Source organism: Lathyrus oleraceus, chromosome 2 (genome assembly GCF_024323335.1).
Source record: "Lathyrus oleraceus cultivar Zhongwan6 chromosome 2, CAAS_Psat_ZW6_1.0, whole genome shotgun sequence".
Classification (NCBI taxonomy): Eukaryota; Viridiplantae; Streptophyta; class Magnoliopsida; order Fabales; family Fabaceae; genus Lathyrus; species Lathyrus oleraceus.
The window spans coordinates 477,691,959-477,764,047 of record NC_066580.1 but is presented as its reverse complement, the minus strand read 5'-3'; the positions used below and the strand labels follow the sequence as shown (position 1 = coordinate 477,764,047).

Sequence of the window (72,089 nt, the reverse complement as noted above, 5' to 3'; positions counted from 1 at the left end):
TTGAATATTGACATAATGTTCCAACAATCCCCCACTTGAATTTAAAAAAGTCTTTCAGAAGTGTCGTCAAACATTTTCAAGATTGTGCATAAACAAAGGTGTCTAGAACTTGAACCTTTGCGTAGCAAGTAGGATTCCGATTCAACAAGAGTGACACAATTGTCTTGAACTCTATCTCAGACATTAAACCTGCACACAACCTTTTATTAAGGTGTATTCTAATAACCTGTTCTTTAATGGCCCTACACGTGTATCTCAGTTTAGTGAAGGCTTTAGGAATTCTGCCTCGAAATTCCATAAGAACCGACCTAAGTTCTACAATCACATAGGTGAGTATATCAAGAGTACTCTTGTATCTTAGGTACTCCCTCATACAAAGTATAGATCTCATTAAGAGTTTCTATTATCTCATCCTCTTATCGTTTCAGCACTCATGCTTCTCTTATTTACTATAGCATGATCACCTCATATTACTCACAACTTGTCATAACCCATTGAACCTATTTCTTAGGATCTCCATTCATTTAGGTCGAGTTACCATCATGAGCAACTCATTTCTCTATAGGCATTAGTCCCATCTTCTTTTATGTATTCTGGACTTTCCTCTAGCTAATCCTTTCGTCAAAGGATCTGCTAAATTTACATCAGTGCGTATATGATCCACTCTTGCAGCTCCTTTAGAGATATAATATCTGACGGCGTTGCGATTCCTTCTTATTTGACGTCTTTTACCATTATAATAACAGTTCTCAATTTTTGCAATAGTCGTGTTACTATCGCAGTAGATCAACACAACTGGCATAGGTTTTTCCAATAAAGGGGTCTCAGCTAGCAAGCATCTTAACTAATTTGCTTCTCCATTAGCTGTGGCTAGGGCTATCATCTCAGACTCCATTGTGGACTGAGCCAGGATAGTCTATTTCTTTGATTTCCAAGATATTTCTCCTCCAGCTATACTAAATATATAACCACTTGTAGCTTTGGAATCATCCGATAAGGTGTTCCAATCTGCATCACTGTACCCTTCTAATACAGCAGGAAATTTATAATAATGTAGGCCAAGATCCATGGTCCTTTTAAGTACCTCATGACTCGCTCAATAGCTTGCCAGTGCTCGTTATTCGGTCTACTCGTAAACTTGTACAACAATCCTATGACATATGCAATATCGGGTCTAGTACAATCATAGGCATACCTAAGACTGCCAATGATGCTCGCATATTTTGTTTGTCTGACACTTTCATTAGTGTTCTTAAACAGTTTCACACTTGGATTGCTTGTCGTACACGCAAATTTATAGTCAAAGTAATTATATTTCTTTAAGATCTTCTCCATATATAGTGATTGGTCTAAAGAAATTCTTTGTTTGGATCTCGCGATCTTGATACCAAGATTCACGCTCGCTTCTCTGAGGTCTTTCATATCAAAGTTGTTGTACAACAATGATTTCACATCATTAACATCCAGAATGTTTGATCCAAATATGAGTATATCGTCTTCATAGAGACATATGATAGTGCAAATGTGATTCTCAGATTTGTAATAAACGCATTTGTCACTTTCATTCACTTTGTACTCATTCGATATCATTAAGTTATCAAACTTCTCATGTCATTGCATTACACCTTGTTTTAGACCATACAGAGACTTAACTAACTTACCGACCTTGTTTTCTTGCCCATGAATTACAAACCCTTCAAGTTGGTTCATATAGATTTGTTATAAGTCACTGTTTAAAAAAGATTGTTCTAACATCCATTTGGTGTACTATTAAGTTATAAATATCATCCATTAAAATAAGTACCCTAATGGATGTAGTTCAAGTGTTTGGAGAAAAAGTATCGAAGAAATCTAGATTTTCTCTTTGCCTAAAACCTTTGGCTACGAGGAGAACCTTGTACTTATCGATTGTTCCATCCGATTTTAGTTTCTTTTTTAAAACACATTTACAAGCAATTGGTTTACAAACATGAGGCAAGTCTACTAAGTGCAAGGTCATGTTAGATTCAGAAGAATCTATCTTATCATGAATAACTTCTTGCCACAAATCTTCATCTAGAGATGACAAGGCTTCATGAAGATTTATTGGATCTTCTTCTACATTATAAGCCGGATAATCGGGTCCATAGTCTTTAGCAACTCTTACTTTTTTTACTTCATCGAAGTTCTATTTCTACTTCGTTGTTGCTTTCAGTGCTTCTTATCACATGAATGTGATTCGATTCAGTGCCCCCATTATTTCTCAATTTGAAAGGAAATTTATCTTCATAGAATTCAACATCATCCGATTATATGATCACTTTAGAATTTAGGTCATAACACCTATATGATTTACTGTTTGTTGCATACCCAATGAATAAATTCATAGGCTCTATTAACGAGTTTGACTCGCTTCAGATCGAGAATTCTGACATAAGCAAGGCAGTCCCAAGTTTGTAAATAAGACAAGGTTGGTTGTCTTTTTTTTAATACCCCATAAGGAAAGATATTACTTTTTGACTTGGGAACTATATTCATGACATATCAAACAATAAAAAAAATTTCCCCCACTAGTGAGATGAAACACCAGAATTCAACGTAATAACAACAACTAGTTCAGTAAGAGTTTTATTCTTTCTATCTGCTTTACCATTCATTTCAGGAGAATATGGTGCACTAATTTCATGTACAATTCAATGTTTTTCATAAAATTCATTAAATAAACTAAAATAACATTCAATTCCCTTATCACCACGAATTCTCTTAATCTTATTACTAAATAGAATTTAAATTTCATTCGCAGAAGTCTTAAACATAACAGTTTCACAAAAATATTATTTGTAGTGATTGTGTACAAATCTACCCCAATAGACTGACTAAACCATGCCTTATTCAAAAGAAAACCAGAAACAAGATTGTTTATAATCTCTAAAGTATACATGACATTTTTCAAGATTACAGCTTTTTCAGAGGTGGACTATGTTCCATTTCTCCATTACCGACAATATTGATGGTGTGGGAAACTCCCAACAACACTTTCTTATTTGTGTATTGCACGATCATAACAGACATGACAAGAGGAGCCAATGTCTAACCACCAACCATCAGAATCACCAATCACGTTTATTTCAGTGATCAAAGCAATAACTGCTCATCAGTCAGGTTAACACGTGCATTAGGGGCAACACGAGGTTCAAGCCCGATCTTATATTTTTTAATCATATGACCTTGTTTTCCACAATTAAGTTAAGAGAAAACATCATTGTCATATTGTTATGGTGGTGGTTATTACCATTCAATTGGAATATTTAAGGCCCTTAAAGGGTTCTTATTCTTAGTTCGGTTCACAACGTTGCAGTTCTAATTCTTTAATTATTTGCCAAATGGCTTAAGAACTACACCGAATTTCTTTTTGTTGTTTGAAACAACCAAGAACTTTTATCTTTGGTCATGTTTCTAAGATTCTTCTTCAGACGAATAATCAGACTCTCAATTTAAAACTCTTTTATTTTGCAGCAAAGTATAATTGTAAAAACTTTCAAACTATGGGGAAGTTTGTCAACATTAAAGGAAATTTAAAGTGGTTCATCTAAACACATACCTTTTAGGATGATCTCATAAGAAATCTTTTGAAGTTCGTGTCACTGATTCACCATGGATCCTTCATCTATACCATCTGATACTTGTGATAGCGACTACCTGCTTACTCCTTTGCTCCAGCCTCTTCATGTCACACTTTTTTTCCAGAGCATCCCAAACCTATTTTACAGTATCAAAACTACTGTAATAATCACATATCATCTACGAGTCCATTCAGAATATGATTCTGTAATCATTCTCTTTTCGTAAGGTGATTTTTTTCTGAGTTGTAAATGTTCGTTTTAATATGTGCAACATATCCAGCTTCAATACTATTAAGTGTTCCATCTAAATTCACATTTTTACCGTTAATTTATTTTGTAGTCATGGAAGTTCGAAACGTCTTAAAATTGTTGTTTCACGATTTTGAAAATTAGCCATAAAAGAAATTACCGGGTTGAGTCGCGTACTAGGTCGCTTTCTTTAAGACATTTCGCGGCACTGCCCAAAGTTATGCAAAGTATTCGAACTATCACGCCGCCTCCAGGATAAAACAACCCAGTTTTATATTGTACGATTACTACTTGCACGATAGATAATTAATCTAGAAATACACCCTTTAATAGTACAAAGACCATTCGAATATGGTATAAATACCACTCATAGTATCTAGTATAACAACCAATCATAATAATTTCTCAAACCAAGAGAAATTCAAATAATTCTCCAAAGAGAACTCAAAAATTAATACTTGTAATTTCTCAACTCAAACAAGGAAAATTAACATAATTATCTAAAGAGAATAAAAGAAAATACTCGGAAAATTCAACGAGTAGAAAGAAAGGGGGAGAAGTTGGCGCTTCGGCAATTCGAAAGACACAGAATTATGAGAGTGAGGAAGGAAAAACACAAAATAAGTTTTTGGTGTGTCTTGAAATGAAACAAGGAATTTCCTTATATAATAAAGTGAGGAATGAAATATATCTCACCTAAGCAATGTGGGACCAAGGAAAAATTTCAAATAACACACAATGTGGGACTTGACATAAGGAACTTTTTCAAATTCATCTTCCTATATTTGAATATTGACATAATGTTCCAACAAATGGTTTGTGGTTTGTTACTATGGTGGACACCGACTATGTTAACGTCGGTTTGTGGGGTAACTCGATTTGTAGCAATGTGAGGTTATGAGGTGGTGAGGTATGTTTGTTGAGAGGAGAGTGAAGATGATGCATGAGCTCACGGTGGTGAGAGTGAGGGTGTCATTGTTTGAAGACGGTAAGTGGATGGTGGTTATGGTTCCACCGGTGGGGGAACGACAGTGAAGTAGGGAGTTGTAATGGAGGTCGTGGTGGTGTTTGTGTAGTAAAGGTTGTTGGTTTTGAGGCAAGGTGAAGGGAAGAAGAAGATGAGCTAAAGTTTTCTAGTTTTTTTTATTTATAGAGGAAGGTTACCACACCCTATTCTTTTATTTCTTCTGCCCTTTTTAAAATGAAAGAAGGGTTATTTAAGTGATGTGGTTAGCTTTTGAAGTTTTCAGAGAATAGAATAATAGGAGATAAGAGAGGAGATTGAGGTATAGGTGAATATGTTGGTTTATCAAAGAGAGAGGCGAGGGCCATCAATTTTTTTAAAGATTCATGAGGTTGTTGGAAGGTGATGTAATAATGATTTTGTAGGAAAAAAGAAAAATGAGAGAGCATAAAGTTATGCGTGTGTATGAATTCACATGCGAGAGAGGAATAATAGGATTTTTGTGGCATGTATTTTTCAGGTAGTGAAAATGGTGAGTAGTGTGCATAAAAGAGGTCACATTGAGGGAGAGAGAATCCGTTGAGAGTGGTGTTAGTTAGTGGCCACATGTTTGTTCCCAGTGGAAAGAGGAAAGTTTTCTTTGTGAAAATTATGTGATCAAATTAAAATGGGAAAGAGAGTCTCTGAATGGAGGGGGACTCATTTCTTTACTGTGTGTGTATGTGTGTGTGTGTTTGTGTGAGAGAGTTATTGGTTCATAATGGGCGTGTGTCACTTGCTGAGTGGAGGTTCTAAAATGAGAGGATAAGATTGGTGATAAGTGAGCTGTCACGTGAATCTTGAATGCTATTCTTGAAAGTTCACTCAAAATATCTCTTAGTTTTCCTTCTTTTTTGCTTTAAGTGTGAAAAAAGAGGTATAATTAACTTAAAGAAAATTAAGCACTTTAAAGTAATCAAAATAAAATCTAAATGAAAATACTGATAGTTCTATTTATTCTTATTGAACAATTTGACAAGAGTATAAAAATAAAAGGACTCAAAATGAATACACTAAAATAATCAACGCAAAATAAATTTCTAAAAACAAACATATTTTGATCAAAATTTAAAGTAAAAAATGATCAATTAAAAAGGCTCATGCTGGTCAAATGCAATCAAAAAATGAGAAAAAAAATGAGCGCACCAGATTAACTTACGTGAACCGTAAATTAACAAAATTGACATCTGCAAGCCCGACCTTTAATTTTTTTTCGCTCGTAAAATGTATGTTCAGTTGAGAATTGATTCAACTGATCTGTCTGTAGATCCAAAAATTTATTTTGGTCGATATTTTAAGCATTATGCGTGATGAAATACATGTTAGGCTATGTATATGATGTCAAGTAAAGTAAAGTCGGATGTATAAAAGTTTTAAAATGTTCGAACAAAATTGGAATATGACAACAAACTATCAGTTATTTTTGCCAAACAGAACCTTAGAGTTAGAATTTGATAAAATAAATTAATGTTGCATTGAAAAAATAAATGGACACATATTTCGGAATATAATTTTTAGGTTAAAAAACATTTATTTTGAGATAGAGGAAGTATACATTATTTTTAGATATGAGTTATCAAATTTATATCTATTTTTATCTATTTTCTTTGATTTTATTTATAAATAAAAAATTGTTTTTTAAATTTATTGAATCTAATTTAGTATATTATTTAAATATATACATTATTCTATATATTTTAAAAATATTTTTTTTTTTATAAATAGATCCGAAGATAATTCTATATTTTATGGAGAATGAGAGTTTAACACGCTAAGCTACATAGAGACTCACGTTTATTTTCCTACTCACGTTGGGGCACTCACTTATTTCACATGGTGCTCAATTATTGGATTCCCCACCGACCCTCAAACAATCTTCTTTTGGAAGTGGAAACATCACTAAGCCTTTGATATTGACTGCACTCAAACAAAAAACCACATAAATAGGGGAAAAGTTGTTTTTGCTACTTTTCTTTCTTTCTTTCCAATCATTTTGTTTCCTTTTACTTATTTTTCTAGTACTAATTGTTTCTAAAATTATAGTATTCAATTACTTAATTTTGATGATCCGCATGTATGTCAGTTTTTTGAACTCTCATCCTAACACTTAAATTCTTTCTCTTCTGACCTTTATTTAATTTTGATATTTCTGCTTCATTGAATTACATATCATCTTTAACGTATCGATTCAAAATGGTCTCTATTATATTTTTATATATAATTTAGAGTATATAATTTTTTCCTTTTAAGTATTTCAACTTACTTTCTTCAATATTGATCTTTGCAGGGGAGGAATTTGATGCAACCATCGAGATTTTCCATATGCATTTCTCAATAGTCATAATATCCATGAAACCTGGTGATCGCGGATTGAACTAATCCCATAAATCTCGGCATGCATGATAATTCACAATCTTTGCTTTATCTTCTTTTAATTAAATATTCGACAAAAATTTAGCATGTTCGTTTACTATTACCTGCACTCAAGAAAATCTATGATTTTCTTGATCATGTCTCCAACCAGAACTTTGACGACACGTGTTAGGATGGAAAGAATAAAATTAATTTTTCAAAAACTAAAATATTTTTTAACATTTAACCTTAAAATATATTATTTTTATTTTTTTTAATTTTATTGTTACTTTTTCATAAAATGGAACATAATTCTCAAAATTTATAATAGTTGAACAAAAATAATATAATATAATTCAGGTGTCCTATGTCTCCTTTTGTATCTTGTTACATATAAACCGATAAATAATTGAAGTTCATACCTATTTATCCTTTTGTCACTTGTCTTCACTCAAATATGGAACAAATCATTAATATGACAAAATGTATATTATTTAGAACTTTCAACCCTCGGGTTTAATTTTATGGCTTATGAAAACTTAATAACGAGCCTAACTTTTATGCAGATTATGACTATAATATTCCTTGTCCAGATTTTCAGAAATAGACTAAGGTTTTGGATTTGTCATTTGTCAAGGGAGAGAAATAAAGACAAATGCTAGTGTCTTATTTTATAAACCTTTATGAATTTTTACTAACTATTCTTTTCCTTTTTTTTTGTTTACATAATTTTTTTATTTGTTTGTTATTTTTAATTTATTGTTTTATCTTTCTTCTCTTTTCATTATTTAATATTTGTTTAAAAGATAAATATACTTGTAAAATTAAGGTGTAAAATTAAGGCACTAAATAAAAACACATGTTGACATCGATATTAATTAAAATAAAATAAAATTGAACATAATCATATTTTCGATGTCATAGTTGTTGACCACTAAACACATGATTTAAGTCAATAACTATATCTAATTAATAAAAAAAACAAAGATAGTTAGTTAGAGGTTATCATCATCCATAAATAACTAAAAAATGATCATATTGATCTATTTTTTACTTAAAAAATTAACGAAAGATAACACATAATTAAATATTCATGGAAATATCAGATTTGCATTCAATTTGTACAAGATGATGTTAATTGATGTTGAATATGCTTTAAAATTTTAAGTGATAAGAAATACAATTGTAGAAACCAGAAATCAGTCTAGAAGCGGAGTCGGTGGCGCGACAGTGGGTTTGGGACCGACAGGTGGTTCAGTCCGACGAAGCTCGGTCCAATTTTCTCTATTTACGTGTATTAGTATTTGTTGTTTTAGTTAATGGATCCGTTTGTTAATGGAACATGTTTTGAGATTGTTATAGATCTATTGGATTTCAACCGTTATAAATAAGTATTTTTATCATTTTTTTAAACCTTCAAAATTTTACAGTTGAAAACAGAGAGAAGAGATGACAATCCTAGTAAGAGAAAACTTAGAGAGGATAACATTGATGGAAAGCTTTGGAGATTTCTAATGTGAGATTAGGAAACACTTCTAAACACCTTGGACTTATGTAATTCATATATAAATAGTTAGAGAGATTGAGAAACACTTAAGTAAAAATTAGGGTTTGTTCTTGGGAACTTGAATAATTATTTTCTTGTAACAAATTTGTAATCTTTCGTAACATCTCTTGGAAGTATAATTAATCGAAGAATTGGTCTCTCCCTAGAGTAAATCATTTGATCGAACTCGGTAAACAAGTTATTGTACTTCTTGTCTTTTATCTTCTTTTTCCAATTAAGTTGTTGTCTTATTACATAGAGTTATTTTGTTGAAGACCATTTTGTTGTTGTCATTATTCTTTGTCCTCAAACATTAAATTGGTGTGATTTAACTTTTAATTTCATAAAAAGTGGCACCCACATGGGGAAAAGTAACTTTGTTTACAAGTGATCACCATGAGTTATAGATGGAAGATTAAGAAGTTTTCTAAAGACAACGGTTTTAGATTGTGGAAAGTGAAGATGCAAGGAATATTAATTCAAGAGAAGTATACTGAAGCATCGAAAGGTGATGCATCGATGCTTGTACGCCTAACACAAGCAAAGAAGACCGAGATGGCGGATAATGCCAGAGAAGGTCGTGGATAAAGTTTTAATGGAAGTCGTCATGGAGGAAGAACATAACTTTGATGTGAGAAAAACTTGAATCATTGTATATGACCGAGTCTTTGGCTCATAGATTATGTTTCAAACAACAAATCTACTAATTCCAAATGGTAGAGAATAAATTCCAGAGTGGAGTAGTTGACATCATTTCACAAGATCATTGATGATCTAAATAATATTGAGGCAAATACTGAATATGAGGACAAGGCTTTAGTCTTGTTGAGCTCATTACTTAGATCCTTTGAGCAAACTAAGGATGTCCTTATTTATGGTAAGAAGTGTACTATTACTTTGGATGAAGTTTAGATGACTATGAGATCTAAAGAGTTTTCAAAGGTGAAAGATTTTAAGATTGACGATAATTATAAAGGCTTGAGTCTCTCAATATGAGAAATGAGCATAGAGGTATGTCTAAATCAAAGAGGTTTGACAAGTCAAGGTTAAAAAATTTAATTTGTCAAAAACCTGATCACTTTAAGAGGAATTGTCCTGAGAGGGAGGATAATGAAGATTGTGTTTAGATTGTTGCTTCCTTAGAAGAGGATAATTATGAGACTGCAAGGTTCATGGTATTAATACAGTAAAACTTAAAATGTTCAATGATTGCTAGTTTCTTCTTCACAGCGTGAGATATGTTCCATAGCTCAAGCAAATATGTTATCCATAAGTATGTTTGATGATATAGGCTATTACATTATATTTAAACATGGTATGTTGAAGATTTCATTTGTTAAAGTGATAATAGCCAAAGGGTCTAAAATATACGGCTTACATATTTTAGAAAGCTCCAATGTTGTTGTTCATTCATAATAAGCTAGTGAAAACTTTCGAGGAAAAAACAAGCTATGTGATTTGAGTTCAGAGCATGATGGATTCGTAGAGGTTTATTCAAAGAATTTTAATGAGTATTGCATAAGATAAGGGATAAAAAATATTTGACCACTGAGTTGTCATAAAGTTTATGGGGTAAGGCTAGTGCCAAAGCAGCTTACCTGATCAACATATATTCATTTACAAGAATATACTTCCAAACACCTATGAAGGTTTTAAGTAGGAGGATTGTAACCTTTTATATTTTTAAGGTCGTCTAAACTTTGCTTATTGATCAAATCAAGTCAATTCAGCTTGATGGTAAAGTTGTGGATTGTGTAATCAATGGTTATCCAATGGGTATGAAGGGGTTATGAGTTGTTGGGACTGGAACCTTGAGGATTGAAGTTCATCAATCACATATGTATTACTTCTAGTGAGTATCCTTAGGGGAAGAAAAGTAAAGAATCGATGATGGAACTTTTAAAACTATGGCAGAGAAGACTCAGTTTGAGGTATATGTTCTTACTATAGATACTTGTAGTGGTGAGAGAATTATTACAGAGGAATTTGATTATTATTTTTCTCATAATAAGGTAATAAGCGAGGTTGTACCATCTCAAAGGGACTGTTATGCTGACCTTGGGTGTTACGCTTTTAATGTGGCTGAAGGGTTGTAAAATTATAAAATAGAGACCTTTAGGGAGGCATTCGATAGCAGGTGGAGTAAAAGATAGTTGGAAAGCCATATTTGTGTTATCATTAGACTACTAAAACAAAAAAGGTGGTTGGAAGCAAATTGATGAAGGTGGAAAGATCAAGATTCAAGCAAGGCTTAAACTTCATAAAAATTATTCAATATATGTTGAATTGGCAGAGAGCATCAATATGGTTGGTGGGAAAATTTTCATCACCACAGTTTCAAGTCAATGGGAACATTATTGAAGTAAGCCTAAAACCTTAAGTGATTAAAGAGAAAAGAAACATGTTTTAAGATTTCATAAACCAAAAATCATCCTGGTGGCGACGATGTGATATTGGGTTTGGGTTCGACGGGTGATTCAGTCCATTGGATCTCGAGGATGGTTTTCTTGGTTCACGTGTATTGGGATTCATTGTTTTGGTTTATGGATCTATTCAATAATGGATTATGTTTTGGGCTTGTTAGGGTCAAACTTTCATAGCCATACAAGCACTTCTTAAAGTCACTATAAAATACCATGTACATAGACCATGGTAAGTTCCAGGCATAACCTAAACTAGTGTCGTTGCCATTGCTTGGTCTTTATTAGTAAAAACTATTTGAGACATTTTTTGCTTATGCGCTCTTAAAAATGCCATAAAAAGACACTTGTGTGACTCTGTTGTTCCGTCATATAATAATGGGCTCCAAAGATCAGTGCACTTCGATGGTAATAAAATCCTGAGAAAAAATTTAGTGGTCTATGCAAACTATTTGTGCAATATGTTGAATCGAGATAAACTACATCGCTGAAATGGTCATAATTAATTACCATCATACATCTACCCAAAATACATATGTGATTTCATATTCTATATCTATTTGATAGGCATAGTAAAAAGTTCGATTTTCTCTTAACTTTTTTTGAAAGTGTTTTAACAGATAGTAAGATTCACCTTGTAGCAAAATCAGTTGTCTTTTTTCTCCAACATATATAGTAATTTGATCAAGGCAAGTAAATTATAAGTTAGTTCTACCCCCACTTCTTCGCTTATTAAATCAAATGACTTTCTTTGTTGTATAAAACATTATCTGCTAAATGAATTTGTTGATAATGAATTTTAGAAAATTTATATTAAGAACATAACACATATTTTATTTCTTGTTGATGTAAAATATGGTTATGTTCCTCCACAAAATCACACACCACCAATTTACCATCCTCATTCCTAAGTCCTAGCATTTTTTGATAATTTTTTTTTGTCTTTAGACTTGGATTCTTTATTTTATTATCTTGTTCAAGGTAATCAAAACCTGATCGGACATTGAACCGATATAGACATGAGTTTAGGGTTTTAAGGTTTGACCGGGGCCGAACCGAGGTCGGATCGTTCTTGTGTAGGTTATATCATTTAACATTAGTTCTTTACCATATAGATCAGTGACTCTTATTACCTCTAATTTATCTACGAGAGACAACTTGAGAAAGAGTTAAAAAAAATGCTTGAATCGTGTGGTTTATGTAAAACATATTAGTGTGGTGCTTGTTTTAGGAAAAAATATATTAGAATTTAGAATGAAACATATTTTTTAGTGTTGTCAACTTTGTGAAAAAACTGTCATAACACTAATACAAAATTAAGTCCCACATTAAAACTATTAGAAACTAAAGTGGAGAGTGTTATTTATAAATATAAGTCTCTACTTTTCATTAAGAAAATAAATTTTTTGAAGGGGTTAGAGAGATGTCTTCAACTGTGAAGCTCATTTGATTCAACAGTACCAAATTGATATTTCTTTTTCACCTTTTATTATATTTTTCTTTTAAATAAATTTTTAAAAAAAGTTGAAAAAGTTAAAATCCGGTTCAACCTATGTGATTGGAGAAACCCCCGATTTTGATCGATTTTCCCAGTTTCCATCCGGTTTTCCGGTTTTTGACCTGGTTCTTTGGCAGATCGATTATAAGAGTTTAATAGACCAGATATAAGCTTGGTTCTCGGTCTAACCGGTTGAACCGGCTGGTCCGGTTTTCATAACTTTGATCTTGTTTGAGATTCCAATTGCTTAGTTGTCTAAAAGCACATTGGCATGACGATTGATGCATGAATCATATACATCCTATTCTAATGAAATTAAGTAGTTAATATAAAACCTTTTTCTTTGTGTAAGATTTGAAATCATGCTTGAACATAATACTTAGATTCTTCTGCTAAAGTTCTCCAATATTGAGGAGATTTTAGTTGAACAAGTGACTTCAAACACAAGGGGGAGGGGGTAAATTGTGGATGTTTGAAAATATTTGATTAAAAATAAAATCTGAGAAAATATACAAGAGATAAGGGAAAAAGAAAGTAACTAGAAAATTATAGAGGTTTAGTCTTAATGGAGTGACTTAATCCTCTTCCCAAGAATTATTCTTGAGAGTTTCCAATATCTTTAGAGATTTTAAAAAGATATTCCCACAAACCTCATTTTACAAGAATTAAAGTTTTTCAATGGCTAACTTCTCAGTCAAACAAAGATTTTGTATGGGCTGACCCCCGAACCGAGATGAGGTTTTACACATGATAACCACTTAACCCAATGGAGCTTTTACAGTGGTCTGAACTCACAAACCTTGTGAGAGATTTTACACTGCCTAAACTTTGAACCTTTCCTCGAGATTTTATACAGGATGATATCAGAACCTGACATAGCTTTTATACAGGCTTAGCTTAACAACCTTTCATGAGATTTTACACGGGCTGATCTCGAAACCAAGCATAACTTTTACATGGGTTGAGCTCAAGAAACTTTATGCAGATTTTGATGGCCAATCTTCACGAACCAAACAAGAGCTTTTGTAGCAAGCGAAACTCATAAACCAAACAAAGACTTCCTAAGACAACCCCCAAACTAAACAAGAGTTTTTAATGATTTATCTTGCAACCAAACAAATTCTTACAGAAGATACTTTACTCAAGAGATAATACACTATTGGGTAAATTAAAAATATTCCCTTTACTAAGAACAAAGATCCTCACTAAGCATAAGAACACTCTCAAATCACTAAGGCAAAATTCAAGTGAGAAAAATAGAGATTTATAGAAAAAGATGAGAGAGTGAGAAAGTAGGATTAAAGACCGTTTTCTGATTTATTTGAAATGTTAGATGAGCTCTATATTTATAATACAAAGCGTGACATAAATTGGAAACAATCCATGGGGCAAATAAATGTCACAATCGATTAGCCTAATTGATTATTTGACCTCAAAATGGAATGTTTTGATTTCTAACGGTTGCTAACTATTAAGAGGCTTCTCCAATCAATTACAAGAATTACAAATTGAAATAATCAATTATAACACTAGGGCTAATAGATTATTATTTGTAAAAAGTTCTTCTAATTGATCAGACAGTTCCATAATTGAATATCTAAGCCTAATTATCTTACAAGAACATTTAACCTTCTTGTTTGAGGAGGCTTAAAATGTCTTCAAGTTGATTATCATTATCATAGAGTTGAGACACCAAACCACTAGAGAATCTTGAAACAAAAGTTTTTACTTGAACATCGTCAGATGACAGAGTTGACTTTAAAGAGAAGACTTGATGTTTGAGGTAGTCATTCTAGGCATATGAACAAGATCATCTTTAAAATATAATTTGACAAAACATCTAGGACTTCACTAAATATCGTTGAATATCATGTGTCATAATCATCAAAACCTAATAGTTGATTGCAACTCTGAAATCAACAAATTCCAACACTTTTGATTAGGGGTGTTCAAAACCAAACCGACCTAATAGAAAAACGAAAACCAGACCAAACAAAACCGAAACTGCAAAAAATTTCATCTGGTTCAGATGTGTTTGGGTCATCTTTTAACAAAACTGCACAGTTCAATTTGGTTTGTGATTTGTATTTTGCAAACCAAACTAAACCGAACCAAAATGCATTATATTACAACCCAAACATCACTTATCCCTCATCCAACCCAAAACCCAAACCTATTATATCTTAGCCTTATGATTACGAACGATTTTCTCTTACTCACACTTATGGTTTCCATTTTAGCCTTCTCAAATCTCTTGTAGTAGTATCACGCCTTATTCTCATCTTCTTTTCCATGTATATCTCGTCTTTTCCACTCTAATCTCTAATCTCTTATGATCTTTCTTTTTCATCTTCTCATTTTTATGCTACTGTTGTCTCTTCCAATTACGTTTTTATCGCACATTTTCTTCTCTAACCTCACATATCTTCTGTTATTTCTTTTTTATCTTCTCTAATATTTCCTTTCCTATGTTTTTTATATTTAATTATAATGTTTTTGATATTATTTTATGATAATATTTTATGTTTTTTATTCCACTTTTGTCCAATCAGATTCTTGTATATTAAATGAGAAGTTGTTGTCTAAATATGATGAGTTTTAATGTTATTTTGTAATGTATGAATGACTAAACACAAAGTTATGTTGTTCTCTATATGTGTATGTATGGCTCAATGATGAAACTCTGCCATTGCATGTTTTCTGTCGAAGAAACTGAGCAAAACACATCAAAGATAAGCAAAAATGAAGAATAAAGACCAAAGAAATATGTAAACATGACAAAGTATGAAGAAATAAAGACTTGGTGAAAATATGATGGAAAAATGAGCAAAAGCACGCAGCTACTGAAATAATCATGCACAACATCGCATGCATGATATAGATGTGTAGTCAGCACCGTGCATGATAAAGCATATCACGCGCGTGATAGGTCCTTTTCTGGGCTTATTCTGACGCATTCTTGACTGACTTGAAAGCTTTATAAGGGTGTTTTTGGCATCTTCATCTAGAATAAAAAGGCTTGAAGTTTGGTAGTAAAAAAATGGTGTTTAATGCTTATGAATGGATACCATATGCAGATGATCTAAAAATATGCTACCAAATGGAAGACAAGGGTATCAAGGACGACAAAAGAAGGAAGAAAGGAGAAGTATCCGACGTGAGGGTACCCCTTGCGTCTGACGTGCCTTAGACATGGACCGTCAAGCTAATGACGGTAAATAAATGTTGGATGAGAGGAAACCCATTAGTAAATGTTTTTTTAAAGTTTGATTTTATTTGATTAAAACCTGTTGATTTTTCTAGTAGCATGTTTTTAATTTCTAGAAGTTTTTTTTTATAAATTTTCTAATGTATGGCCAACGAAGAGTAATAACACTTATAAGTACTCTTTCCCATTGCATGATTTTAATCACGTTAGCTTTAATGAATGAATTTGCTATTGCTGTTTCTTTCAGATTTACAAAAATTGCAACTTTAGCATTGAACAGATGAATCAAAAGCACCATCAGATGAAGCTTGATCATTAGGAAAGAGACTTACAAATTGAAAGGAAATGATGAAAAAGGAATCAACAAACTTATACTCAACCTCCAGATACCTCAACTAGTAAGGCTTGAGCTAAATTATTTCCACTATTTACTATTCCTTTCACTGAGTGTACCCATGCATTATAGCTTTATCAGGTATGAACTATTTGAGATTGTATTTATCTAGTTTGATTTACACACACAGAGGAAGTTGTTTGCTATGAACTCTGAGCCTTTTTAAAACCACCACGTAGTAATAGGATTTGCTAACCATTTTGACCTTAACCCTTCTTTCGATGACTTAGCCTTATTTATTAGCCATATGACTTGAAAGATTACATCTTTCCACCCTCTCTTTGGAGTTAGGTAGAAATATTTAGTTCTAAAGCTGTATAAAACATAATAAGTTTGAGGTTTCTCTTGTAAGTGATCAAGGTTTAAGTTTGGGGTTGGGGTACTAGAGAAAAAATGGTCAATTTTTTATTGTTGAGAAAATAAGAAGTTAAACCCCAATTGTTACTTTCTACAATTTGCACAAATATTGTTTTGTTAAATAGCAGTTCCCGTGAATTCAATATCTTTTTATTACTGCAATACTATCGGTACACTTGTCGAGAAGTAATCACTCAATAAAAATATTGTAAAAAACCAAACTAACCCAACCAACCTAAACTGCATTGGTTTAGTTTGGTTGTATTACTAAAAGCCAACCGAACCAAACCACACACTTTTTTCTTGTGTGGTTCAGATGACTTTCAATGCCAAAACCGTCCATACCATGCCGCGAACACCCCTACTTTGGATCGTCATGACAATATCTACAAGTACATAGATTCATAATTATTTTTCAAGTTAGGTAATTAATATACACTAGAATCAAGTGTGTCTTGCTACCAATGCTTAGCTCCAGATTCCCTTTCCCCATGACATACATTTTTGAGTTATCTCCTAATTTCATAGTTTCCTTAAAGCTTCCATCAAATTGGAAGAACCATATTTTAACTCCAATCATATGATTGATGCAACCAGAGTCAAGATACCATATCTCTTCCTTAGCACAACGTTTTGATTCACCTTTGACCGTCAAAATCATCTTTTCTTCTTCATTGAGTTCAACATAGTTGACATTTTATTTCCATCTAGAACACTCACTTTGATAGTGACGTAGCTTATGTTACTTGTAGCATTCTACATATTCTCTACTTTTTCCACCCCTTCCACGAACTCTAAGGGAATCTTCATCTACCTCTCTTACCACCTCTTTTTGTATTGGACTAGTTCAGGGCTTGTTCTTAAATAAAATCTCTTTGGCCCTTCATTCTTTGCTCATGCACAAGTAAGCTAAATTGCACTTTATCAATGGAAAAAGTTGCCACATCATTGGACTCTTTAATGGAGCATATAACATTATTGAATCTTCCTTACACCGAGCTCAAAATATTCTCAATAACCAATAGTTGCTCCCATTTTTCTCCATGTGCAGTCATTCCATTGGCAATGGAAAATGCTCTTTCAAAGTACTAATCAACAATTTCATTCTCTACCGTTGCAAGAATCTTATTTCTCGTCGTAAAGATTGCAAGTGTGCTATTTTGACTTTTGAAGATCCATGATACTTGGGGCGCATAACATCCTAAATGTCCTTGGTTATGTTGCTTACAAGGATGGTATTTATGATTTACCTATCAATAGACTGGAGCATGTAATTTAGGGATTTCAAATCTTTCAATTTGATCTCTCAGCAACCTCCAACTATTCTTGAGTTGAATCTAGAGGTGCAACCATTATGCCATTCTCGATTAATACTCAATACTCATTTGATTTAAGTAAATTCTTCATTAAAATGGACCAATGATTATAAAAACCATAAAATATTGGAATTGCAGGTTGAATGGATCTATATTTTAGGATCCATTCATGATGAGAAGGATTGAGCGCAAAGGATGGGAAACAAGAAAGGTCTTAGAATGAAAGAAGGAATTAGAAGCTCTGATACCACTTGTTGGATCAAAATGATATTTCTTATTCTCATTCAATGTTTAAACAAGTATTTATACATATACACATATAGTTGTGATCATTACTCACAACCAACTAACAAACAAAGCTTAACATCTAACTAGCAAAACTTAACAAGATTATATAACACAGCGCGATAAATTAAACACACTATAATATTTATGCTACCAACCACTGATATAACACAAAATTCATTAAAGTATGTTTGATGCAACAATTGAGCAATGTGAAATGGAAATTAAAGAAAAAGATATAAAAGTGATTTTGAGGTGTTAATTGGAAATTTATTTTATGTGAACTACCCCTCGTTTCAAGCTTTATTCCCATTACACCATTATTTTCAATTACATTCTTAAACCACCAAGATTTCAAACAAACATAATAATTTTTTTATAAGCAATGAATGTATTAATGTGAGTACAAAAAGTACTTTACCCTAATACAAAAGAAGATCAAAGGCACGAAAGGCATGATCAAAGATTAAAGGACATAAGCTAACAAATTTAAAACCAATCTCTTGTGTCACAAGAAATAACTCCCTTAGATCTTGCATTTAACCAATTCCAAGAAAGTGATTTAGCCAAAAGAACAATATAAATTATGCCTTTGTGTCCCCATTAAACAAAATATAATTTCTTATTAACCAAGTTAACCAGACTCTTACAAGTCCGAATAGTAAATAAAAGCTCTTCTTGATTTTGCCTTTCAATTTCCATTCATACATCTTTAAATGGTCTAGGATGTTGGCGCAGGGGTTAACCTGCCAAGACCAATCCAATCTAGAATATTGTGCCAAATTTGGAGTATCTTTGGACATAGAAAAAACAAATGCAAGTGAGTTTCATCCGGACCTAGACACAAGGGACAAAAAAGATTATGTGTTCCTTAAATGATTCCATGTTTGACGAGTTCGTCTTTCGTTTGAAGTCAGTTGAGAAGAAGCCTTCAAACGAAGACTTGAATGTTGGAAGGAGCATTAGATTTCCACTAGCTTTTCAACACTATGGACAAATCAGAAGTAATTGGAGAACCCGCATAAGTTAAATTAAAGATTGCAACCTTAGCTTGACGTCACCAAACAAACACATCGTTCTCAGCAAAATTAGGCTTCACATTAACCAATAAATTCTGGACATCCTCCCATACAATTTAGGGTGGACCAATAAGACGAACGTGGTTTAAGTTGATGTTCCAGATCCAGTTTTCCTCGCTCCAATGGTCTATATTGCATATCTCGATTCTATCAACCTACACACAGTAAAAAATACTCCCTTTATTCCCTTTTAATTGTCTTTCTTTGACTTTTTACGCTTTCCAATGAAACTAATCAAGTTTACTACTCCCTCTGTTCATTTTTAAGTGTCACTTTCTTGATAAATTTTGTTTCTTTTTAATTGTCCATTGTAAAATTCAAGATAGTATTAAATGCACTCTTGTCAAAATTACCCCCATGTAATTATTACATAGAGAGAAAAAGTAAAATGAATGTAGTATTTAATTAGGGGTATTATAGATAAAAGGAGAATTATTGTTTAAAAAGTAACAAGAATGATTATCTTTCTTGAAATGTGTAAAAAGTCAAAAAATGACACTTAAAAAGGAACGGAGGGAGTACTTTTCAAGTAATAATTGTTCTTTTACCTATAATACCCCTATTTATTTATTTATACATTTAAGTTTTTTTTCTCTTTTTAATAAATAATTAGGGGCAATTTTGACAAAATAACAATTGATGTTATCTCGAATTTTAAAAACGACACTTAAAATGAAACAAATATTTTATACAAAAGAGACAATTAAAAAGGAACGGAGGGAATACACTTAGTAACTCCACGGCCTCAACCAATTAATTTGACATAATTTTTTTTTTCAATTTTATTTTGTTTTTCTGCAACTTGACACATATCCTTATCAAATTTGTTTTGTTAATTTAAAAAAAAAGGAAAATCTCCATAATTGTTTTATGATTATGGTTGTTTATTATATACTTTTTTATGAAGCCATAATTAACTCACGCCATAGTTGTTTATTAACTCGATAACTATAAACTCACGCCATAATTATAAATCTCCATAGTTGTTTATTAACTCACGCCATAATCATAAAGCAACTTTTTGTCAATTTATAAAAATAATAATAATAAACTATTAGTTTTTGTTGCAAAACCTCCCTTTATTTAAATTGAAAAGTCTAAGCACAAACTTCAGTTATAAACTTAGTCTCAGCCAAACAAATTGTATAAATCGAATTTGATTCAAAGCAGTACTTGGAAACGTATGTACTCACTTTATAGTTCTGGTCTTATTTGGTGCATGGTGCTAATTAAGCTTTGACGTACTCGCATGTTAGCAATTTGCCTTTGAACAAAAGTTACAGAAAGAAAATTATAAATAATATTTTTTAAAAAGAAAGAAAAATTAATCAAAAGTCAGTCAAAGGAAAAAAAGATAAATTCAGTATAAAGACCATAATTAGCTGCGCATCCGGCTGCTTTATTAGTAAGATTATTTTCGAAGAATTATGGATAATTTAACTAACAAATAATAAATATTTATAAAATACATTAGAATCATATAATATTCATTTATATATAAAATAAATAAATAAATAAATAATAATAATAATAATAATAATAATAATAATAATAATAATAATAATAATAATAATAATAATAATAATAATAATAATAATAATAATAATAATAAATAACAACATAGTAGTAAAAAGGCAAAGTAACGTTTAGTTTGGTATAGTGTGAGTAATGTTTTTGTTTGAATTGAGACAAACATAAGTCATAGAGCAGACAAAGTTATAAATGTTCAATACTTTGATGTTTTCATTTGTTATATGTGTTTTTGCCTCTGACGCAAGTAATTGACTTGAACTATTCTATTTATTTTTGTTTCAATGTTCAAACACTTTTGCTCCTAAGTTATGGGACCAGGCCTAATGTGAAGCACACATGTCTAACATTAGGTTGAATGCTTGAGTTGTTTCGAATTGTGTCAAAGTCCCCTCTTCAAATTTGAGTGCAACTATATTGCGTTACAGAGATGACAAAAGAAAATATCAGAGTATTGAACATTTATAACTTTGTCTACTTTTTTAATATGTTTGTCTCAATTCAATTCCACCAAACAGCTTACGAAAGCATTACTCACCCAACCAAAATACTAGTAAACTTTACTTTGGTTTTTCTCTCAATATGGTGTTTGTTCATCTCTTAAAAAGTCTATTTTACTTTTAAACTTTTGAAAAGAATATTTGATTTACTTTTAAAAAGGTTAATTGAAAAATCAATAACATGAATTTTGTTTTAAAGTTTTATTTCATTGTTTTTATGAGTTTTTTCTTTATTATTACTTTATTTATATATATATATATATATATATATATATATATATATATATATATATATATATATATATATATATATATATATATATATATATATATATATATATATATATATATATTTTATTTATCACATGATTCAATTTTTAATTTTATTATTGATACTTTATAACTGAGTTAAAGGAATATGTAGCAACATTTCTTTCTATTATATATTAATATAAATAAGTTTTTAATACTTATAAATTATCAATTTAAATAAAACATTAATTATATTTACCATTTTAAATTTAGTTAATAAATTTTATTATTATTAAAGAAACATATTATTAAATTGATGAGTATGAAAGGAACAATCAATTATATAAAACAAAAATAAAACAGTCAATTATATAAACAAAAATAAAGTTAATATTGTACAAATAGAGGGATCCATCTTTTTTTTAAAAACCATATTAAGGACTTACTTAAAATTAAAATCAAATAAAATAGGGATTAAGACTTATGCTCAATTTGGATATTTGATAATGGGGCTAAATAGCTAATTTTATTATTGATATTTGATAATTGGCTAAATAACACTACTATAAATAATATATTTAATAATGAAGTTTTCATCTCAGTTATTGAAAAATTGAGGTCAAATGACCTCCAACGCGTCATTTATTTAAAAAACTTAATCTTTTACCTCGATTTTTTCCAAAACCGACATAAGAAATTGTTCGGGGTTTGAGTTTCGATTCCCAACACTTGTAATTTTATGTTTTATAGATTTTATGTCAGATATTTTATCTCAATTTCTTAATTAGAAAACCAAGATAAAAACTCTTTATTTTTGTTTATTCCTTCAAATTTAATGTTAAGTCTTATTCACTTTTTGCACCTTAGCTAGCGAACGAAAGGAACAATATTCTTCTCAAGCGAACGAAACTAAAACATCATTCTTCTCCAGCGAACAAAACTGAAGCACCATTATTCTCCAAGGAGGAACGAAACTGAAGCACCATTATTCTCCAAGGAGGAATGAAACTGAAACACTATTCTTTGAGTCTCTCATCATATTTTCGGTATGTACAAATTCTTTATTACTGTTGTCATTGTTGTTTGTTTGATGTTGTTGTTTCTACCATTGTTGTTGTTGCTCTTGTTATTGTTGATATTGTGGTTGTGGTTGATGTTGTTGTTGTTATTATGACTTTTGAGACTAATATGGTTTATTTTTGTTGCTTGTGTACTATTTTTATTTTATTTTTAGAAGTTGTATGTGATTATGGATCGTGGTTGGATGAAAGTCAATAGATTAAGTAAATAGTATGAGAATGAAGTGATTCACTTTCTTAAATTCACGGAAAAAAATCTTCCTAACAATAAAGAGATTTTTTGGTGTCCTTGTAAAATTTTCCGAATTATGCAAAAACATCCAAGGGATGATATATTCAATCATTTAGGTTGTGATGAAATTGTTTTCTAATGTAAATGACGCAAAAAATGCTAGATGACATGCAGATAAAAAAATGTGTGATGGAAAAATTCGTCATGCAACTGATTCATTGCAATGGAAGAAAATTGATTTCTTCTTTCCATATTTTGCCCTTGAACCGAGGAACCTTAGGCTTGGACTTGTCACCGACGAAATGAACCATTTTGGTAATTTGAGTACTAACCACACGTCATGGCTTGTTCTTCTCATAATTTACAATCTATCTTCATGGTTATGCATGAAACGCAAATATATGATGTTATCAATGACAATTTCGGGTCCAAGACAATCAGAGAACGACATAGATGCTTATTTAACGCCACTGATTGAAGATTTAAGACTTTTATGGGAGGTAGACATTGATATTGATGATGCATATACATGTGATAATTTTAAGTTGTGTGTCATATTGTTTTGCACAATCAATGGCTTTCTTGCATACGGTAATTTGTTTGGGTACAACGTCAAGGGACATAAAGTGTTTTCTATATGTGAATTTGGTACATGCCATCACCAATTAAAAAATGCAAAAAATACTGTTTATCTTGGGCATCAAATTTTTTTAAGACCTAGTCATTCATACCGTAGATTTTGGAAGGATTTTAATGGAGAACAAGAGTTTGATATCGCTCCAAAACCCTTAATTGAAAAGGAAGTTTATAAAAGACAACAACACATTAGTGTTGTCTTTGGAAAGAAACAAAAAGGACCAGTGGAGAAAAATATTTGGAAAAAGAGGTCGGTGTTCTTTGATCTTCCATATTGGTCTAGTCTTGATGTGATGCATGTGGAGAAAAATGTATGTGATAGTTTGATTGAAACACTTCTCAACATTAAATGAAATACAAAATATACTAATAAATCTCGTGAAGATATGGTACTGATGGGTATACGAAAAGAGTTAACCCCAAAAGAAATAGGAAATAAAATATATTTGCCCCAACTTGTCACACTCTGTCTAAAAAAGAAAAAAAAACTATGATTGTTTGCAGGGTATCAAAGTTCCTAAAGGGTACTCATCAAATATGAAGAAACTTGTGTCAAAGAACGATCACAAATTAGTTAGCTTAAAATCTCATGATTGTCATGTCTTGATGAAATAACTTCTACCAATGGCTATCTATGGCATTTACCAAGAAATGTAGGGGTAACTATAATCAGATTATGCTTATTCTTCAATGCTATATGCAGTCAAAGTCATTGATCCATGAAATTTAGACGAGTTGGAATATGAGGCTGCAATTATGTTGTGCCAATTAGAGATGTTTTTCCCTCCGCCGTTCTTTGACATTATGGTTCAATTAGTCATTCATCTAGTGAGGGAGATTGGAATTTGTGGTCCAGTTTATTTACGGTGGATGTATCCCGTAGAGCGATACACGAAGATCTTTAAAGGGTATACAAAGAATCATCACTGTCCAGAATCTTCGATCGTTGAACGATACATCACAGAAGAAACTATTGAGTTTTGTACAAACTATTTGACAGAAGCGAACTCTATAGGAATTCCCGAGTCTCGTCATGATTGAAGATATGATGGCAGAGTTACTCAAGGTTTAAATGTTAAGACTTTTGGCTGGGATGTAGCTCTTCAAACACATTTGTATATATTGAATAACATGGATGAAGTTCAACCTTACTTGACCGCTCACAAAAGTCTTATAAAAGAAAAACCTCCCCGGATGAATGAAAGATGATTATTGACAGAGCATTACAAAACTTTCATAAATTAATTTAATGAAAGTGTTTCTAAAGAGAGTAGTGCATCAGAGATAATTAAATGGTTGTCGTGTATGTCTAAGTTTAATGTAATTACTTGGAGTGCATACGACATTACTAATTTTTTTCATTTTAGACAAATCAAAGAATGATTATAGTACCATCAAAAATAGTGGGGTTATTGTTGAAGTTGAATCCATGTAATTCTCTAGTTCTAAAGATAGCAATCATGTACTAGCATCTAGAGCATACTTTAGGGTCATTGAGAAGATTTCGGAGATTGATTATGTTGCTTTTAAAGTGCCTTTATTTAAGTGAAGGTGAATTGATATTAACACTGGTGTAGAAAATGATGAATTAGGATTCACACGGGTTGATCTTTAAAAAACAACTTATATGAACGACCCATTCATCATGACATCCCAAGCAAGATAAGTTTTTTAAGTGCAAGTGGATTGACAGTAACACTGATGTAGGAATTGATGAATTATGATTCACACAGGTTGGTCTTCGAAAGACAACTTATATAAATGAACCATTCATCATACCTTTATTTAAGTGCAAGTGGATTGACATGAACACTAGTCAATTGTTCTTCATAAAAAAATATCTTCCTAATAGTACGGATGAACAACAAGATTTTAACTATGAGCCCCCTTGTTTTGCAACACATGTACGTCATTCATGTGAAGAAAATAATTCAGATGATGTGCATGATATTCGTCGTGATAATAAAGAGGAAATATTGGAAAAATAGTAAGTAAATGTTTTATATCACTTAGTAATTTATAATTATTCATTTTACTCATTTTTATTCCTTTTACTAAAGATTTAATGTTGTTGTTGATTATCCTAATTGGTTTTAAATGTTGTTCAAATTATAGGTGTTTAACGACCAGTGACAAATCTTAGCATATAGCTCTTGGACAATTTACAAGATTTTACATTTTGGTTATTGCTTTTGTTGGTTAATCATTTGTTTTAGTTATGTAAAATTATAAGGTGTGTGTCATTTTGGCTTTGTATTTGGTGTAAATATTGAATATTTGTGGTACAATGTTTCTATTTGAAAAATTGATAAAATGTACAATGTTTTGTTTCAGAAATCTGTAAAATATGATTATATATTTTGTGATATGGTTCTCTAATACAGATACAAACGAAAGTATAAAAAATATAATGTTAGCCCCTCGGAGTTCGAACCAGTTCTAAAAATAATAAAAATTACAGATGATGGGGTTCGAACTCGTGTGCATATAACTTCGTCCCTCGTTTTTTAAATAACTGAGGGGTAAAGTGACAACTTTTTGTGACGTCATTCGTTACCTCGCTTCTGTAGTTGAGGTTAAATGCAATTCGCGTTCGAGATTAAATGTCTTTTTGTAATAGTGTAAATATAAATCAAGTTGCAACATTTCTTTATTAAAATTTACAGAAACGAGATAACGAAGAACGTCATAAAAAGTTGTCACTTTATCCCGCAGTTATTTACAAAAAAAAAATCATTAATTATATTAAAATTATAAAATTTAGTTGATAAATATTAAAATTTAATTCACTAAATATTACTCTCTCCGTGTCACAAAAAGAATCTCATTTATATTTTTTCTCTATCTTAAAATGATTATCCATTTACAACACCAATATAATATTTATTATTTTATTATTATTATATCTTTATTTATTAATTTTTATTTTATTCACTACTTTATAAACTATAATTAATAAAAAAAATATTTTTGTAAATGACATAAATTTATTATTAAAATCAATACATCTAATTATTTTTTTAAAATAATGCACTACTCAAATATAACTCTTTTTAATGAGACCGAAAAAATAGATATTAGTTTGTTAATTAACCACCAACCACCTTTTACCAAACAAAACTTTTACATCCAAAATGTCAAAGAGTATTTCTTAACAGAATGTCAAACCATATATTATTCCTACTAATGCAAACAAAATCTACGAGGACAAACATGTCATTTCCTTATTAAAGTGATGTTGCCGTACATTATTTATGGGAAATGAGAGTTCCTAGTTCTTTCCCTTTTTCCACATAACTTGGCAAAATTGAAACGTAGTATCAACAATTCACACCCAACATACAGACGCGGTCCATATTGAGAGTATTTACTTTTTGAAAATAAAATACTTTTTAATTTATTTTCTTTCATAAAACATAAAATATTTGACTTCGTTTATGTTTTCATTTAATATTCATTATTTTAAATTTATTAATTCCCCAACAACAACAAGTCTTTAGACATTTACTATTGGATAAAATGTTTAAAACAAAAAATAGTCCATGCGACTAACTAACACCCTTGATGTTTTCATACTTACCTGAGCCGCAAGGAATTTTAATTATTTATTATTATTATTATTTATAATAATATTTTATATATTTCTGAAGTTTAAATGAATGGTTAAATCTAACATCAATTAAAAATTAAAATACAAGAAATATTAGATATGAAAATATTCATATTGTAAAAATAATTTTATATGGATATATGATGTCAAAAGCTACAAAATTATAAACACTTAATTCATTAACACTTCTGACACACCTCGCATTCGCTAATAAGTGGTATCATAAACATGGTTAGATTCAATGGGAGTGGATATTAATGTGAGTCAATGTTAATGATATGTGTGATTCATATTAGTGTGAATCAAGATTAATGATATGTGTGACTCACATTTGTGTGAAAAGTTGTTGAAAGATTGTTGAAATTTAAGTGTGAATGTTGACATGGAGAAATTGTTGGATTTATAAGTAAAAGAACTCATACCTCTGATGCCCTAAAATTTATGGTGAATTTGTAATGACAAAATCGTCTGGATTCTGAATGTTTAAACCATTAACACTTCCAACATATGAGTTTGGATTCTGAGCGTTTAAACAATTGACACCTCCGACATATATAACTTTTACAATAGTTTTTAAAACTTGGCTATAAAAATAGTTTTTAAAATTAATTATAAAATATTTTTTTCAAAGTAATTTAATTTTACAAAATAATTTTTAAAAATTATCATCTATTTATAAGTTTTGAAAATTAAAATAGAATTTAAAAGTTTTTATTTTTAATTTTAAAAATTGTAAAAAAAAAATACTATTCAAAAATGAAAATTTTGTAATGTTATACAATTTTAAAATTGAGAAGTTTTTTCTATAAATCATTTTTTTAAAGAAAACATGTGTTAAAATCTTAAATACATGTGTAAATTATAATTTCAATTAATTTTTTCTTTGTAATTCATTATCCTTATAGTTATATTTTTTATTCATTTTAATAAAGAAAAAATTAAGTCTTATATTTGTTTTCTCTCTTTTTTAATAGATGTATTTGTTTTATGTGTTATTCAACTTGAATATATATATATATTTTTAAATGTTTATAATTTCAAACTAAAATTAATAAAGGACTGTTATTTTAATTTTAAAAGCAAAATAATATCCATCAACTATAACATGATCATAACATAATTTATTTGTTAATAAAATTGAAAAAAATTAATAGTCATAAAATTCTATATCTAAATTCATACAAGTCACACGTTGAAAATATTGTTTGCTGGCTATTATTGAAATAGTGAATAATTATGCCTACTTAATGTATGTACAATAATAATTAAGGTCAGACTTATTTGATATTTAGAATTATAAATTTATTGTATTTGATAAATATTTATATAATATATATAAATATAAAAATATTATAAAATAAAGCGAATTAGATGTATATATGATTAATATAATATCCACCTCGCATATATACATGTAATTGATTCAAAAAATATTAAAAATTAATCTAAAAATATATCATGAATTTCATATTTAAATTTAATATAAATAGTATTATATATAAATATCTTGAACTTTATTTAAATGAAAAATAAAATATATTAAAATAATTATTATAAAAATGAAATTCGTATAAACTAATTTTTTATTTTTTAATATATATTTTGGATTTTTTTTAAAATAACCATATTTTTCAATTTAATTATCAATATAACCCCAAAATAAATACCAAAATAATCAATTTCTTTAACTGATGCGCCAGTTGAACTGGCGCATCCAATAAATCCTAAAAGGAGGCGCCAACTCCATTGACGCATGCTTTCTATTCCATTGCATGTAGGCGCCATGGTAGCTGGCGCATGCATGTGTCCTTTAGTAAATGTGCCCATACATCTGGCGCATGCATGTGGTTGTGTGTGTGGCGCTTAGGACTTTGGCGCATGCATTTCATGGTTCATCTATAAATAACATCCGCATCTCCCATATTTTGCACACTACTTCTTACCCTCCAACCCCATTTCCTTTCATTCTACTTCAATCACCTTTAATTTTATTTTCTTTAATCATGTCTGAATACATTCACATGAGAAATGCAGATTTAATCTTTTCAGCAGTCGCACTGCCGATAAAGATTCGACTTTGGAATATAGATTCGTTAGAACGTCTTAATCGGGCGTTGGGCCGTTGGTTAGAAGGAGAAATTGCTGATGGTGAAAGGATTATAAGGATTCAATGGCTTGAGTCCACATTCAATCAAAATGGAAAGGTGCGTGAATGAGTGGATATTAAGAGTGACAGAGACGTTCGCAGGATGATGCATAATATGTTCAAAATTATTTTGATGGTTGTAATCGTTTAGTTATAGTAATTGTATTTTAATTGTTGTAGTTGTTTGCGTTGTTGTTTATGTGTTATCTGTGTCTTGTATTTGTTTGTGATGGTATTTCCTCACAAAGTTATCATATGAAATAAATTTTGTTTTTTATATATTGCAAAAGAGGTACATGTAAAATTATCTTGTTGTGCTCGTTCCAACACTAGGACGGTTAGTACGATTGTGACCTGGCTGATGACATGAACTACATAATCGAACCATTTTGTTCGTCTTATCCATTTCGGTTCGAATACGGGTGCTATTTGGGCGACACTTTTTCTTTCTTCGCATAACTTCATTATGCCAGAGAATGTCCCCTTGATATTTTGGCCATTAATCCTCTTTTGCAACTACTGAAAAACTAAATTTGTAAACATTGGATAGGCTTATGACTTTGTAAACGTCCGATAGTAAGTAGGATTGATCCCTTCGAACCGTTGAACATGCCGCAATGACATGGGAGCAGGGCATACGAAAGACTTGGAACTTTCCGCAGTCGCACCAACCTCTATCTAGTTCCACTCTGTATTATCCCATCGGCATGCCTTCATTGTGATCCATGGACTTAGTAACACTGTACCAACCTTTAGTACGGTCAAACACCATGACCACGTGTGTGTTTTCTTTGGCAGCTTCGTGTTTAATGAATTTCATTGAAGCATCACTAAACAACTGCCCATATTGTAACACTGAACTCCATTTGGAGCGTCTGGTCTCAAACAACGCCCCTAGCCTGAAACATGTTGCCTGCACTAAAGCGGTTATAGATAGGTTTCATATGCCTTTGAAGACAGAGTTCATTGATTCCATAAGATGTGTTGTCATGTGGCCCCAACGTTGACCGTTGTCGTATGCCCTAGTCCACTTCTCCAATGGAATATTGTCGATCCATCATACTGCATCTGCGTTTGACAATCTGATGTCTTTGCGGTAGTGTTTGAAAGAAGGTTCTGATAATGTGTAACCTGCGTTGACAACCTTCTTCCGCAATGTTTTGTCTTTGATCTCCCACATAAAATTATGAGCGATATGTTTAATGCATAAGACATGCGTCGATGGAGGATCCTGGCAACCATTATCAATGTTTTTGTATGCATTGACTATTGAAGGGTGTCAGTCAGAGATCAAACATAAGTTAGGTTGAGGAGCAACGTGCAGTCAGAGATTTCTTAGGAAAAAAGTCCATCCCTCAGCAGTCTCCCCTTCAACTAGGGCAAAGGCGATTGGAAAAATGTTGTTTTTTCCATATTGTGTCACTGGCATCAGTAACGTTCATTTATATTTCCTCTACAAACATGTAACATCAATTTATATAATAGGTTTATAGAAATCAAAACCTTTGATGCATGGTTAATACGCCCAGAAGAGACGGTGGAATATTCCATTTCCAATAGCACAAGTCCCGTCTGGGGTATACACCGACAACGTTTCCAACTTGACAATAGTCCCTGGAGCATACTATTTAAGAGCCACCAAGTATTTTGGAAGTTGTTTGTAAGACTCCTCCCAATTTCCATACACTTTTTCAACCTCCTTTGTCCTAGATATCCAAGCTTTCTTGTATGTTAGAGTATAGTTGTATTGTGCTACAATATGCAAGATTATTGTACTCACCTTTAATGAAAGATTGTCGCTAACGACAGACAAAATTTTATCGCATATTAGCTGAGAGCTAAGTTTTCGATGGTCTTGCATTGGGTTCGTGAGCATGCATGTGTGAACTGGACCCATGGATCTAATCCCCCAAGAAAAACTTTTCTTCCGGTACGAAGCTGACTACTTGAGAAGGAAGTGCTCATTTCGACAATAAATCTTGTACCTCATTGCATTAGTTCTATCAACTCTGTAATCAGCTGATAGTTCCATGTGAAACTTTTTAATAGCTTTTACACAATCTTCTTTTGTGCGAAATGTGTCTCCTTCTTTCAATGATCCTTGAGTTTGCACATAAGGATTGTAAAATATATCTGATGAAGGTTCATCAACACCCAAAGTCAAGCTTGTCATGTGTTGAGGGGGACAATATACATGACTAGCTGGTAATGTCTCCTCTTCTTCATCATCATTCACCATTGAATCAACCAATAACTCAACTTCTTCTTCTTCCTCATTTACAACATTGACCTTAGCTTGTTCGTCATCATCAGTTTCATAAAACACTTGTGACTGATCAATGAACTGAGACACTTTGTTATTATTGTGGTATTGTATACAAGTTTATATCGTTGTACCCAGATTGTTCATAAGTGACAAACATATGATGAACATCGTCATCATCTCGAATCTTCAACTGATAAAACTTTACCTGGTTGTCTGCAAACCACACTGGATTTTTATAGTTTGGCCCACAGGACTACACTGCAATTTCTTTTCTATTCTTCGTTTCAGATGTGAAAAATTTGATCGTCGATTTATTGTAAACCGGGTTACTTCTGTGTTGCAAAAACAAAAACCGAATAATTGATGCTCAAATATTTCACCTTCAGTATGGGCATTGATCATGTAATGTGGTGAGGAAGACATTTTTTAGATGTAACTTTATTGTTTCTACTGATCTGTATGGATACTGATGGTGAATGCATTAATCTATTATTCACATGCCGTTAAATAGGGTAGACGGTGTATGTACTAATCACGCAATTCATCTGCAAAGACAAGTCAATGCAATGTAAAAAATCCATGCAGAGACAAGATAATACAATGCATGCGCCTACAAGGAATCTCTACACACAAAGAATCTCTGCCATAACACTACAAGTATGTGCCTGCACACAAGGAATCTCTGCCCTAATAATCCAAGGCAGGCGCCCATTCCAATGGCGCATAAAGCAAGGCATACGCCCTAGCCTTATGCGCCTCTTCCTTGCATGCATAAAAAGACATGCATGTGACCCTAGCCTTGTTGCATGTGACCATGCATGTCATAAAGCAAGGCATGCACCCTAGCCTTAGGCGCATACACCTATCTCACATGCATACACCCTATTCAATGCTTCACATGTTGCGTACCTATTCAACCTCTGTAACACTTACTCATCTATAAATATGACATCAACTCACAACACTCAACATCTGCAACACTAACAATCAACCTCTGCAACACTAACAATCAACCTCTGTAACACTCCATCTTTACCACACTTAACCTCTGCAGCATTATGTCTCTATTGACTATGGGTGATGAACATCAAGAAACAATCGACAATATCTCGACATTTATATGTTATTACTTCTTTTTACTTATTTCGTATTTATTTCATATTTATTTCTTATTTATGTTTTTATTGTATATGAGTTCTTCTTCTTTTATTTCTTACTTATGTTTTGTTATGACCCAAAACGATTTCGATGCCGTGTACATGAATATGTACCCCATGATCCTTTGATAGAACCATATATTCAAGGATGCGGTTTTGGAAATCTCCTCAACATAGTCTCTTACTCGGATGACTATAAATTTATTCTTGCTTTGTTGGAGAGATGGAGACCCGAGACCCACATATTTCACCTTCCTTTCGGTGAGTGTACAGTCACACTTGAGGACGTCTACATGTTGTTGGGTCTACGTATCGATGGTAAGACTGTAAATGGTAGAGTTAACCAGGATAACTCTATTCGCAATGAATTATTGGGTGCCCCTTTGTGTGACGACCAAGCTGCGGGAGAGACATCTGATCAAGCTATGGGGAAAGATATTAATTTAAGATATCTCAAACAATATTATGCGAGTATAACATTGGCCGAAGAATCTATCGAGTATGAAAAAATAATTAAAGCTCGGTGTTATATATGATTTTATTTGGTAATTTATTATTTCCCGAAAGTACTGGTAATACGGTAAATATTATGTATTTACCGTTGTTACAAAACATAAATAAGGTAAGCACATATAGTTGGGGTTCAACTGTTTTGGCCATCTATATAGTGCGATGTGTAAAAATATCAAAAAAATATTTGTACGTTTTATTCATGCGCATATTTGTTACAAGCATGTGGTTGGTCAAGAATGTCGTCACTCGCCCCGGTAAACGAGAAGCCATTCATATTCTCGTTTGCAACAAAGTAAGTTTAAAACTTTACAATATAATTAACTATGCTTTATATTACAATTAACTATAAATAATATTTTTCAATTGTTTTTGATCTAGGTGGTCAGTTAGAGGGATGAACTATATTAGGTGTCTGAAACACGATATAGTAGTCTATCGCAATCTATTGGATCACATTGGATCAGACAATGTAATACTCCTATACAACTCTATTTTGATTTAAAAATAATTATCAAATTATTTATCATCTAATCATGTCGCATTGTTGTACAGTTTATCTGGAGGCCATATCTGGGTCTTGATCATCAGGTTAACCATGATGATGATGCAGTTTGGACAACAAAAACACCAATTATCCGGTTCACTACTGTGGAGATGCATCAGAGTGACCGGGTAAAACTGCAGTTCGGCGTGCATCAACAAATTCCAGAACCTCCGACGTGTTTGGGAGATTGACATCAAAAAAGAGTCGATGCTCAATGGAATTATTCCGACTAGAAAGACTTCACAAAAGAGACATGTCGTCATTGGAGGAATCGACGGCAACACATCTTAAACGAATCAGTCATACAGGGTCCTAGACCAACTCAATTGTCTATGGCATGATTTAGGCCAGTTACAACGCAACAATTTGTGTCTGGGCCAAGGTATTTGATTGATCCACACCAACTAGCTTCGTCATCATACGCCAAATAACAAGTCCTCGTCCAAGAACAATGTCAAACCACCATAACCCAATGACCAACCTCACACCATCACCCTACCACATACACCCAACAACCAAACACCCAACCTCGCAACTCATTCATGCCACACACCCAACCTCAAAACCAATGCCACCACAATAGTCTATAGCTCAGATGATTCATACAATTCAGGCCATCGTAACCCCCCACCAATGACCACTTAAACATCTCATCACCACAACACTCAACCATTGTTTAACTATAGTACACCCCATGAACCATTGATTCGTTTCCAAAACGATTAAATGTCCCAATTCGGGAAACTATAACGTTCACAATTCACCCAACCACATCGATCCAACTACGACAATATGGGCACCGAACTCAATTACGGAAGCACTGTTGGCGAGAATCCCCCAACTATTGGGAACAAATGATGACACATCTATCAAATACTGTTGGACCTTCCACCAGACCTTCACACCAATCACCATTGAATCATGTCAGCACTCAAAGATCCCAAACACCTCAGGAAAATCGTGGGAGACCTCAAAGATAGAGTAACACACCTGGATGTGGAACAGGGGGACGTTTCAATCGGGTCGGTCATTGAATTTCTTGTCAATTCTCTGTAATTTTTATTATAACATAAATATAATTTTTATTTTCAATATTTTTTATTTAATTATAAAATTAACATTTAAAATTAAAAATAAAAAAATTAAAGGTGCATGTGTCAGATGCATTGGTGCATACACTATGTAGTACATGTATGCGCCATTGCATGTGACACCACACATGCATGCGCCATTGCATGTGACACCAACATGCATGGCCATTGGGAGCATACGCTAGCTCCAATGGCACCTCCTCTTAAGCTTCAATGGATGCCCCAGTTCAACTGGCACATCAGTTAGTAAATGTGGTTATTTTCGTATTTTAAAAAAAAATAGTTATTTAGGAATTTAATTTTAAAAAATGGTTATTCTAAAAAAAATCTATATTTTAAAAATAAATTTTATCAAACAAATATCATTTTTTCATCTTAAAACAAATTTTAAACATATATTATCAATCATGTTTTATTTTTTTTTCTTTCAAAATAATTTTTGTGAGAATAAAATTATTCTCCTAGTTTTTAAAAGATTTATTTTGTCTCACCTTTTCGTATTTTTTAAAAAGTAAAATAAAAAATATATTAACAATATAAAATATTCTTATATCGTCAACTAATAAAAAATATATTTCTCACCAAATCATATTTTTATTTTTAAAATATTACCATGATTTGATAAATTTAAAAATTTTAATTGCACCATCTTTAATTTTTTTTTTATTATAATATTATAGAGTCATGGATAATGCTTTCCTTTTTCAATTATTTTCTTCACTTGTGTGTGGTTTATGAAATAATCATAAAACCATTTTTTTTTATAGAAATACTATATAAAATCAACCTTAAGCAAACCGCGGATACTTATTTTATTTGATAATAAACCGCGGATACGCTTAGTAAGTACAAGTACTATAATAAATTAATACTCCATCATTTATTAATTACGAGTTTTTTTGTTGACAATTATTTTATACATAAACTACAAAATATAGACCCACATGGCAACCACCTCTTTAAATACCCATAGTAAGGACTTGATCCATTCAAGAACAGCACAACTTGAAAATATTTATTACAACAACTGAATCATCATCTTCATCTTCTTATTGACGCTGTCTTCATCTCTTAACAAACTTTTTTCCAATCAATTCTTTCTTCTTCACCATGATGCAATTTACCTCCAACGTACCAGCTCATAACCTTCATAAATTTCAAGCATTAAGATGCCCCAGTTTCAGATGCCACTCTTCTTCTTTTTCTTCTCTTCAAACTAACACTAACAACAACCCATCCAGATTACATCTCTCCAATCTCGATAACTTTCTCCAAACTCAGAAGCCATTACAATCAACCACCACCACCACCACCCACCACCACCAACCCATCCAAAAAAGCGACTCAAAGGACAAAAAAGGAAAAAACTTCCTTCAAGGTCTCAACCTAGCAAAACTATGGCCGGAAATCAAAGCAGCGGAAGAAATCTCCCCACGTCACCTAAAACGCCTCCAGCGCCTTCTCTCCAAAACAGCCGAATATTCCCCCAGAAACATCATCGCCGCCAACTGGAAACAATATCACGGCAGCAACGACTGGAAAGGGATGCTTGATCCCCTCGACGATAATCTCCGGCGAGAAGTCGTTCGCTACGGCGATCTAGTCCAAGCAGCATATCAAGCTTTTCACTCCGATCCCGCCATGTCATCAACCGAACCACCGCAGCCTCGCCACGTGTCCTTACCAGAAAGATCCTACAAAGTTACCAAGAGTCTCTACGCCACATCATCCATCGGGTTACCCAAATGGATCGACGAAGTCGCTCCGGATCTCGGATGGATGACCCAGCGATCAAGCTGGGTCGGGTTCGTCGCAGTTTGCGACGATAGGAGAGAGATCGCGAGAATGGGAAGAAGAGATATCGTGATCTCTCTCCGCGGAACTTCAACTTGTCTCGAATGGGCCGAAAACATGAGAGCCCAATTAGTTAACTTAACCGACGACGACAACAAAACTCAAACCCAAACAAAACCCAAAGTAGAATGCGGGTTTATGAGCTTATATAAAACAAAAGGAGCCCATGTAGAAAGCCTATCCGAATCAGTAGTTGAAGAAATAAAACGTCTTATCGAACTTTACAAAGGTGAAGAATTAAGCATAACAGTAACCGGACACAGCCTCGGTGCAACACTAGCATTACTAGTAGCCGATGAGATCAGCACGTGCGGGCCTGAAGTACCACCCGTGGCAGTTTTCTCATTCGGCGGGCCTCGTGTGGGGAACAAAGCCTTCGGAGAACATCTTGAAAACAAAAACGTGAAAGTTCTCAGAATAGTGAACACACAAGACGTGATTACAAGGGTGCCAGGAATATTCTTAAGCGAAGATCTCGAAGAAAAAATCAAGAACTCAAAGGTTGTTAGTGGAATGGTTGATATGTTGGAAGAGAACACTCCTTTAGGATATTCGCACGTTGGAACTGAGTTACGTGTTAATACTAGGATGTCGCCGTATTTGAAGCCTGATGCTGATATAGCTTGTTGTCATGATTTGGAAGCTTATTTGCATTTAGTAGATGGGTTTATGGCGTCTAATTGTCCGTTTAGAGCTAATGCTAAGAGAAGTTTAGCTAGATTAATGCAAGATCAAAGTGCTAATGTTAAAAAATTGTATACTAGTAAGGCAAAAGGGTTGGCTGTTAATATTAGTAGACAGGGATCTATGTCCATGTCTAGTTGTTGTCCTAGTCCTTCATCTTCATGAATGAAATGAAACTAAAAGTTGAACATAAACAATTTTGCATTTTTACTTGTCTTTTACTAGCTTTTGTTTTTATACAAAATTTGGTCAAAATTTTACTTAGTTTTCATTTCGGATGGGTTATAGAATAATACCAAGAATATTTGATTTGAAAGATGAGTCTCTAACTTCTATTCAGAACCAGATTTTCTTGGATGAATTGAGTATAGTTATACGTGGGCCATACAGAAATGTTAGGTGAGATTTTAAATATTGAAAATAGAAATGAAGGGTGTGGACTATTTCATATATGTGAGCAGCATGAGATATTTCTAAGGAGGAAATGCATTTCCCAAAAAGCTTTAAGCTCTCATTTTCTATTCAAATTCTTAATAAATTGAATCTATCAAATTACTATAAAATTGGTTCATATTAAGTTGGCCGGCTAAATTATAACATTTTAATGAGTTGAGATCATCTTCTATTTCTCAGAATAAATGAAAAGATCAATTTAAATGAGAAAAGTACAAATAAAACTAAAAATAATATATAAAAAAATCAGTTAATGCACTATCCACTCTGTTTTTTTCTCTCTCAATATTACAATCTTGGTCCAAACCCATTATGAATGGAATAATACATTGGGCCCATGGTCATATCAATATGCAAAAGGAGAGGATTTAATGGTACAGTGAACAGATGAATAAGTTATCAATTGGAGGAGAGGGGTAACAAATGGACGAGTTTGACTTGTTATTTTAATCTGACGGTAGTTCAAATCAATATATTTGATGCAGTCATGGAAGGAAGAATTTAAACCTATGTGGCGAGCAAACATGCTTTCACAATATAGCTAGGCAAGTGCAAGTCGTTAAAAATTGTAATTCGATATATTGTCGAAATCTAGTATTCCATTATGTCGAATTAGTTAGTCTAAGGTCTATGAGTCAGCTGTATTCGACAGAGTTCAATATAACATTTAAGTCCTTATATCGAATATAAAATATAAGTTGTATATTTTGGGTTTGGATCGATTTGTATAGTTTTGAGTTTGTACTATAGTTGCATATATAAATGGCATAATATATGATGTAATGAATAACACACTCAATACAAATCATAATTTCTACAATTCAGTTTCTATCTCTATTGTTCCAACAAATTGGGATCAAGGAGTCCGGGTTGCGATTTAGAGAGAATTTGTAATGGAAAATGGAAAAACACAACATCAATGCAATTTTCGACGAATCTATCAATTTTCAAATGGGAGAAATATGAATGGTGGGTTGCACATATGAAAGTCATCTTCAAATTTCAAGAAGTTTATAAAATCATGAATGATGGAGTAGGCATTAGAAGCGGATGTAGATGATATTCAGAAAGCTGCACAAAAGGTTCAAAGGAAGAAAGACGGAAAATGTATGTTCTTGATTCACCAGTGTGTGGATCCTAACGTGCTCGAGAAGATAATTGAAGAAGAAACAACCAAAGGAGCGTGGGACAAGTTGAAGAACTTGTACGGCGGAGATGAAAAACTAAAAAGGGTGAAGTTGCAGACGTTGAGAAAGAAATTCGAGATGACTCAGATGAAGGAAGAAGAATCTGTCTCAGAATACCTTTTATGTGTAGTGTTGTTAACAAACCAGATGAAGACGTGTGGTGAATTAATCAACAATTTGCAGAAAATTGAGAAAGCGTTGAGATCTCTGACTACGAATTTTGATTACATTGTAGTGTCAATTTAATAGTCCAAGAACCTAACTGAGATGAAGTTATAAGAACTTCAAGCTTCATTAGAGGCGTATGAGATGAGGCTGGAGTAGAGGAACTTAAAAAGGGAGAAGATGACTGAACATACACTACAAGAAAGATTCATCAATAAATATGGGGAAGAGAAGACGAAGCAGAGAAAGAATCTTACTAATGATGAGAAGTCAAGTAAGAACTCAGAGAATCATTCTGAATCAATCAAGAAAGGCATGGGCGACAAGTATTCTAAGAAAAAAGTTGGCACGAAGGAGGTGCAATGTTATAACTTTCAAGGATTTGGCCACTATGCTCGAGACTGTCGAAGAAAGAAGGAAGCACGAGCGAATGATAGCGATGAAGTGCAGTATGCACATGCTGAAGATAGTGATTTTAATGATGTGTTACTCATGGCTAACACTCAGTCGAACACTGAGTAAACCAACATGTGGTACCTGGATTTAGGATGTAGTAACCACATGACTGGTAATAAAAACTCCTTCACCAAGCTAGATGAATCAGTTGCAAAAGTGATAAAGTTTATAGATGGAAGGCATGTCACATCAGGTGGAAAAGGAGATATCTTTGTTGTCAGAAAGGATGGTAAAAAATCCAGCATCAATAATGTGTTGTATGTACCTTCGATGACAAGTAACTTGATCAATATAAATCAATTACTCACAAAAGGGTATAACATGAAGCTAGAAAACAGTTAGATGAAAGTGTATCATGGTGATGGAAGGTTGATTTTGAAGGCACCATTGACAGACAACATGACCTTCAAAGTAGAGATCAACACAGATGATCACAAATGTCTTGCTTCGACTGCGGAAGAAGACAAGAACTGGCTTTGGAATCACAAATATGGACATCTAAACTTCATAAGTTTTGGTATGCTCAACCAAAAGAAGATGGTGTATAGCCTACCTCAGGTGAGGAAACAAAGTCAGGTATGTGAGGAATGTTGCAACGCAAAGTAGGCTAGGAAAGAATTCAAATATGATTTGCCTATGAAGTCGAAGGAAAAGCTGGAGTTAGTTCACTTAGATGTGTGTAGACCATTTGAAGTAAGGTTAAATGAAGGTAACTATTATTTCCTAACCCTCATAGATGAATTCACCAGATATATGTGGATTTACCTTACTCAAAGGAAGAACGAGGTATTAATACAATTCAAGAAGTTCAAATTACATGTCGAGAAACAAAGTGGATGCAAGTTGAAGAAACTAAGAACTGATGGTGGTGGTGAATACACTTTTCGAGAATTTGCTAGATTTTACAACGAGGAAGGTATAAATAATGAGATCATTGCATCCTATACACCTCAACATAATGGCATAACCGTGAGGAAGAATCAAAGTATATTGAACATGACTAGGAGCATGCTGAAAGCTTAAGATTTACCGAAAAGATTTTAGGGCGAAGCAACTTCGACAATAATTTACATTTAAACAGATGTCCAACCAAGAAGATAGTCAAGTGAACTCCTTATGAGGCCTGGACATGTGTGAAGTCGAATGTTAGTCATCTTAGAGTGTTTGGATCAATGTGCTTCATGCATATACCTGAACAATTGAGGAAGAAACTAGATGATCGAAGTCATGTTATGATGCTCATAGGTTATCATTTGACTGGTGCATACAAGTTGTATTCACCAAATGATGATAAACATGTGATCAGTTGAGTTGTTCTAGTGGATGAAAGAAAATGGTGGGATTGGAGTCATTGGTCACACTACTACGAAAAACACCTATTACAACTGTTGGAAAAGGGATACCACCATGTTGAACCAACTGTTATGAGGTAAGGTGTGATTGTATGTACGATGATTTCTACCACGGTCGTACGATTGTGATCATAAGTTATGTAGCACGCTACCTTCTATAACAGTTACTTTAAACAACTGTTGTGGTATTCTATAATGCATAATATTTAACAACGGTTGTGGTATTCTATAATGCATAATATTTAACAACGGTTGTGGTATTCTATAATGCATAATATTTAACAACAGTTGTGGTATTCTATAATGCATAATATTTAACAACGGTAGTGTTATACCCTAAATTTTAGATAAAAACTTTACAAACACATTTTCTTCAAATTCTAAATATGCATATTTTAAATTTGAAGGGAGTCACAAGTATAAATGTCATTAAAATCAGACAAAGAAGGGAAATCAATAAAAAGTGAGTCAAGTGCAACAAGTTCTCTTAAGGTTCTTTCTTCAACCATGTTATGATAATTAAACTCAAAATCATAATCAAACCAATTATGAGAGAACATAAAATCAGAATCATTGTCGCTAATGAGTGCACTAGTTGTCACTCAACATGAGTCAGCAATGCAACAAACATGAAAATACCAATAATGTCTCTAATAAGAAAAACAATTGGAAAAATGATTAAAATAAAATATAAAAAACTGAAAATATCACTAAAAATCAAATAAAATGAAACTAAGACTCAACAAAAAAATTCGGTTTTTTTTCGGAAAAAAATGAAAACAGAAAATAAATCAAATAAAATAGAAAAACAAGGAATTTGCAATTTTGAGGGTCAAATTGACTTAAAAGTCTCTTTTAAGTGAGTACTGTTTGTTGAATTATTTCTGAATTTATGGAAAAAATTCGGAGCAATTTAAAACAATAGCTTATAGAGTGTCACCTGATAGACTGAAATACTTACCACTATACCGCAACCCTGAAAATCAACAAACAAAAACAAACAAAAAGAACAAAAAAATTGCTAATAAAACTCTAAATTAAGATTCCAAATTTGGCTAAAATAAACCGAGAGTCCCTAACAACGACACCAATTTGATCTGTTGTCGCACAGGTCAAAAACGATAATTAAAAATGCAGTAAACAGAAGTGACAATCAAATCGTATCACAAGGACTCTTGAATATTTTAACCAAACAATCATAACAATGAGGGAGTTTTTAAGGTTTAGAACTTAAATCAAAGATGATTAAGGTAAAAGCAAAATTGATAAATAAGTTAATCTACTGTAACAATTTCCGACTTATCATTGATTCTTATAATTCCAATTTCCTAGAAAATATGATCCTATTCTTTTACAATACCCACTGGCAATCACAATTGGTATTATATGATGTATGTTCCTAATTTCCGAATTAAGCAAACGGATTTAAGCAGTCACAAATTAAGTAAATGTGACTTAATTAAACACGATAACAAAAAAGCTACGCTAACGTGATTACAGTTAAGGATCATACAAACAATCGAATTTAATCAACTCTATCCTATAAGAAACAATCGAATTTAATCAACTCTATCCTATAAAAACAATCAAATTAAGCAAACGAAAATAATCGAGTTCATAGGCAGAATTGAAAAGAAATCGAAATTGAATTGAAAATTATAAAAACCTCAAAGTTGTGGAATCTGAATACAACAGATCAACCTTAGGTGATTAGTTCTCCATATAATTTGTATGCTCTATTCTCTATTTCATAAAAATTGAATGAATATCCTAAGGCTGCAAAGTTTGTTTAAATAATAAAAGAGAAATTGGGCCCTAATAACATTCGACCCGAAAAACATTAAAATCGATTCAAAACTAATTAATTTTCTTAAATCTGGATTTAAAACGAATTATTAGACCCTTCTTCATTTTGAATTAGCTTTTGACTTCAACATAAAACTTGTAGCTTATCATCCCAGCTTTTCAATTCATATTAGAACATGTTAATCTGTTTCTGGTAGCTCAAGTTATGACCGACAGAGCAAGAAGGTGTCAAATTACCGCTTAGGAAACACATTCAAAATAGTAAAATAACAGCAACAAGTCATAAGAAATCCCTTAACATAAATTTAAATTTGATGTATTAAAATACACTGATCAATGACACTCAACTAAAGTATGCAGTCACTTTAGCATGTAATTTAAACATCTACAAGTATGTATCTCTAGTGTGGCCTCATCTATAGACACCCATAATAATCCCAAAAATCACCCTTAATCGAAAGGTAAAGTAGGGAAGCAACATTGTCCAGAGTAATAGTCATTTAACCAAAATGCATATGAAAGGACGATGTCTCTGGATGTTATCTCTCTATAAATGTTGATACAAGGTTGACATCAATCCACTTCAAACTTGTCATATGAAGTGAAGATAAACTAGAATCATTAAAGCAGCCATGTATCACATGCGAGAGATACAATGAGACTTACCCTGTCAATTTACTTCCACGTGTTGCAATATTAAGCTCTTTCTTCGAATCCCGTTCCTAAAATAATTTAGAGTATAAATTATAAAATATAAATAATAGTTAAAGTTAATGATTATTCAAATCAATAAAAAAGAATTACTTACCTCTTCATACAATAACGATCAATGTGACACTCGTATCATACCAAAAGAGACATGTTGCATGACTCTATTGAAAAATGATGTGGCTACTCCACAAGTGCACCTTCCTGCTCTTACGGTGCATATATCTCCTATTGAGCTTGTAAATCTCCTTGTCCTAAGCCTCCACGAGGAATAATCCTATATTCGGATCTTCAACTACGCATCACTAATAAGAAAAATAATTTTAGACAATTTTGCAAAAAAAAAAAAAAACATATGCTCACACACAGGATCTCCGGTTACTAAAAACCCAACATTTTAGAACAATTTATATTAAAGACATCTAATAAAATAATTAACTTTTTTTGTATTTGACCGAACAACTTAACTATAAGTTCTCCGATGAATAATGTTAAAAATGGTATGGACCGGAAAACTTATTAGAAAGACTTCCGAGACAATAATATTGACTTGACAACTTCTCTTCAAGATTTACTGTTGTTTATGTGTACCAAATAACTTCTCTTCACTGTTACGCAAAAAAAAACTTTAGATTCTCTCAATTTTCAATACAAGGTTGAATGTCTTCAAAACGAAATTTAAAAAAAAAATACACTTAAACTATTTGTATAATACAATAGTAAAATGATTAACTTGTATAAATTGTAGAGACGATGGACAATTGCTGGAGTATTAACAAGTAAGGAAAAATTATACCAGGGGTCATTTAAATAAAAAATTTGTAAATGTTGGTTCTTTAAATTTTTTTGCAACAACTTGGTCTTTTAGGGTGATTTCTACATGCTTTTTCTCACATTTTGAACACTTAAAAATGAGTGACTACTGTATTTCTGATTGCACTTCATCATTTTTACACCACTCAAAATAATTGCATCCACAATTGACACATTCACTCTATTAAAAAATGGTAATGGTGCACATGTTTGGTAACTTAAAGGACCAAGTTGTTACCAAAAAAAAAACTTCAAGGACCAACCTGTTAAAAAAAGGGACTTTTTAATGCACCTTATATGTTTCTTAGGCACCATACGAAAATACTAAAATGCCCCCCAATTTCCATAGATGCATCTCTAGAGACACTCAGTGTAGGCCATACTGAGTGACGCCCTATAAGTTGGGTTTTTTTAATTCTGGAGATGCGCCTCTGGATTATTTCAAGAAAATATTCATAATTGACTAGCTCCGTGGAAATTCTAGAGATGCATCTTCGAAAGTTTGGACAACATTTTGAAATGTTCTTTCACCTTTGCATGTCAGATATTTTTGGAGATACATCTCTGAAATAATCTAATAAAACATACAATTACATGATCACACAACCATTGTTTTTTTTTCTTTACAAATCCTCACCAAAAACCCTTCCATTCTCAATCCACATTTTCACTCTAAATCTCCAATCTCGTGATTCATCACACCAAAGGGAGTAAAAGAAGTTAGAAATTTAGGTAAATATAATTTATTTCAAGTTGCATTGCTCATATTAATCTTGTTTTTTGTCTGAAAAAAGAACATTTTTTTGGAAATGTATTCCCGGAATGTGTATGAACTTTTCTGGAAATGCATTTTCGGTATTAGCCTCTGTTCATTTTTCCAACTCTGTTTTCAGCAGAAACGCTTATTTATTATTTTATGGTCATTGTTTTCATTAGATATGGTGCAACCCGATATTTTCCCCCAATAAGTTGTGTATATGAATGTCCAAGGTGTTATTATGAATGCGGTAGATGTTGGTAACCAATTTAAAAATGTGCAAGAGTTTGAATGTCATGATCAAATGCTTCAATGGATTCGTATGGAGGCCTCCAAACAGGGATTTAGTATGGTTATCGGAAGGTCCGATAATGGTTCAGATAGAAGATGTGCTTTTGTAACAATGACGTGCAAAAGAAGCAGGAAATATAGAACTCCACTCCATAATTTTAAAAGAGACGACACCTGTTCAAGAAAATGTGAGTGTCCCTTTAAGGTCATATGTGGTATGCATAACCATGATCTGTATGAAAATTAGTCGGCCATCCAATTGTGTGTCGGCTCATGCCGGAAGAGAAGTGTCATACCTCAATTTTGTCTCTCATTCAATAAACCAGTGCATTCATCAATACATTTGCATCATCTACACATCATAACTTGCATTTCATCTCGCATAATGTTTTAAATGTCAGCCATAATAAATTTTTGAATCTACAGACAGACCGGTCAAACTGATTTTCAAATGTACGTGAAATTAACGGATAATAAATTTCAAAATCGAGCTTGTAGACGTCAATTTTATTAATCTACGGTTCACGTAGTTTAACCTGACGTGCTCGTTTTATATTTTTCAGCTCCTTTTTTTATTGTATTTTTATTAGCCCAAACCTTTTAACCGATCATTTTTTATTTCAAAATTTGATCAAAACCTATATGTTTTCGAGAAGTTTATTTCAAGCTGATCATTTTGATGCATTTGGTTTAATTTTTCGAGCACTTTCGTGCCCAAATTTTATCCATTTTGAGTCATTTTATTTTTATTTCTTTGTCAAAAAATTCATAATAGTTAATTAGAATTTATTATGTTTTGGTTCCGATTTAATTTTGTTTATTTATATTAGTAGTATTTTTATTTAATCTAATTTGTTTATAACTATTTTTATACTAACAACACTCCAAATGGCATTGTTGGTATTAAATAAAGTTGCAACCCTAAAATTCATGTTATATATTGTGACATCATTGGCCAAATGAAAGGGGGAGACCAATAGAACAATAACATGCAGCGCATGCATTTTCATAGAGATCCTCTCTCATTTTCATGAAAAAAACCTAAGGAGACCATAGACATATTCACATGCAGCGTTTGTTTTTTTTAATGGGTGGAAGTTTCTACAAAAATCAAAGGAGGATATATGAAAAAAAGTAGAAAGTGGATTTTCTTTTTTTCCAACTTCATCGCATCTTCACACAACCCTTCACAAACAACGACATGCATTTTTTTCTTCACTTAAAAATCACCAACTCCATTCCATTCATCCCTTCTTCCATCTTTTCCTTTTTCATTTTCAGTAACTACAAATAATCCTCCATCTCCATCTTCGAGCAACGTTTAAGCACGATTCAGAGTTATCCTTAACTCCTTTTCGCCATACACACCGCCCTGCAACTTTATTCATTCTCTCATCAACACACCAAACAACACAAACCTCAAATGCCATTAAAACTCCCTCGTTTATGTTATGCACAAATCTCCCACATCATCATCTTCTTCTTCTTTTTCTTCTTCTTACCACACACATCTTATTGCATCACACAACAACAACTAATGCAAACCGATAGTGAAATCCTCCACCATCTTCGAACCTTCGACCACCTTGGTAGCAACCTTATTTTCTTTGATTTTTCTACTTGATGTTTGTTTGATTGATCTTTTTTTGAAGTTTGTTTTTGAAAGTGATGTTTAGTTTTGTTTAGTTTATTAAGTATAAGAGACAGAAATAGAAAAGTGTCGAGAGAGATCAATTAAAGAGAGTTTGAGCAGAGAGATCTGCGAGTGAGAGTCAATGTAGAGGTGAGGGCGCCGCCGTCGGGTGGCAGGTTGGCGCCCCTTAGATGCATTATCCTCAACGAGATAAAGAGAGTAACGATGGAAGAGGGTTTTTATTTGTTGATAATTTCATGTCGCGGTTTCAGTAGGAGAGTATGTTAAGGATTTTCTTTTCTTTTATTTTTTTACAACAATGCCATGTGTCGAAAGGGTCCATTGAAATTTTGAAAAAAGGGGGATATGCACAATGGGGTACAACGCCCATCACTTGCATCATTTTTCTTTTATTTCCCCTCTTTTTCCTTTTTTTTAGTATTATCATTTTATTTTCTTATAATTAGATCTAAGTGGTTGATTTAGGCTTTAAGCCCTTTTGTCTTTTTTTACAAACCCCCCCCCCCCCCCCCTACTGCATTTATCCCTCTCATGTTTTATTTTTATTTCTTTTGATTTTTTTAATTATTTGAATTATTTTTTAGTTAATTGTTTTTTTATTTAATCAGTTGATTAATTAATTATTTTTATTTTTTATTTGTTAAGTAGATTATTTAATCATTTGATTTCAATGTGTTTAGTAGATTTAATTAAGTAATATCTATCCATGTGCATACCATCGCGCATGTAAATATTTTTATTAACATTTCTGCAATTTCAACTCAATTTCACTAACATTTCACCATAATTTCAATCAAATAATTTTCAAACCATTTTCAAAACCAAATCAAACGTAATATGAAAACTTTTTTCTAAAACAAACTCGAAAGAAGAGGACTGTTGAAATCTATCATTCCAGCTGAACCCTCGAACGATCGGTCCTGAGGCACACGTTTTGGACTAGTCATTCATTCTTTTCTTTCGCTCTTAAAACACTTAATAACATGGACTAAAAAGGACCGTTGGAATCTAGCATTCTGGTGGAACCCTTGAACAATTGATTCCAAGGCATGCGTCTTGTTCTTATCAAGCATTTGTCGTCCATCAAACAAATTTCTTAAAAAACCTTGAATGAAAAAGGACCGTTTGAATCTAGCATTCCGGTGGAACCCAGAATGTTTGATCCTAAGGCTTATGTCTCGTTCTCATCGAGCATTCTTCATTCACTTATAGATACATCAAACACGTTCAAACCATTTTGCCTTTGGGATAATCTTCAAAACTTTTTTTCAAATGAAAGATATTTTGTCTCGAGACGATGTCAGACAATGCTTCATCCACAATCACGTGAGTTGAGATAAGTGGCATTTTCATATGAATGTTGATTTGTAAATCCATTCAATATGATGTAAACGTCTACTCCTCACCTATTTTGGATAAGTAATATTTTTCGTTGATTGATACAAAATAGATTTCACTAAAATCGACCAACAAAGAAACATTTTCTACCCAAAACTATGTATGCTTTGAGTTCTCTATTGCATCTGGAGATACATAGGAGTAAGACCCACAATCTTGTCATACACATTAATAAAAAAAATTGAGACCCCCTTTTCTTTTTCTCTCTTCCTTTAATTTACTCGAAGAAAACAATTAACATAAGCTAACATTCAGATCACAAGTTTAACTAAAAGGTTTCCATTGAGTACAACGGACGTGAGGGGTGTTAATACTTTCCCATGCGTAATCGACTCCCGAACTCAAATATGGTTGTGACGATCATGTTATTTTCAAAGGTTTTATCGATATTTTCCTATTCCTTCATTGGAACAAATAAAGTTTGGTGGCGAATTTGTTCGAACTCCATTTTTTCTGCGAGCATGCGATGCGCTTCTTGAAGGATCGTATTTGTCGAGGTATGACAAGAAGGAATGCATTGATGACATGAAGTTTAATTCGGTTCAACCAAAAAATATACTTAAAACATTGAAACAGAAAAGACACAAAAATATATCAAATATCAAGCAAATGTATAATATTCGGTACCAAACTAACAAGGCGCTTATGAGGGATAGAATGAAATACAACAACTCTTGAAACTGTTGGATGATAGTAATTACGTGTCTAGGTACCGAATATGTGAGGATGGATTTATTGTTAGAGATATATTTTGGACTCATCCTGATTCCATAAAGTAGTTCAACACGTTTCCTACGGTGCTCATACTTGATTCAACGTACAAGACCGACAAATATAGACTTCCATTGCTGGAGATGGTTGGTGTTACCTCAACTGAAAAGACATATTCTATTGGGTTTTCATTTCTAGAGAGAGAGAAAGAGGAGAATTTTACTTGGGCCTTAAAGGTGTGTCAGGCAATGTTGAAGGACCAAGTTAAGATGCTTAAAGTCACTGTTATCGACCGTGACACCGCCTTGATGAGTTCGATTGCAAGGGTATTTCCTACTTCTTATGCATTACTTTGTAGGTATCACATAACATAGAATGTGAGAAGTCAAGTTAAACCCGCGGTTGGGACGAAACTGATAGAGTCCGGAGATGGAAAAACGGTGAAGGCGAGTGTAGTTGTGGAAAAAATAATGGATGCAATGAATCGTATAGTAAATTCTTCTAGAAAAGAATTATATGTCGATTCTATTATGCATTTCAAGAAAGTATGTGAAAGATATCCTGATTTGTTGAAATATGTTGAAAGCACAATTTTTGACCAGGTGAAGGAGAATATTGTTTGTGCTGGGACTGATAAGGTTAGACACCTTGGAAATAAAACAACTAACCGAGTTGAGTCTGCCCATGAAACTCCACATCAAAGAACAATTGAAGAAGATTTCTTATCCAGAAACCATCGACTTGAAACCACCCTCTCAATCAGTAAAAACAAAAGGTGCTCCAAAGAAGGTCAAGCCTACACTGAGTGATAACTCAACGGTGCGGTCTCCTTCATATTTTGGACATGTTGACAGTTTTTCCAGACTCACCAATTACAAAATCTCTAAAAAGTGTTTCTAAAGAAGCTCGCATTAGAAAACCACCTCATACGTCGCGTCTACCAAAGATTCCATTCATTGACTAGATGTCGGTTTTTATGCACAAATACATCGAGCGAATCGTCAATGTTGAGATGGTAATTATGGATATCTAGTTATTTCGGCTTTACTCAGTAAATGAGAAGATAATCATACACTTGTCTGCCATCAACTTATCCAAGAGTTGAGGACTCATAAAGAATCATACACGCGATTGTACGGAAAGAAAGAACACTTCGATGAAGTCTATGAGTCTCTTGTTCCTTGTCTTAGTGGACCGAAATCGAAGGAAAAATGGATGTGCTTCCCTGAAATTGGTCCCCGAATAACATGTGCATATGATAGGGTGTGTATTGGTTTTACATGATACGGTTTTTCGGAAACCTTTTTCCCATTGAGTACCGCCCCACCTCAAAATCCAAATGATCATATTATTTGTATTGGGTGGCTTTCAAAATCATGACATTTTGTTCGAGATTATTTGAAATTGGGATGCCCTATACCACTTACATCACCAGAGTGGATGATTCATTCAACAACAAAAGCTGAGACTTGGTCGAACCATTTTATAGAAAGGATGCAAGAGTTCTAGAAATTGAGCAACACTGAAATAGAATCGAATACACAAAGGTCAAAGGGGGTACCACCCATAAATTTAGTAGGAGACAAATGTTTCGATTCGTTTTAATTTCGTGTTTAGTCGGACAAATAAGTGTATGTAATTGTGTCTCAATATTAATAAAGTGTAATTTATTCAATTTGTCATATTGTGTCTTAATTCATTTTTTTATCTTTCCCATAACAACATTTGATCAGGTAATGTTTCAAACGTTATCTTTCCCATAATAGGCGGAGATATATCTTTGGATTCAGCATGTCAGGTTTTGAATTGTCCACAATTGTCTACAACTTCTATACATTAAGATGTTCTTGTTTTTTATTTCACACAAATTGAAAATGTCTCAAATGTCACAAATAAACATAAATTGGTATGTCGCAAATGTCTCATTCTCTATCGCGACACCCATGCGGAAGTTTAAGCTCAACGAGTACACATCTCTTGCAGATATTAAATAAGAAGTCCATCAACTCCTACCTTACGGAGACAAACAATGAATTGTGACACTCGAGTACCGTTCATCGTCGATTGACAACGAGGGAAAATTGAGTTCAACAATTTTGAGCTCAACATGGATGCAGATGTAAAGACTATGTGGAATACGTATTTTTGTTTCTAAACAAAAGTTTTGTTCGAATTGGAAGCAACGATTTCAAGATTGTTCGAAGTTATTGTAAAAATGTTAAAGCGTCCACCTGGATATTGATATTGAAGTGTAATGTTGTATTTTATGTTGAAATCATCTATGTAATGTTTATTTTATTTTATGAATGTTAATTTTATTTTGGAAAATTACTTGTTTTTGTTGTTTGCTTCTGCTACGGCTAATTATACGTTATGGAAATGCATATATGAAAAGATTTCAAAAATGCATTTCCGATACTAAAAAAACATCTTATAGAACATCATTCAGAATGACTTACACTGAATGTGTATTAAAATGTATTTTGAAATACATAATTATGGGATGTTTTAATATTTTTGTGTGGTACATAAAAAAAATAGAGCATATTAAAAAATGAAAAAAAATAAATAAAGTTTTAACAAGTAGTAACTATTTATAAAGGGTAAAAGTACATAGAATGAAACAATAGAATATTATTTTCTTTTTTGGTATAAAATATTTTGTAACAAAAATATTCCTCTGGTAGTCGTATTAACAAGTAACGTCGGCGGAAGGTAGAAAAAGTCCAAGCGAAAAGAAAAGAAAAGAGAAATATCCAGCGAACAAAGTTTGAAGGAATTTGGACAACATGGAGACAGAACATCACCACCTACCAACATACGATCCTCTCTCCCACGTTTCACGGAAGGAACTCTCTCGTATCAGATCAGCCCAGAACGCAGTTCATCTCATCCCTCTTCTCGTTCTTCTCTGCGCTATCGTCCTCTGGTTCTTCTCTTCCCCTCACAACAACTAACAAACCTTCTCATTTCAACAAATCATGTTCTAGTATCCCTCTGGAATTCAATCTAGTTACATATTTATCAAATTCTCTATCAATAGATTTGCTTATATGTTTACTCATCCATAATCACTCTTCAATTTTTGTTGTATTATATGCTGTAATGAATATTGAACAGAGTATTTATTTTCTCTTTACATTGATTCAACAGAGTCTTTATAGACTCTCACTAGTAAAATTTGTGTGTTCCAGTAATGGACCAAGCCGTACTAGCTTAGGTATCACAATATTGTTCCTGACGGAACACACAACCGGGTTATCCCACTGCAAAGCAGAACCAACAAGGTTCGCTCTTATGGTTAATGGAAATATGCGCGGCCATCTTTCGCTGCCATATGATTTAAAGGCTTCTTCGACAGAAGTATTGTCGGAGTTGATGGCACGTGCAAGCTTTTTAGCGAGCACCACTGCATCCTCGAGTGCACAACAAGCTCCTTGCCCTAGATTTGGAGTCATTGGATGCCAAGCGTCTCCGACAAGCACAACTCTACCTGCAGAGACAGGTGGACTTATCGCTGGCCAAAGCCATCGATCCACCAACGGAGTCCTTATTATGGTGTCATCCGGCGTAGAATCCATTATGTTTATTAACTCCTGAGGCCAGTTTTCCACTAGTTCCTTAGCTTGCTTCTTTAGCACCGTTGGATCGGTTATTTTAGGACCTGTCATTGAACTTAAACTATTTTCATATGAACAATAACTTAAGTAGTTTGAATCATGTATGGGGTTACTAGTAAGAACCTGGAGAGGAACTGTTGAAGCAGATGAACCAATACACTTTGGTAGGAGAAACAGGAACATATCCTGCACGCAACCCTTTTCCGTAGATGTAATTCACTCGCGATTCCAAAGGTTGTCCACCCGAGTACGAGGCAAGTCCACGGAAAGCACAATGACCAACGAACTTTGGCTCGGAAAATCCCATCCAATTAGCTATAGGCGATCGAATCCCATCACATCCTATTACAATCTGTTTGAACATGAAATTATTTTGTTAACATTTTTCAAAACCAGAACTTCAGAATTGGCCATTAAGTTTGTAAAAGATCCTCTTGTGCACAATGTCTTCAGAGTCATAACCAATCACACAGTTAGCTTAATCTCAACACCAAACACATTATACGTCACAATGACTGACCTGTGCAAGTAGTTTAGACCCATCTATGAATTCCAATAAGGTATCCCCATTTGAACTTGCTTCAATCTTGACCAACCGTGACGAATATTGAATGGTATCAGGAGGTAGCTGAGAGGCCAAGGTTTCTAAAAGTACCCTCCTTTCCACCGCACGCACCTCTTGGCTGCACAACAAAACATCGACGGAAGCAAACATGTGTCGGTATCGTCTCAGTATTCAACATTGCTGCGATAACATACACATTTTCAATATTTATGTATACAATATTACTGCATACCTGTCATCCTCTTGTTTGAAATTGAAAGAGCGCAATTCTCTTCCATCTTCAGACTTCACCACCATCCTGTACAGCTGAATTTATGAACCAGCTCAAACTCAGCTGAAATATGCATTTAGCAACAACGCAAGTGATAAAAGTGATCAAATAATCAAACAATGAATTAACGTACCCTTGAATTTCTAAATATTGAGTTCTGAGATTATCAGCTACTCCAATTGAATCAAGCACACTCCACCCATTCTTGAAAAGAGTGAGTGAAGTTCCACCCGTTCGAAGCGACTCTGACTGTTCTAGCACCAAAGACCGAACACCAAGCCTGTTAAGAGCATCATGATTCATCAAAGTTGTGATGATGGATAAAGAAGAGAGATTGAGGAGAGGAGCTAGAGTTGAAACCTGTGAAGGGATAGGGCAGTTGCAAGACCTGCGATCCCACCACCCACAATGACAACATGTTCTTTTCGGATATCAGAAGATTGAGCTTTGATGAATTTGTAACTTCTGGAGGATCCAAGTCTGGTACGACAAGGTGACGAGGTGGGAAGTTTAAGGAACATAAAAGACGAGGTTGTTGTAGCCATGGACATGTTGAATTCAGTTTGCGTTTGGCAGGTAGAAGTATGTATCTAACCGTTGAGTGGTGGAGTGGAGAGACTGTGTGTTGTGTTCAGTTTTGGGCCATATAACCATATAAACTAGTGGTTGAAAGAGCTTCTTTTACTTATAAATTATGATATTTTAAATGTTATACTCAAATTTTCTTTTACGATTTCATCTCTTTGCTTTTAATTTTTTAATTTCTCCTTTATGATTTCATCTCTTTGTTTTTAATTTTACACTCAATTTTGTTTTCATAATTTTAATCTCACAATTTCACAATTTCATCTCATGATTCTTTTTGACAATATATTTTATTTAATTTTTTTAAGTTTAATTTTTTTAATGTCAAAGGGACATTAATCAATATAATTTTGGTTTAGTATTTCTTTTATTCAGTACGTTAATTTTGAGGTTTATTTTGACTTTTTAACTTAAAAATAACATATTGTTCATTTTAACTCTTCAAAATGTATCATGTTAGTTATTTTCATCTAATTAATGATAAATTCAGCAATCGGTTTTAAAGTTTTTTCATTGTTAATTAGACTAAAAGAATTAATATTTTACACTGTGGTGAATTAAGAGATCCATATGATATTAACATTGTCATTAAACTACACCGTATTTTGTCGCCAACCAACTCCAACGTATTTTATAGATCTCAAATGGATATCTATGGTGTTAATGTTTATATATAGAATATTCGTCAGACTTATCTAGATTATCTAGAATAGAATAGAATATACCGTAGCATATATAATACCATTTTCGTGGTGATATTCAAACACACAATTTATTCAAATATCTCTCACTCTTTCATATTTCAACATGGTATTTAGAGTCTATTGAGAGGCAACACATCATCGTGCTTTATCCGATTGACCTATTGTTTTTCGATGAGAATTTTTTTTATAAACCATGTTCCAACTCTAGTTTGCCTTCTATACACTGATGTGAGTCATTCTAGTATCAGATTTTCGTAATCATATAGTCACCACCGACCTTGCCGCCACAGATTCTAGCTGCTTTTTGGCACATGATCCTCGCAGACAAAATCGTCTGCTCTGATCCAGCCCTTCCTTAAATAATCACCATAAACCACATCCACACGCACCACTGTAACCATGTATGTGCCTCACATGCCACCACCAGCACTACGCGTGACAGCGTGTTCGGCGAGCGATTCCAACAAACTTTTCATCGCCCAACTTGTCTCCATGTTCTGATTCCAAATCTAGTCTCAGCTTCCAGTTTCAACGACATAGCTCTTAGTTTTGATTAGGCACCTTTGTATAGCATGTGCCATATTGTATATCATTTTTTGGACGTATTTATATATAATGATGTTGTTAGACACTTGTGTTGTGTACCAATTAATATTGTGTATAATGTATTTTTTAGATGTATATTATACGGGGTGTTACATAACCACAATGAGAGTGGATATTAGAGATTGCATACCTGTAAACCCTTTGTGAAAGTATTTATACTTTGGACTTAATGGAGCAAGTGGAATGAATGAGCCTCGTATTATTTGACCTTTGGCTGGCACAGAGTAGTGGGTCGCTAGACCTTTGGCCGACACGGAACACAAAGCAAGCCTTGTTGTCAAGTATTTCAACTAAACAGAAAGAATAGACTATCATGAAACGTTTGGCCCAATGATTAAAATGACCACCATTAGGTTTCTTATGTATATAACAATCTCTAGTATTTGCACCAGTTTGACATAAATATTACTTTTCTTCGTGGAGACTTAGATGAAGAATTATACACGAAAGTCCCCTTAGATTGGATGTCTCTAACAAAAATCCAGTTTGTATATTAAATAGGAATATATATGGCCTCAAATAAGCCAATAGACAATGGAACAAAATATTAACTTCCACTCTTTTTCTTGATCTAGGATTCCATCAGTCTAAATATGATCATCCTCTCATCACTAAGAAAGAATATATTTATTTTATTCTTGTATTAATATATGTTGATGATCTCATTATTGAGGAAATAATATCTCATAATTTTTCAATTTAAATTTTTTATTAGATGTAAAATTCGGTATAGAAGATATGGATAGTCTTAAATATTTCTTTGGATTTGAGGTTGTTAAGTCCTTTCAAGGCATATTGTAACACCCTTCTAAAATACCCCAAAAATTAATTAAAATAATAAACATATAATCAGAGTAATAGTGCACCAAGGGTGTCACACAAACATTCCACCATTTAAACAATATAACCATCATGCTCTTTTATTTAATTTAAATATAAAGTATTTGCACAATTACGCAGCGGATAGAGATCAACTCAATCATGCAAAACATGTAACATCACATGTAATTTAGTTCAACAACAACAACAATAATAATCAAAGTTTTCCCGCCCGATGTTACATCTATCAGAGCATGACCCACTAGGGAGACTACACTAGACTCCAAGCATTTGCTTCTACTCAACTCATTTCTCGTTACCTGAAAAATAGTTGTAAGGGTGAGTTCCTCAATCAATATAATAAGCATTATAAAACAACATGTAATGCTAAGTAATTAACACATCAATCACCCTAATTGCAATACACATTCAGTAATAGCTCATTGGCTTAAAGATCATACTCAACATCAATATACAATACCAGTATAATCTCAAATCATACTTAACAACCACACAACACACGTATAATATTGGAACACATCCATTCATATTATACGCCATACATATTTTTATGCAATGAGACTCTACACATGCGGTACCGACTATTCTTGAACATATAGTTCAAGCTCACCGATCCCTCCAGATACGGCTACTAAGCTCACTAGTCCCACTCATTTGAGACCTAGTAACTCACTCACTAATTCCTCACCATGGGAATTAGCTACAGCCCCGAAGGCTAGACTATGCACACTAATCATCTAGTATGCAAACATCAACAACAAACCCACAATGGTTCACTCACTAATTCCTCACTATGGGAATTAGCTACAGCCCCGAAGGTTATGCCATGCATGCTAATCATCTAGCAATGCAACATCAACAATAATTCAAGAATAAATATATGCTCACACTCTGAGCCATACAACAGTCCATTCACACATACATGCATAATATATACATTCACAGCATCATGTACATCATTATACATCATCAATCTTTCATCACATAAGCATGTCAGATTATGCCAAACAACAACCACAATATTAGTACATTTCAATATTGCATATACTGCTCAAAACAGCGGGAATTTATCCCTATTACACCATAGGCAACATAGGCCAACCCTCAATTAGGTACACCACATTTAAAAACAATAATTTTTCACTCTGCAACAGTGTTAACCGGTTAACGCCCTGGGTTAACCGGTTAACGCAGGCAAAACTCACTTTCTGGCAAAACGCAACAGCGTTAACCGGTTAACGCCCTGGGTTAACCGGTTAACGCAGGCAAAAACTCAATATTTTCACATTTCAATACAGTGTTAACCGGTTAACACCCTGGGTTAACCGGTTAACGCAGACCAACAACCATTCCTGCGCTAACACACGGCAGAATGCAGAATTCCGCCGTTGAAGGACTTCCGGACCTCCGATTCCGATTCCGTAAAAAGCTATACGATCGGGAAAACATTACTCACACAAATACCGATTTAATTTCAACTTTCAGCACAATTCATCCAACAACATTTCAACATTTACAAATCCCAATTAGGGTCAAATTAACGGCTTATCACTACCCATGACATATTATCCCAAAATACCCATTAATCGACGATAAACCCCCCTTACCTTAACAATCCGGCGAATCTTTGAGCTTCAAGCCTTTCCGTTCTTCAACCTTTGCTCTTCAGCTCCTTTCTCCCCTTCTCTGCCCTTTTCCCTTTTCACGATTTTCTCTGTTTTCACGTGAAATGTTTTTTACTCCCAATGGGACTTTTTTTCCTTAATTCCAACTCATATATATTTTCCAAATAATAATTATTATTCCAAAATAATAATAATTCAAAAAAATAATAATAATAATAAAATTTCCAATTATTTAATTAAATTAATAATTAAATTATTAACTCAATTCAAATAATTATTTTATTATTATCGGGGTGTTACAACTCTCCCCCACTAAAAGAGTTTTCGTCCTCGAAAACATACCTCAAGCGAACAACTCTGGATAAGACTCCTTCATCTTACTCTCCAGTTCCCAAGTCACGTTGCCACCTGCTGGTCCTCCCCAAGCTACCTTCACCAAGGCAATCTCTTTACCCCGCAACTGCTTCCACTCTCGATCCTCGATCCTCATAGGTGATGTTTCAACAGTCAGGTTATCTCTCACCTGTACATCATCTATTTGGACTACATGCGACGGATCATGAAGGTACCTCCTCAACTGAGACACATGAAAAACTTCATGCAAATTCGCAAGCGACGGCGGTAAGGCGATACGATAGGCTACTTCTCCTATCCTCTCCAAAATCTGATAAGGACCAATAAATCGAGGTGTCAACTTCTTCGACTTCAAAGCTCGACCAACACCAGTTATCGGAGTGACGCGAAGAAACACATGATCTCCCTCTTGGAACTCAAGTGATTTCCTCCTCTTATCGTGATAACTCTTCTGACGACTCTGAGCAATTCTCATCTTCTCCTGAATCATCTTAATCTTTTCCGTAGTTTGTTGAACAATCTCCGGTCCAACCACAGCACTCTCACCGGACTCATACCAACATAAAGGTGTCCGACATCTCCTACCATACAAAGCTTCAAACGGTGCCATACCAATGCTCGAATGAAAACTATTGTTGTAGGTGAACTCAATCAAAGGCAAATAACAATCCCAAGCACCTCCTTTTTCTAAAACACAAGCTCTCAAAAGATCCTCCAGTGACTGAATCGTCCTCTCAGTCTGACCATCAGTCTGCGGGTGATATGCAGAACTCAATCTCAGTTTAGTTCCCAAAGCCTTCTGCAAACCCTCCCAGAACTTCGATGTAAATCTAGGATCTCTGTCCGAAACAATGCTAGACGGAATACCATGCAAACTTACAATCTTCTCAATATACAATTCGGCTAATCTCTCTAACGGATAATCCATTCTGATCGGAATGAAATGAGCCGACTTCGTCAATCTGTCCACGATCACCCAAATGGCTTCAAAATTCTTACTTGTCCTCGGTAAACCGGAAACAAAATCCATACTGATACTGTCCCACTTCCACTCTGGAATAGCCAACGGTTGCATTAGCCCAGACGGCTTCTGATGCTCAATCTTCGACTTCTGACAAGTCAAACAGGAATAAACAAAACTCGCAATTTCTCTTTTCATTCCCGGCCACCAAAATAACTTCTTCAAATCATGATACATCTTCGTAGCTCCAGGATGAATACTTAAGCCACTACGATGTCCCTCCTCAAGAATACTCTTCTTAAGCTCAATAACATTCGGAATACACACCCGACTACCAATTTTCAAAACACCATTCTCATCAACTCTGAATTCACCACCTCGACCTTGATTCACTAAAGTCAACTTATCAACCAAAAGCATATCGGATTTCTGACCCTCTCTGATCTCCTCCAGAATACCACTCGTTAACTTCAACATTCCCAATTTAACACTGTTGTGAGTACTCTCACACACCAAACTCAAGTCTCTAAACTGCTCAATTAAATCCAATTCCTTAACCATTAACATAGACATATGTAATGATTTCCGACTCAATGCATCAGCCACTACATTTGCTTTACCCGGATGGTAATTCAAACCAAAATCATAATCCTTCAGAAACTCTAACCATCTCCTCTGTCTCATATTCAGCTCTTTCTGATCAAACAAATACTTTAAACTCTTATGGTCACTGAAAACCTCAAATCTTGATCCATACAAGTAATGCCTCCACAACTTCAAAACAAACACTACAGCTGCCAACTCTAAATCGTGCGTCGGATAGTTCCTTTCATGAACCCTCAGCTGTCTCGAAGCATAAGCTATAACCTGCTTATTCTGCATCAACACACCACCCAAACCCAACAATGAAGCATCACAGTAAACTTCAAATGGTTCCGACGAACTCGGTAACGTCAAAATAGGAGCAGTAGTCAACCTTCTCTTTAACTCTTGGAAACCTTCTTCACATTTTGAGTCCCAAACAAACGCTTGTCCCTTTCTAGTCAACATCGTCAACGGTAACGCCAACTTAGAAAATCCCTCAATGAACTTCCTATAATAACCAGCCAAACCAAGGAAACTTCGAATCTCAGCAACAGACTTCGGAGCTTCCCACTTAGATACCGCTTCTATCTTAGAAGGATCAACAGCAACACCACCTCTTGAAATCACATGACCAAGAAAACTAACTTCTTCTAACCAAAATTCACACTTAGACAGTTTAGCAAATAACTGCTTTTCTCGCAGCACTCCTAAAACCACTCTCAAATGCTCAGCATGCTCTTCTTCAGATTTCGAATACACCAAAATGTCATCAATAAACACCACAACAAACTGATCCAAGTACGGATGGAAAATCCTATTCATGTACTCCATAAATACTCCAGGCGCATTAGTCACACCAAAAGGCATTACAGAATACTCATAATGTCCATACCTCGTTCTGAAAGCAGTCTTCTGAATATCCTCAGTTTTCACACGTATCTGATGATACCCAGATCTCAAATCTATCTTGCTGAACACACTCGCACCAACCAACTGATCCATCAAATCATCAATCCTCGGCAAAGGATACCGATTCTTGATCGTCACTTTATTCAGTTGCCTGTAGTCCACACACAACCTCATAGTACCTTCCTTCTTCTTAACCAACAACACTGGTGCACCCCACGGTGACACACTTGGACGAATAAACTTCTTATCCAACAAATCTTCCAACTGACTTTTCAATTCAGCTAACTCAACAGCAGACATACGGTACGGAGCCATCGATATCGGTCTAGTACCAGGTACCAATTCAATCGAGAACTCAACTTCACGCTCTGGCGGTAACTCATTCACTTCTTCCGGAAACACATCAGGAAAGTCACACACCACTGCTAGATCACGAATCACCAGTTTATCTTTAGCCTCTAAAGTTGCCAACAGCATAAACAACTCTGCCCCATCTGCCACTTCCTCATTCACCTGCCTGGCTGATAGAAACAGACTCTGCCCTTCCTCAATCTCAGGAAATATCACCGTCTTATCAAAACAGTTGATATAAACTCGGTTAAACACCAACCAGTTCATACCCAAGATAACGTCAATCTGCACTAATGGAAGACACACAAGGTCTATCCCAAAATCTCTACCAAAAATATTCAAAGGACAACTCAAACAAACCGAAGTAGTAGTCACTGAACCCTTTGCAGGAGTATCAATCACCATACTTCCACGCATCTCAGATATCTCTAACTTAAGCTTCACAGCACAATCCACAGATATAAAAGAATGAGTAGCACCTGTGTCAATAATAGCTATAAGGGGAAAGCCATTAATATAACACGTACCTCTGATCAAACGATCATCTGCAGAAGTCTCAGAACCTGATAGAGCAAAAACCTTGCCTCCTGACTGATTCTCCTTCTTCGGCTTAGGACACTGGGGACTGATATGACCCAACTCTCCACAGTTGAAACAAGTTACAGTCTTCAATCGGCACTCTACAGCCAAGTGACCACCTTTCCCACACTTGAAACACTTCATCTCAGCACTGGTACACTCATGAACACGATGTCCAGCCCGACCACATCTATAACACTTAGCAGGAGCACTAGAGTCTCCCCCACTAGGCCTCTTCATCCCACTCTGCTTCTGAAAACCTTTGCCAGCTGCATACGGTTTTCCACGATCCATCTGATTCTTACCCTTCCTATCAACCCTCTGCTGATAACTCTCTGCTCTAGCCTTGGAATCCTGTTCAAAAATTCTGCAACAGTCAACCAAGTCAGAAAACACCCTGATCCTCTGGTATCCAATAGCTTGTTTGATCTCAGGACGCAACCCGTTCTCAAACTTCACACATTTCGAGAATTCTCCAGCAGCCTCATTATAGGGAGTATAGTACTTTGACAGCTCGGTGAACTTCGCAGCATACTCAGTAACCGACCTGTTACCCTGCTTCAATTCCAAAAACTCTATCTCTTTCTTTCCTCTGACATCTTCTGGAAAATACTTTCTCAGGAATCTTTCTCTGAACACAGCCCAAGTAATCTCAGCATTCCCAGCAGATTCCAACTCAGTGCGGGTAGCAACCCACCAATCATCAGCTTCCTCTGACAGCATATGTGTACCGAACCTGACCTTCTGGTTATCAGCACACTCAGTTACTCTGAAGATCCTCTCGATCTCCTTCAACCACTTCTGAGCACCATCTGGATCGTATGCTCCCTTGAACATTGGAGGATTGTTCTTCTGGAACTCACTCAGTTGACGAGCAGCTCCCATTCCTACAACATTTGGATTCCCTCCAAGTACTCCAGCCAGCATACCCAGAGCCTCAGCAATCGCAGCATCATCTCTACCTCTTCCAGCCATCTCTATTCTGAAAACCCAACAAACTAGAACAATAAGTACTGATAGGGTTACACAACACCTATCCCGTACAGGGAAAACAGACTAATTACGACTCGACACGACCGACTATGCTCTGATACCATTATGTAACACCCTTCTAAAATACCCCAAAAATTAATTAAAAAAATAAACATATAATCAGAGTAATAGTGCACCAAGGGTGTCACACAAACATTCCACCATTTAAACAATATAACCATCATGCTCTTTTATTTAATTTAAATATAAAGTATTTGCACAATTACGCAGCGGATAGAGATCAACTCAATCATGCAAAACATGTAACATCACATGTAATTTAGTTCAACAACAACAACAATAATAATCAAAGTTTTCCCGCCCGATGTTACATCTATCAGAGCATGACCCACTAGGGAGACTACACTAGACTCCAAGCATTTGCTTCTACTCAACTCATTTCTCGTTACCTGAAAAATAGTTGTAAGGGTGAGTTCCTCAATCAATATAATAAGCATTATAAAACAACATGTAATGCTAAGTAATTAACACATCAATCACCCTAATTGCAATACACATTCAGTAATAGCTCATTGGCTTAAACATCATACTCAACATCAATATACAATACCAGTATAATCTCAAATCATACTTAACAACCACACAACACACGTATAATATTGGAACACATCCATTCATATTATACGCCATACATATTTTTATGCAATGAGACTCTACACATGCGGTACCGACTATTCTTGAACATATAGTTCAAGCTCACCGATCCCTCCAGATACGGCTACTAAGCTCACTAGTCCCACTCATTTGAGACCTAGTAACTCACTCACTAATTCCTCACCATGGGAATTAGCTACAGCCCCGAAGGCTAGACTATGCACACTAATCATCTAGTATGCAAACATCAACAACAAACCCACAATGGTTCACTCACTAATTCCTCACTATGGGAATTAGCTACAGCCCCGAAGGCTATGCCATGCATGCTAATCATCTAGCAATGCAACATCAACAATAATTCAAGAATAAACATATGCTCACACTCTGAGCCATACAACAGTCCATTCACACATACATGCATAATATATACATTCACAGCATCATGTACATCATTATACATCATCAATCTTTCATCACATAAGCATGTCAGATTATGCCAAACAACAACCACAATATTAGTACATTTCAATATTGCATATACTGCTCAAAACAGCGGGAATTTATCCCTATTACACCATAGGCAACATAGGCCAATCCTCAATTAGGTACACCACATTTAAAAACAATAATTTTTCACTCTGCAACAGTGTTAACCGGTTAACGCCCTGGGTTAACCGGTTAACGCAGGCAAAACTCACTTTCTGGCAAAACGCAACAGCGTTAACCGGTTAACGCCCTGGGTTAACCGGTTAACGCAGGCAAAAACTCAATATTTTCACATTTCAATACAGTGTTAACCGGTTAACACCCTGGGTTAACCGGTTAACGCAGACCAACAACCATTCCTGCGCTAACACACGGCAGAATGCAGAATTCCGCCGTTGGAGGACTTCCGGACCTCCGATTCCGATTCCGTAAAAAGCTATACGATCGGGAAAACATTACTCACACAAATACCGATTTAATTTCAACTTTCAGCACAGTTCATCCAACAACATTTCAACATTTACAAATCCCAATTAGGGTCAAATTAACGGCTTATCACTACCCATGACATATTATCCCAAAATACCCATTAATCGACGATAAACCCCCCTTACCTTAACAATCCGGCGAATCTTTGAGCTTCAAGCCTTTCCGTTCTTCAACCTTTGCTCTTCAGCTCCTTTCTCCCCTTCTCTGCCCTTTTCCCTTTTCACGATTTTCTCTGTTTTCACGTGAAATGTTTTTTACTCCCAATGGGACTTTTTTTCCTTAATTCCAACTCATATATATTTTCCAAATAATAATTATTATTCCAAAATAATAATAATTCAAAAAAATAATAATAATAATAAAATTTCCAATTATTTAATTAAATTAATAATTAAATTATTAACTCAATTCAAATAATTATTTTATTATTATCGGGGTGTTACACATATCCCTTTGTTAAAGAAAGTATAGTCTTGGTCTCCTTCAAGAAGTTGTACTTTTAGCTACTACTAGAACACCCACTACCATAGATCCTGGACACAAACTAATTTGTGACTCTGACAAACAGCTCTCTAGCCCAACAAGTTTTAGAAGTTTAATTGGGAAGATTTTGTATCTAACACATTAGTCCTAATATCAGTTTCTTTATTTGCAAGTTAAACCAGTTCTTATCCAAACCTTTTGAGACATACATGAAATTCGTAATCAGGATCGTGAAATACATCAAACAAGCTCCATCAAAATGATTTTCAGACATTAACATGCTTCACAGACTCAGACTAAGGGCCTGCTCAGACACCAAAAGATCAACTATTAGATTATGTTTGTATCTTGGAACCTCACTTATTTATTTGAAGAGCGAGAAACATCAAGTAATATCAAGGTCATCCTAAGAACCCAAATACAGGGAAGTAACAAATGCAACAAGTGGAGCCTGGTGGATTATATACCTTCTGCATGACTTATGCATCCCTCACTCCAAACCAATCTCAATATATTATGTGACAATAGGCTTGTCATTTATATTGTCAACAATCCAGGCTTTCATGTAAGAACAAAACATATAGAGATGAATTATTTGGTGCGAGACAAAGTTTAAAAAAAAGTCATTCACTTCATACGTATTAACTTACTTAAATAAGTTGTTAATGTATTCACAAAACATCTCCATCTTTGTCCATTTCTATTACGGTGCACAAATTTAGAATGTTGAATATTCATTCCAATTAGTAGGGGTGTACACGGGTGGGGTTGGACTGGGTTTGGCCTAACCCGTTACCCAACCCGTTCAAACTTCAATGGGCTGGGTTCTTCGTCGAACCCAAAATTTTGTTGGCAAAACCAACCCAAACCGACCAGTTCATTTATGGGTTGAGTTGGATTGAGTTCGCGGGTTGTGTTTCAAAAAAAATATATTTTTTTTATGATTCTTTTGTCGATTTATAAAAAACATAACATAACCCAATACAATCATACTCGTTTATAACACTCAAATTCGATGAAATACATCATATAATATCTAATAAAATTCATTAACACGACACAACACTTGATAATAATATAAAATTCAACCAGACACGTTATTTCTATAAAATACATAAGTTGGAAATGATACAAAAGAAAATAAGAAACAATATTCAATCTTAAAATTATGTAAACTCATTGGTCTAGTAGTATAGTAGTATTATTGGTGGAGGATAAAACATTTTTTAAAAGATTATGGTTATTAGTGAAATATTAATTTTATATTTTTATTTAAAATAATAATAAAAATAATAAGAAATTATTAAAATCACATCAATGGATCGAGTCAATGGGTATGTGGGTTGCAAAACTCAAACCCGATACCCGAATCAAAACTATACGGATGATTATGGGTTGGGTTGAAAATACCCGTAAATGAATGAGTTCATATAATTTATGGATTGATTCAGTTTGAGTCAATGGATTCATAGATCGACCCGCACCTATGAACGTCCCTACCAATTAGAGGGAGAGTCTTACACTCTAATTTTATTCTTTCATGGTTGGTTATGCAATTAGTTAGCTAGAGATTTTCTCTTGAAGTTAGTTATGATAGTCCTATATATTTATAGGGTCCCTTATACTTGGACTAACATGTGAATAATATAGTTAAATATGTTCGGAGTCCTTCTAAATATTTTAAATTTTGTTTTAAGTTTCTCAAAATATTTTCTTTAAAGGAGGATTTTCCTAAAAATTTTCATTCACACTTTTGATTCTCGTACAACTTAGCGACGATTTTTACAATTTAGTGACAGAATTAACGACGATTTTAGTAAAGAATTATTACTTAGTGACTGAATTAACGACGGTTTTAGTATTAAGGACCAAAAATGTGAATGTAAAATTTTAGGAGAACCATTTTCTAAAAACAATATTTTAAATGACTAAAAATAAATTTTAAAATATTTAAGAGAAAGACAATCATATTTAAGTCAATAATATAATCGTCTTCATTATTCAGTTTTTATTTTCTCTTCATTATGCAGATCACTATACATGTTAACAATAATAGCGACCTTATGAATACTTGAACATTATAACCTCATGAATACTTGAACATTATAAAAGCACAAAATAAAAATGCTTTATTTGCATGGACAGTTTTGCATAATGGTCTGAAGATTATCATGTTCCGTATAGAGAGATCATATCCTCAATTAAGCAAGTTTCATCAAAGGGCCAACCAATTACCATATTCATGTCCAATGACGAGTTACTTTCCTTTGTACTTAGAAAGTATGGTGTTGCTAAACTTAAACAACCCGTTCTCTATGAAAAATGTGCATAACCACCAAATAAATGTTTCTTATGTAAACTATAGTATATTTATTATTTTCTTCTTATAAATACTTTCCCCCGCATGTTGTGAATTGAGCATCTAACAAAAATATTAATGGATCATGAGCACAATGTTGCCTCAGAAAACCAGTGTTTCAAAAAGACACAAATTGTCTCTGTGACAAGTGTGTCACCGGTTAAAATAACCGAACCACGACAAGTCTGTCGGATTCTATTCAACGGTGAAACAGATAATCAAAAGATTCATGCAATAAGGAAAATTCAAGGATGCTATCATGTAGTATTGTACTATGAGAGTGTTAAGGAGAAACATCATGATTGGTCTTTAACTGGTTGGATTGTGGAGTCACTAGCTAGGACCCTTTTGGATCATCCTCTACTAGCTGGTCGAATCCAAGAAAGAAACGACGCAACAGGATTCGAAATTGTGTCCAACGATCCAGGAATTCGACTTTTGGAAGCTCGGTGTTCCAACACTTTGTCAGAGTTTCTTGAGTTGAATAAAAAGGAACGCGATGATCACGATCACGAGACTGAACTTGTTTTTTGGAATGAAATTGATGCTCAATTTCCTCGGTTTTCTCCTCTCTTTTATGTTCAGGTAAGTATTCATATTCATGCATCCTCGTAACTCTCCCAAAATATCAGATATATTAATTATTTGATAAATATAATTTGAAACTATGTTTTTTTTCTTCTCAGATGACAAATTTTATAAGCGGAGGCTACTCGATCGGTATTAGTTGTAGTCTTCTCTTGACGGACCTTTTGGTGGTTAAAAAATTCCTAAATAAATGGGCACAAACTTACAACATGATACCCTCAATCTCAAATAAAGAAATTGACACACCCATATTTAACTACCTTGATTCAAAAAATCCAAAATTTCTCTCATCAGAGGACTTAAACAACCATAGTCAACACAAAAACAGAGTTCAAAGTGTCGGATTCAAAATCACTACTAAGGATGTAAATCTTAGCAAAGAGTTGTGGAGGGAATTAGCAACGGTTTGCATTGAAGAAGCTGAAAAAAAGCTAGAGATGAAAATAGGTTCTAGTTTTAGTTTGGTTGTTAAAGAATCCTTAGAGGTGATTGAGGTTGAGAGTGTCACAAAGAGTGGCATTGAGAATCAAATTGTTTGTATTACATCATGGGATGATTTTGGAGTGGATGAGGTTGTTTTTCATGAAGAAAATAAGGTTGTTCATGTTTCTTGTTGGATTGGATTGGTTGCCGATGGACTTGTGATGATATTCCCATGCATAGAGGAGAATGTGTGTGGTGTGATTGTGGTTGCACCCAGTTAAAGTATTTAATCTATGGTCCCATGAATTTGGGGCATATGATGTTTTTAAGTATAATAATAATAATGATGTGGCGAGTCCATTAAAATTTTAATAGTATTTTAACAATATTTTGTTAGTGTCAATTTTTTTTGGTAAGGGTTGATGATAAAATGATTTTGTAAAATAGTAATTTAATATCTTAAAAGTTACCTACAAATTTAAAATATTCTAATTTATGTGTTTTTATTGGTGAATAAAAAGAGGTAAGCCTTTAAAGAAAAAACAAAATAAAAAAACTAAGTGCCTTTGGTAAGAGGAGCAACACTCTTATTACAAAAGCCTAATAAAGAGACAAAATCAAGAACAACCAATATGGCATGGATGACCCCTACCACTTCAATACCAACAAATTTGGTGATATTGAATTTGATTCAAGCATAAATTTTCTATACCTAATATCGAATGCATTCTTCAAATCATTTAAATGTATCAAGTATCATTTAGTCATGAGAATTGATAAAGTCTAAATTTTAGAAGAAAAATCAATCAAAAATATATCTTTTGCATTGCGAATTACTCAACCACATGCTCGTCTACTTCACAAATCAGTTGTGTCATCTCCATAAGCTTAACTCATGCTCATCTACTTCCCAAATCAATCGCGCCATCTCCATTAAGCTTAATTCACACTCATCTACTTTCCAAATCAGCTGTCACATCTCCATTAAACTTAACTCAATCTATTTTTGGACATTGTCAAATAGTATTGATATTATTAAATTATGATTGTACTAACTGAATTATAAAATATGTCTATTTATATACAACTAATTTGAATACTAAGTAACAAATCATAAACCACTAATTAACTTTGGGTTTGGGCTACATAAATTAGATTATATCACAACATACCCCTTATGATCCATGTTGTCGAACACAGCCTAATCATATTCGATCTGAATTATTCCTAATTTCTTTCTCAAAGTTAGGAATTTGTCGATCTTCAGTCCTTTGGTGAAAATATTGGACAACTGTGCTTCACTTGAGTAATGCATTACTTCAAGTTCACCTCGATTTACCTTCTCCCTTAAGAAGTGAAATTTATATTCGATGTGGTTACTCTTTCCATACACAACTGGACTTTTCACAAGATTTATGGCTGACTTGTTGTCGATCTGCAACACCATAGATTTTTTCACTTCGACATCAATCTCTTCCAGCACATATCTGATCCATACTGCTTGACACGTAGCATAAGATCCGATTATATATTCAGCCTCACATAATGATATGACAATGGGACAAGAGGTTGGTTTCTCGAGCACCATGAGATTAGGGCATCAAATACTTGAAAGAAATAACCGGTTGTGCTTCTTCAATCTTCCTTACACCAATCAACATCTGAATAACGAGTAACCATAGCTTCTTTGTTTTTAGAGTCTCATCGAAATAGAATTCCATAGTTTATCGATCCATTTAAGTATATTGGGATTTTTCTTGCAGCCTTCATGTGTGACACCCTTGGTTTACTCATGTATTTGCTCACTAATCTAACTGAGAAACCTATATCAGGTCGACTATTACACACAAACTCAGAGATCCGATAATTTATTTGAATAATGTTCCATCGACTTTTTCTTCCTCTCTAGCATCAGGAACATGATTGTAACAAATAGAGCTAAACACCTTCAGCTGACTTAGTGATGGTCATTTGCTACTCCAAACTTCTTCGGTAACCTTGTTCTTCAACTTCTTGGTAGGTAACTTGTTTAGAATATAGATAGTAGTGGTGACTGCTTCACCCCATAAGAATTTTGGCAGATTCTTCTACTTCAGCATGCATCTCGCCATATCCAATATGGTTCTGTTTCTTCTTTCTACAATTCCATTATGTTGAGGGGTGTAAGGAGCAGCTACCTCATGATCAATACCATGTTCTGCATAAAATTCTTCAAACATCTTTGATGTATATTCACCACTTCCATCTGTTCTCAAAACCTTGATCTTCTTTTCACTCTGGTTTTCGACAAGTATTTTAAATATCTTAAAGATTGCAAATACTTCGTCCTTTCGCTTAATCACATAGATCCAAAACTTTTGACTATACTTATCGATAAACGAAACAAAATACATGTTTTCACCAATGGTATGATCCTCAAAAGGGTCATATATATTTGAATGTACAACTTCGAGTATGTCGGAGGATTTTATTGGCATAGTCAAAACGAAAGACTTTCTGGATTGCTTTCCGACTAAGCAACCTTCACATAATTTGTTGGGCATCTCAAGACTTGGTATACTAATTACCATATCTTGGTTAATCATTTGATTGAGTGATCGAAAGTTCAAATGTCCAAACCTCAAATGCCACAACCAACTATGCTTGTGGTCGACAATAGTTTTTAAACATTGTACTTTGGTCAAGCTGATCATGGTCTTGAATGTCATATTTTTCGACCAAGGAGATTTCAAGACTAAATTATTCTGAGTTTCAAACAATTCCAAGGCTCCATCTTTCGTAATCACTGAGAAAACTTTTTCAACCAGTTGTCCAACACTTAGCAGATTGCATTTTATTCCAGGTACATATATTACATCTTTGATCATAGCTTTTCCTCCATTGCTTCTTTGAATAACTATGTCGCTAGTACCTTCTGCTTGCAACGAGCTATTATTAGCAAGTTTGACCTTGCTCTTCTTCAATGAGTCGAAATCAGCTAACCACATGTTTCGATCAGTCATGTGATTCGAGCAGCCCGAGTCGAGGAACCAAATCTTGGAGTCGACATGGTCATCTGCAAATGCAGCCATAAACATCATATCTTCATAATCATCTGAATTTTGGCATGCAAGGTTTGCTCCTCCCTCATTTCCTTTTGTCGCTCCCTCGTCTTTACTGTACCAACCATTCTTGGCAAAGTGGCCCCACTTTTCACAATTATAGCATTTCACGCCTTTTTTCTCGTTTTCTTTCTGATAGGAGTTTCCTTCTCCTCTTTTCGAGGATTCAAAAACCCTATCATCGACCTTATGCTTTTGAGGGTTCGACCAAGACTTCTTGCATTGAGTCTTGTCTCATTTGCCTTTGAACTTGTCGGAACCACCATGCTTCTTCCAAGCCTGAGTATGCAGTGTTTATATCGAATCTTAAATCCTTTTTCCCTTTTGATAATCCTAATATCATGTGCCACTAACGAACCAACCATATCTTCCAGTTTCAGGGTTTCAAGATTGTTTGATTCTTGAATAACTATGATAAAGTGATTAAAGTGAGAGGTCAACCTACGCCTTATCTTCTCAGTTATCATCTTATCAGTTAGGGTTTCACCATAACCCTTCATGAGATGGAAGATATTTTGCACATTCGACATGTAGTCTGCAATCTTTTCATCTTCTCCCATTTGCAGCAATTCATACTGTCGTCACAAAATCTACTATTTAATGACTTTGACTTTCTCACCTCCTTCATAGTACTTGACAAGAATATCCCATGCCTCCTTCGCCGACTTAGCATGAGAGATCTTGTCGAAATTAATCGAATCTACCGCGATTGAATGCAATACGTGACCTTGCAATCTTTCTGCTTTGCCTCCTTGTTCACGACTCTCTGAGCATCAGTTGCATTCTTAGCAAGCTCATTGA

The 72,089-nt window shown here is 33.8% G+C and overlaps 3 protein-coding genes across 5 annotated transcripts; 2 read left to right on the top strand and 1 right to left on the bottom strand.

The window, feature by feature from the left end:
• The first annotated feature begins 35,819 nt into the window (after positions 1–35,819).
• On the top strand, positions 35,820–37,609 carry LOC127120581 (phospholipase A1-Ibeta2, chloroplastic). The gene has a single exon (XM_051051055.1). It carries the CDS (start codon positions 35,976–35,978, stop codon positions 37,566–37,568), a length of 1,593 nt encoding a protein of 530 aa, XP_050907012.1. The 5' UTR covers positions 35,820–35,975; the 3' UTR covers positions 37,569–37,609.
• Positions 37,610–52,225: 14,616 nt separating this feature from the next.
• Positions 52,226–54,273, bottom strand: LOC127120579 (monooxygenase 3). 3 transcript variants are annotated; one of them, XM_051051052.1, is made up of 6 exons: positions 53,971–54,273; positions 53,744–53,890; positions 53,572–53,637; positions 53,295–53,457; positions 52,898–53,126; positions 52,226–52,818 (listed from the first exon to the last, which is right to left on the bottom strand). In XM_051051052.1, the coding sequence occupies exons 1-6, from the start codon at positions 54,159–54,161 to the stop codon at positions 52,313–52,315; spliced, it is 1,302 nt and encodes a 433-aa protein (XP_050907009.1). In that variant the 5' UTR covers positions 54,162–54,273; the 3' UTR covers positions 52,226–52,312. The 3 variants fall into 3 exon arrangements, with proteins under 3 accessions (XP_050907009.1, XP_050907010.1, XP_050907011.1); XM_051051053.1 differs by lacking the exon at positions 53,971–54,273 and having other exon boundaries at positions 53,572–53,645; XM_051051054.1 differs by lacking the exon at positions 53,971–54,273 and having other exon boundaries at positions 53,572–53,673; positions 53,744–53,883.
• A 12,959-nt stretch (positions 54,274–67,232) lies between these two features.
• On the top strand, positions 67,233–68,564 carry LOC127121560 (protein ECERIFERUM 26-like). Its single transcript, XM_051052031.1, has 2 exons — positions 67,233–67,761; positions 67,863–68,564. Exons 1-2 carry the CDS (start codon positions 67,255–67,257, stop codon positions 68,466–68,468), a joined length of 1,113 nt encoding a protein of 370 aa, XP_050907988.1. The 5' UTR covers positions 67,233–67,254; the 3' UTR covers positions 68,469–68,564.
• The last annotated feature ends 3,525 nt before the right edge of the window (positions 68,565–72,089 follow it).

Coding starts and splice junctions, on each gene's coding strand:
- LOC127120581 (XM_051051055.1), top strand. CDS start 35,976: ATGATGCAATTTACCTCCAACGTACCAGCTCATAACCTTCATAAATTT.
- LOC127120579 (XM_051051052.1), bottom strand. CDS start 54,161: ATGTCCATGGCTACAACAACCTCGTCTTTTATGTTCCTTAAACTTCCC. Junction 53,638..53,743: donor CAATATTTAGAAATTCAAGG/GTACGTTAATTC, acceptor TCAGCTGTACAG/GATGGTGGTGAAGTCTGAAG. Junction 52,819..52,897: donor CTTCAACAGTTCCTCTCCAG/GTTCTTACTAGT, acceptor GTTCAATGACAG/GTCCTAAAATAACCGATCCA.
- LOC127121560 (XM_051052031.1), top strand. CDS start 67,255: ATGGATCATGAGCACAATGTTGCCTCAGAAAACCAGTGTTTCAAAAAG. Junction 67,762..67,862: donor CTCCTCTCTTTTATGTTCAG/GTAAGTATTCAT, acceptor TTTTCTTCTCAG/ATGACAAATTTTATAAGCGG.